We start from the raw sequence: 69,070 nt of genomic DNA, 5'->3' as shown, positions 1-69,070 counted from the left end.
TGTTCTTGTCAAAGAATTGGCAGCCAGGGCACCATCTGACCAAGTCTTCTACGTCCGAAACAGCTGTTGGCCAGAAGAATCCAGACCTATACGCCTTGCCGACTAGTGTCCTTGATGCAGCGTGATTGCCGCAAACTCCTTCGTGTATTTCTCGGAGGATGTCTTTGCCTTCTTCAAGGGTAACACACTTCATGAGGATGCCTGAAGCAGAGCGCTTGTATAGGTTGTCGCCGACGAGTTCGAAACCCTTGCTGCGCCTGGTGATGCGGGCAGCTTCAATGCTTTTAGGATCAACATGTGGTGGAAGCTTGAATTCCTTGATGAAGTCAATAAACTGAGTCCGCCAATCTTCGTCAATCATCAGCACTTCTCTGACTGTGGCCGGGGCCTCCGTGTCAGTGTCTTGTTGGCTTTGTTCCTTGACTGATGGGTGGTGAAGTTCATGGACAAAAACTCCTGGTGGGACAGCTGCTCGAGTGGACCCAAGTTTGGAGAGGACATCAGCTCCCATGTTGTTGTTGCGATTGACGTGGTGGATTTCCAATCCTGAGAACTTGTTTTCAAGATTTTTGATTTCTGCAACGTATGCGTCCATTGTATCCTTGTTGACGTCACATTCTTTATTGACTTGTTGAACAACAAGTAAAGAATCGCCGTAGATAAGTAGTTGCTTGATGCCGAGAGATACTGCTAGTCGGAGGCCGTGTAGCAATGCCTCATATTCAGCTTCATTGTTGGAGACCTTGAACAAAATTTGGAACACATACTTCAATTGTTCTCCCTTGAGGGAGATGAACAAAACTCCTGCGCCGCCTCCATCGATCTTGAGTGAACCATCGAAGTACATCACCCAATGCTCTGGGATGTTCTGGGGTGCTGGAATTTGGTTTTCCCGCCATTCAGCCAAGAAGTCGACTAGTGCCTGTGACTTGATTACTGGTCTTGGCTTGAAGTTGATTTCCAAAGCTCCCAGTTCAACTGCCCACTTTGAGATTCGTCCAGTGGCATCCCGATTATGGATTATATCCCCCAATGGGAAGTCAGTTATGACTGAGATCTTGTATTCATTGAAGTAATACCAGAGCTTCCTAGAGGTGATTAGAATTCCATACAGAAGTTTTTGAATTGATGGATATCTAACCTTTGATTCAGAGAGTACTTCACTGATGAAGTAGACTGGTCTTTGAACACCGTAAGCGTGGCCTTCCTTCGAGTGTTCGACTACTATCGCCGTACTGACTACATGGGTAGTCGCAGCGATGTAGAGGAGTAATTCCTCACCGGGTAGTGGGGCTGTTAGAATTAGCAGTGGCTGGAGATGATGCTTGAGATTCTCGAGTGCTTCCGCTGCTTCTGTAGTCCACTCGAATTTATCTTGTCGCTTTAGGAGTTTGAAGAAGGGTAATCCCCGTTCTCCAAGCCTGGACAAGAATCGATTCAAGGCTGCCATGCAGCCTGTAAGCTTCTGGACGTCCTTGATGGTAGCTGGAGCGTCCATGGCCATGATGGCATTGATCTTCTCTGGATTAGCCTCAATTCCTCGGTTACTGACGATGAATCCGAGTAGTTTTTCAGAGGGTACACCAAAGACGCACTTGGTTGGGTTGAGCTTCCAGCGGAATTTTCGGAGGCTGTTGAAGATCTCTTCCAGGTCAGTAATGAATTGATCCTAGGTCTTCGTTTTGACAATGACATCATCAACATGGGCTTCAACATTGCGATGTAGCTGGTCGGAGAAGCACAGCTGTATCGCAAGCTGGTAAGTAGCGCCAGCATTCTTCAACTCGAAGGACATGGTCTTGTAGGCGTATGCCCCGTAAGGGATGATGAAGACCGTTTTGATTTGGTCTTCTTCTTTTAGGGCGATCTGATGATGCCCTGAGTAGAAGTCGAGGAAGGATAACAAGATACATCCTGCTGTCGAGTCGATTACTTGATCAATACGTGATAGCCCGAAAGGATCCTTCGGGCAATGCTTGTTTAGATCAGTGTAGTCGGCGCACATCCTCCACTCGTTGTTGTTCTTCTTCTGGACGAGCACAGGGTTGACCAACCAATTGGGGTGGTAGACTTCCTTGATGAACCCAGCTGCGAGTAGTTTTGCCAGCTCTTTCTTGATGGCTTCTTGCTTGTCCGGTGAGAGCCGCCGTAACCGTTGCTTTTTTGGTGTTGCTTTAGGTCGACCTTCAAGGCATGCTCGATCAACTCCTTGGGCACCCCTGGCATATCCGCTGGTTTCCACGCGAATACATCTCGGTTGGCCCTAAGGAAGTTGACGAGCTCGAGTTCCTATTTGTCACCTAGTCCTGCTCCGATGATGGTTGTTTTGGAGTCGTCTCCCTCTTGTAGCTGGATAGTCTTAGTGCCCACACCATTGGTTGGTTTAACCGATGATTGGCTTGGCTTCTTGGAAGGCATCGACTCCTTGAGTGAGAGTTCTTTAGCAGCGGCAAGTATTTCGCTGACAGAGCTAGGAACTCGAATAGTAGAAGCATGATCTATTGCTTCCTTGTCACAGTCGAAGGACTTGAGGAAGTCTCCCCGTAGTGAAAGGACTCCTGTGTTGCCTGGCATCTTGAGGAGCAGGTAGACATAGTGCGGCACTGCCATGAACTTGGCTAGTGCAGGTCTTCCCAAGATAGCATGATAAGAGGACTCGAAGTCGGCTACTTCGAATTTGATGTACTCTGTCCGGAAGTTCTTTTCTGTACCAAATGTGACTGGGAGGGTAACCGAGCCAATTGGAGTAGAGGAATTTCCGGGGACGATGCCATAGAATGGAGCCTTACTTGGAGTAAGCAGACTCATATAGTTGAGGCCCATCTTTACCAGTGTGCTTGCAAAGATCAGGTTGATCCCACTTCCGCCGTCGATGAGTACTCGAGTAAGCTTGGAGCCCTGAATGACTGGATCGAGTACTAGCGGGAACTTTCCAAGTTCAGAGAAGCTAGTCCACTGATCCTCCCTGGAGAAGGTAATGGGGACCTCGCTATATTTGAGTGTCCTCTGAATTGTTGGTTCGACTGAGAGGATCTCTTTGAGTAGGAGCTTCTGAGCTCGCTTGGAGAAGCTAGAATCTCCTCCAAATATGACGTTGACAATGTTTTGCTGTTGTTGGAAACCATCACGGTCTTTTTTGTCGTCTTCATCATCTTTGTCTTGTTCTTTCTTTGGAGCAGTTGTAGGTGCGGACTGGAAGGATTTGTGCAGGATCGTACACTCCCACATCGAGTGGTTGCTCTTGGGGTGGTTTGGACATCTTTTGTTGTGAAGTATCTTGTCGAACTATTCCTGCGGTTTGTCGCCCTTCTTTCCACGCAGTGAGCAATCCATAGTGCCGACAGTGTCGTCAGGCTTATGCTTACGCGTAGGATCCCGTTGGTTGCTGGGCCCTCCACGGTCATTGTGGCGCTTCCCGTTGTTGTCATTGTTGCGGCGGGGAAAGCGATTGTGTTCTTGCTCCTCTTCATCTGCCCAGCACTACATCATGTCACGTAGATCTACCACCGTTTTGGGCCGATTATGCCCAAAGTCGCGGTATAGTGACAGGACGGTGATGCCGCTCTGGAAGTAGTCGATGACATCATCGTCGGTGACGTTGGGGATGGTGGCTCTTGTGTCGAAGAAGCACTTGATGTAGGATCTGATCGACTCGCCTTGCTCCTGCTTGATCATGGATAGGGCGTGACGAGTAGCTACTCGATGTAGCGACCCTTGGAAGTTGTCGACAAACGCCTTCTTGAGGTCCTCCCACGAGTGGATTGATTCGCACGCCAAGCTTTCGAGCCACGTGAGGGGTACGGGCTCCAGGGCCATCGGGAGGTAGAGGACCTTGGTGTTGGTGTCTCCCCCTGCAATACTAATAGTGGTCGAGTATAAATGTAACCATTGAGCAGGGTCTTGCTTACCGTCGTACTTTTGGATGTTCGTAGGCTTGAAATCCTTCGGGTACTCGATGTTGTCGAAAGCCTTGCTCAGGGCTTGGAAGCGGTCGGAGTTGTCCGCAGGTTGCGCTCTGCGTCTTGCGTTGATGATGTCCTGTGCGTCCACAATGGAATCGGCTACCTCTTCCCTGTTGTTCCTACGATTGTTGTTGTTGCGGTTTGGCTGAGGGCCAGGAGCTTGACTTGCTTGTGGTTGGCCACCTCTGGGGCGATGACTACTCACAGCTTCCTGATCCTCTTGGTTTCTTCGGTTCTGCAGTTCCTGCTGCTGTTGACGCTGGTGGCCTCCAGGGGTACGACCTGCTTGAGGTATTGCTGTTGCGGTAGCCCTTGATCGCGTACCATGAAGCGAGGACAGGGGGTTCTATTTCTCGAGTTGTTCAACAACATTTTTGGTGAGATTTATGACTCGTTCCAACTCGGGATTCTGGGGCATCGTCATGAGTCGCAGGGTTGCTTCTGTCATTGCGGCGATCAGTGTTCTGAAGATGGGATCCGCAACATTGTTGAATTCGTTGTTGAGGTTGCGTGGCGGAAGATGAGCACGTTCGGCCGCACGAGTCCTGCGCACTTCTTTGCTTTGATTCCTTTCCCTGCGGGCTGTACGAGTGACTTCATCTTCATCAGCTGGAGTGTCTTGGGTCAGGTTGTCTGCTGAGATCTGATCCAAGGCTTCGTTTGGATCATGGTGGCTTGAAGCACCTCCGGGCTGGATGATTACTGGAACCAAATGCTTGTGAGAGAAGCTTTCCAGGTCTGATTCGTAATCAGCTAGGACAGTTCCACCGGAGCCAGTTTCCCTCTCGGTTTCGAGGGGAGTGCCGTGTTGAAACGGGAGATCATCAATGCTGGCGACTTCTCGCAGGTTGTCGAGTAGTTCTGCGAGGGTATGACATCGGCAAGATTTGAGTTGCATCTTAGCCAGCGCATTGGTGATGAAATCCAGGCTGTCTTGAGGTGACTCGACTGGATCTGGGTAAACGTCAAAAACGGGTGCCACCAGCTAGCGGTGGCTGATTGGTTTTCGATGTGAAGTAGGCGATCCAAGCTATTTTCATAGGAGGATCTAATCATCTGTTTGTAAATAGACGATGAATTGCGCAAACCAAAGACGGGTTGCGCGATAAGAGTCCCAATCCGAGTGGATTTTGGTTTGAGATCAATCTGAGTCCGAGTAGAACTCGAGTTGTTTTCGAGTTTCGGCTCGATCTCCTTGGCAAGGTCGGGAAGCAACATAACGCCGCGATCATGAGATCTGGCGAGCTTGTTGGAGTCTTCCGACGTGGAGCTCTTTGGCGTGGGAGAGTTGGTTAAGTGGCTATCGAAGCCGCCTGAACCATTGGCGACGCAGACCCACGAATCGAAGATGAAGGTGGCGCCTCTGGGAGGCGTCATGGTGCTGAAAGCGAAAGTGGCCATCGAACTCCCCGATGAACTCGTCGAGTCCCCTACCTGGTGCGCCAGCTGTCAGTGTTTATCGCCAAGCCTGCTCAGGGATACCCTTAGCAGTAGGGTTTGTTGGTAGGGATCAACGACTCTGGAACTCGATGGTACAAGGAACACAAAGATTTAGATAGGTTCGGGCCGCGAGTTGTGTAATACCCTACGTCCTGTGTGGTGGTTTATATTGCCTTAGGTGTAGATGTGTTTCGAGGGGGTCCCTGCCCGCCCTTATATATCCGGGGGGACAGGGTTACATGGAAAGTCCTAGCTGAGTACAGTTGGAGTCCTTCTACAATACGATCGGGTAGTTTCCTTGTACTGCAGCTAGTTCTACGCCTATTCGAGTAGTTACAAAAGAGGTAAGATACATCCATGAGCTATCCCTTACTCTCGAACATTCTATGTCTGTAAGCAGTCCCGCTGCCCCGGGTCTGACAGAGCGCGAATGGAATGGAAGGCAGAGAGATCGAATGGGAAAGGAGTCGCCGCCACCTGACCTGGATCTAGAGCCGCCGCCCGCTGCAGTTCCGCCCTTCCCTGCGCGGATTCCGCCACCCGCCGCCCGCTGCAGTTCTCCCTAGCGGATTCCAGCGCCCCGCGTCTCAATCTCGTCGTGCGCCGCTCAATTGAACCAGGCAGGGATTGAATCCCGGCATCCTACCACGCCGGCTTTTGCGCAACTTGATTGGAGTCTTTGACGCGAGGAACTAGCAGCTACTCTGCTCCTTCCCTGCATCCCAGGAGCAGCCTCTTTCCTGCCGGCCCCCACCAGCAGCCTCCTTGCTGCCGGCTGCCTGCAAGCAGAGGCATGCTGTAACACCTCCGGTGTTTAGCACTGTTAAACAAGCAATTAATGTGAAATGACAAGTTAAACCCCCCCCCCAAATTTTCAATTACTTAAAAGCCAGAAATCCGTTTAAATAAACCAAAAAGTCAACTCTCACACCTTAGATCAAATGAACTTTTGCCCAAAACAAAAGTTGTAGAGTTTGACAAGATAAACAACTTTCGTGTTCAAAGTTTTTCAAGTTATAACATGAAATTTGGAGAAACCCGCGAGAAACAGTGGGTTCATTAAACTTGAATTCAAATTTATAACTTTCAAATCATTGCTCAAATGAAGTTTGGCCTGAAAGGAAAGTTGTAGGAATTTGAATTTTGAACAAATTTCATGTCCAAACTTTTTCAAGTTTCCATGGAAAATTTTGAGAAAATCCCGAGTCAACACGTTGACCTCTCTCTCTCTTTCTCTCTCTACTCTCTTTCTCTCTCCCCCTTTCCTCCTCCCTGCGCGCGCGGCAGGGCACTCGAGCACCCGAGCTCGCTGCGCCGCTGCACCGCCGTGCTCGCTGCCCGGCCATGAGTGCCTCGCCTGCACGCCCGCCTGCTGACTTCCCTCCCGTCCCGTCGAGCCTGCCGCGCTCTGCTCCATCGACGAGCACGCCGCAAACGACGAGCGCTCGACGACACGCCGCGACGCCACCGTGGCGCCCAACGAGCCCAGCCATGCACCTGCCTGAGCCGCTGACCGCGCACGGCCTTCAATGCTGTGCGCCACCGACACCCCAAGCCTCCTCCCTCTCCTCCCTTGGCTCGCTTTAAACGGCCCAGAACCCCCTGCGCGCGCTAGAGCTCGCCGCCGTTCGCTGACCGGCCGCTGCCCCGCGTTCCTCCCCTGCCCGAGCTCCCCCTCCTTCATTTGCTCCCAGCCGCACCCTCGCCCCTCCACTCTTCCCTCTCGTGCCCAAGAAGTCCACCCGAGCTCCTTCCCGCCGTCCAGAGCACCCCCGCCGGCGCCATGGCCGCCGTTCCTCCATAGGCCGCCGCGGAGCCCCCTCCTCCGCCCCTCTTCGACCCAAATCGACCCCCAAAAGAGTTTCCTCATGGTCCAGTGGACCTCCCCGGCCGGTCCTCACCCTCCCTCCCGCACTGGAGCGCCGCCGCCGCCCCTACTGCTACGCCGGCGAGCCGCCTCCGGCCACCCCGAGACCAACCCGAGCCGCCCAGGGGTAGAGCTCGCCTCCCTCTTACCTTTCCCCCACCTAGCCCCCATCGCCGGCGAGCTCCCTCGCTGGGAAACGCCGCCACCACCTCCTCTGTTCCTGGCTCTGGCCAGGGGCATATATGTGAGCCCCCAAATCATTCCAGGGGCCTAGATGCAAGATCTCGTTTTCCTTTTTCTTTTGTTTTGTAAAACAGCAAACTTGTAAATTTGTTTAAAAATCGTAGCAAAATCAGAAAAATGCAAACTCAACTGTTATGGAATCTTTGAAAAAATATATACAACTTTTGTTATATGCACTTTTTCATTTGCTCAGTAGTTTTTGCTTTATTTAAAATACAATGAAAATATAGCTTTTATTAGATCTCAAGTTACATGCTTGATCTGCTAGCCATTTTTGGTCAGTGTGTTACATGTTAGATTTATAGCCTTGTGTAAAAGTTTCGTGGACATTTGACATGCCTAGCTGTCAGTTTATTAAAATCTTGCTTTATGCCTAGGTTAAGTAGATTTATTTATTCAAGTGGTTATGCTATGTTTATTCAGCTGAAAATTCTGCAGTATATCTATGTCATGATATAGTTACGGTAGAAAATTTTTGGAACTTTTTAGTTAAGTGTAACTGGCCCCACAAATTAATAGCATGAGTAAATGTGCTAATTCAAGAAAAATAGTTCCTGGACATGTAAAATTCTAATAATTTTTCTATGGGTTAACTTTGAGTATATAACCATGCTGGTAAAAGATGAAGCTCTGGAACTTGCTATAACTGTCTTTAGATTTTAAACTAGATTAATATAGCTTTGTTTTGTCCTATTTATCATGCTCTGTTGCTTACTCATTTAAATCTAAAAAATTTACAGTAGACTTAACCTAAGTTTAGTAGAACTCAGTAAAAATTATAGTATCTTTACTCTTAGGGTTTGTTCTGTATAAATGAATCTTAATCCTAGCAGTAGCTGTTTAATGTATTTTTAATAATTAATATGCTCAATGAAAATAGCTGAAAATTTTATAGAAGGTTTGTACTTAAGTAATTGACTCCCCATAAAAATTTCATCCTCAGAACCTTTACCCATCAGCTGTTTTGAATATTCCATGCTTGCACTTGAAAATAATCTTTCTAAAAATAACAAAACCCTGACTTACTTAATGAGTAATAGTTAATCTAGATAATACTCTATAAACGATTGCCCAAGGAGATGTAAAGAAAATATTTTACATCTATATAATGATTTAAATTAAGTTTGTTACCATAACCACAACTCATGCATGTGCATTTCATATAGATTTGACTACTCTCGCCGACGGTACGTACGAGCTGGTGCCGGAGTCCGAGAGTGAGCAGCGTGAAGCTCAAGTTAATCTAACTGAAATTGCTGAAGACCTGAACCAAAGTTCAGAAGAGCCCAAGGCTAGCTCCACTCAGGAAGGCAAGCCCCGGAGCATGTCCTACCTATTTTAAATTTATGCAACTGCTTATATTCCTATTTACTTGTGCATTTAAGTTTGTAAGAATTGTTTGGAACCTTAGTTGCATGATCCTAGGTACCTATGCTTGAACACTGGTATGTGTAGGTCGCTAGTTGGCTATGCTAATGGTTCGGTAGAAGTCGAGTGATTTCCTGTCACTCGCGAGCTCATAGGAGTTGAATGCTTACTACACACTGCAATTTAAGGTTTACGGGCGGGGTTGTTATACTTGTGATACCCCGTCTGTTTAGTGAAAATGGATAAGGCCGCGGTGTGTGGTAGTGGTGGTTAAACGTTTGAACGTACTAACCACATGCTAAGAATATGGTAATCGGTAAGCTTAAGTACCTGATGGAACCGGCCGTGGAACATACTCCCCACTATCTGGTCTTTGGTCACGCACGGGTGCAGGGCACCCTAGGGCGGTGGGCCTGTTCCATGCCCGGGGAAAAATGGGAAAAGTCGCGTGGGTGATTTCATTCCCCATGTGTGTGTTTAGGTCTGCCTGGCCAGGTTAACAAATTCGATTCGAATCGTTCGTCTCTCACGGATATTGAGACTGCTTAACCCTTTTGCCACATAGAGTAAGAAGTGGATCAATGATGATGAGGAATATGGTTGAATAATGAAAAATAATTGTTTTTCACCATGTATGCTATTAGATAGATGCTAATGTAGAATGGTTAATCGAACTAGAACTTGAAAGCTAAAATTTGAAAATAAGGACTTACTCTTTGTTGCTTTTCGGCAAAAACAAACCCCTCAATTCAAAAGTCTTGCATGTCTAGTTAGAGGGCTAAGTATATCCTAGTCGGGTAAACCTTGCTGAGTATTAGTATGCTCAGCCTTGCTTGTGGCTCCACTTTATTTTCAGGTGATACATTTGAAGATCAGATAGCTAGCTTGACTTGGCCATGTGTTTTACCTCCTGGTTGGTCGGTAGAGTGGGATACGACTCTGGCCAACGATGACAATGTCGAGTGATGTCATGTACGGGTTTCATCATGACATCTTGTATCGTCGTTTAGAACTCATTTTTATTTCCGCTGCAGTTGAACCCTGAACTACTTTCAGTTTGAACTCCAAGTACCCTTCTGAGATTTCGAACTTTGGGTTCGATCGACGCTCAGGTGGATTCTTCGGGACTTTACCCGACAGCCCTGCCGTATTACTCCGTTTGAAGCGCGTGTTAGTCGGGATTACCTTTAGGGTGATGGTTAGCGCACTTGAGCCGGATTAATTTGGGCGGTGCTGCCACAGCTGGTATCAGAGCCAAACAAAGCGCACACCCGAGAGTGCGACTAGATTTCAAAAGCGGGCGGGGGTTGAGCGAGTGCGTACACGGGGAGAGGACACGACAGTGAGCCTCACTGAAGAAGGAAGGAGGTGGAACGCGGCGGTGACAGGCGCTCCACGCACCACCGGTGGTGGCGAACGGGCAGGGCACTACCGGGGGCCTGCATGGTGGGAAAGAAGGCCGGGTGAGGACCCAAAGAGGAGGATGTGACATCCCGAAAAATTCACCAAAATAAATCACTCACTAATTTTTTTCAGAACCATTTTCGTCGTTGAGCTCAAATCGTTCTAGATCTTTTTCCGTCTGAGTTCCTAATCCCCTAAAACCTTTCCCGACGATCTGCCGTCCTGACACCCTTACCAATTATTGTCCCGTCTTTCTATTTCCTTTCCTCGTTCTGCGTGCGCGTCGCTTCCCGCCGAAGCCACGTAGCGCGCTGACGGCCAACCGACTGCTGTGCGTGCTCGACCGGTCCCGCGGTCATCGTCGCGACCTCCGCCGCCGCGAATCATGCTGACAGCTCTCTCTCTCTTCTCTTTTCTTTTTTTCCTTTTTCCCTTTTTCTCTTTTCTTTTTCTCCCTCCTTCCTTCTCCCTCATCCTTTCTCCCCCCACGCGCCGCACGCTGAGCTCTCTGCTCGACGCCGCCGTGCCCCCTTGCGCCGGCCGGGGCCCCCCTCAGCCTGCGCCGTCGCCTCACCACCGCTACGCACCACCGCCCCTCCTGCTCACCTCGACGCTCGCGCTGCACGGCCGAGCGGAGCACAGCACGCCGGCCGCCGCGCGGCGCCCCGCCATTGGCCGCCGGCCACCTCCACTTGCACCATCCCTGCCCACCCCGTCCCCTCGCCATCTCCTCCGAGCCACAGCGCCTTGCTAGCTGATGCCCGCAAGTGGCCTTGCCGGCCCTACCGCCATTAGAGGCGCGGCAGAGCTTGCCGGCCACCGGCGCCGGGCTCTCCCCCTCGTCCTACCTCTCCTCGCCTATAAATATGCCCCCCGCAACGCCCTCAAACACCACAACCACCACCGCCCCCCAGCGCCCCTCCCCGGCCCTGCATCGCCGCCGCCACAAGTGCCTCTGCCGGCCACCACCCGCCATTGTGGAGCCGCCACCTCACGCCGCCTCCGCCCAAGCCGAGGTGGGGGATCGATTCCCCTTGGCCCCCTCCCCCATCTCTCCCTCTTCCCGGCCGCCGCCGCCCCTTGGGCCGCCGCCGCTAGGGGCGCCTTACGCCGCCCCCTCCCCCCTCCCCCCGCTCTGCTTCCCGTGGCAAGGGGAGGAAGAAGATGGCACTTTTGTGCTTAGCCCCCTGGCCTTTTCTCTTTTCTATTAAGAACCCCCTCTTTGTAGCCTCTTTTACAAAAGAAACACCTCCCTTATTCCTTTTCAAGAATAGGTCCCTCCACTATATGAAAATAATCATACACTGATCCCTAAATATTTTCAGAGGCGCCCGGATATTTCCAGAAATTCTAATCAAGCCCTTTCCATCCCAAAAATAATTACAAAGAAGCCCTCTCTTATTTCTTTTAATGAATAAGCCCCTCCACTATATAAAATATTTATGAGTAGGTCCCTGCCTAATTTCTAGAATAGCCCGAACCTTTTTCAAAATTCTATCCAAGTCCTGTCACTCCTAGAAATAATTACAAATAGGCCCCCGGATCCTTATTTAGCCCCTAAACCCCTCTTCGGCCTATCATTTCATGCGCCAAAAATCCTCCGTTTGCCCCCGAAACTTTACCACACCATTTCTAACATAATTCCGGCCATGCCATTAGAGAACCACCCAAAAATATTACTCCTACCTCCATATCTTAATTTCTTCGGATTCGAGCTCAACGATAAAACCTTTATTTCTTTTCTTTATTGTGTGTTTGTTTGTGTGCGCCATAGATCACGGTGTGAACGAGGGAGAACCCGTCGACGAGTAGTACCGCGAGCAGGTGTGCGAGGATCAGTACCACGACCCTGAATCCGAAGGGCAGTACCTCGATCAGGACTTCCCGGAAGACTTTGTGAACGGCAAGTTCAATCTCATCCTTTGATTGCATATTTTGACCCAGTTTTATAAACACAACCTATCGGCCTATTTTACAAAATCGCATATGATTTACTGGTGAAACCCTTTGGATAGCCACCCCTTGATTGATATGATTATTCCTTCATGACCTAGGTTAATCTCTAAATATGATTCGTTCTATTTAGATATTAATCACTGCTAGATATGCTTAGGACTTGGTTACTCTACTACACTTCAAAAAATGATTACAATGAGTTTTTCAAAAGGAAAATATGTGAGTCTGTACAAAGGGATATTTGAGAAATTAAAGAAAAGAATGTTAAGATGGGATGGATGAATGGCATTCCCTGTGTGGATTATCATATGTTGGAGGCTCGTACCGATGTGGTTGAGCAAGAAGGTTGGGAGATATCCATTTTGTCACAATTAAGGACCGAGTTGATATGTCATCTTGCCTAACTCAACTATCGTGCAAATCACTCGACCGTTGTGTGTGGCAACGGCTTAGCATAAACCCCACTAGTTAGTCTGATAGCCATCAGGAGTGCTGAGAGCAACGGGTGATCAAGGAGAAGGGATAAGGTCATGGTGACTTATGCCCCGGTTAAACCTCAGTGATAGGTCAATGGCCCAATGGTGGAGTCTGTGTTGGCTAGTCAGGTCTAGCTAAGGTGGGTAATGGCTTTGTTGGGATCTGCACTGACACTAAGGTGATCGTGCTGTGGTATACCCCACTTGTGGGTAAAGTTGTACACCTCTGCAGAGTTAAAACCTATTCGAATAGCCGTGCCCACGGTACGGGGCGAGTTACGGTTTGGTCACATAACTAGCCTCTGGGATGGATGGTTTCGTGGTGTGAGTTGTTTTTGGAAGGTGTCTGGCAGTCGTGCCGTGAGCTACTGCGGATGAGGAGTTCGGTAGCATTTAAAACTTGGATCCTTCGTGTAGGATCAACCCCACTCTTTACTCGGTTACTAAAGAATTGATTCGAGAAAACCCTTTTCAAAAATAAACCCTTGCATATGTAAAATCTAGCTTTGCTGCAAATAAACCTCAGCCTTATCCTTGATTTATCCTGCGCATATCTGTGTTACCCCCCCTCCATGGATGGGGTTGGACTTGTTGAGTACTTTTGTACTCACCCGATATATATTTGTGGTTTTTCTCTATAAGAAGATCCGGACTTTGTGGTTGAAGACGTCGAGTAGAGGTCGCGTCCGAACCCCAACCTTGCCTGTGGTGTTGGCCCTCTGCAAGATGATTCTGCTAGCGCATCACTCTGAGCCCGAGCTGGAGACTATCTGGGTCATGCTTTGGTGTATCACCGTAACTGTTTTATTACTTATTATCGTTTGTATCTAGTGTCCGCCTCCTCGGAGGTTTGTACGGTGGCTGTACCATCTGTTGAATAAATGTGTTATCAGCCTCCTGGGACTGATATTTGTATCACATTTAGTCTCTGCTGATGTGGGGACGCTTCAGAGGAGGTGGAGGAGGAGGAGGGTGATAAGGAGGTGCGGCCACGAGGAATCGAACCGGGGCTCGACAGAGAGGGCGGATTGTGGCGGCCGGAGATGAGGAAGAAGATGGTGGTGGCTGCAATGGAGGATGGGGAAGGAGGCTAGGGTTTGGAGCGGGTTTGGCATTTAAAGGAGAGGGAGGCAAGCGGCCAGCACGACACCTTGCCTGCCTGGGGCCAAGCTAGCCGAGCCATGGGTCGCCGGCGTGATGCCACTGCCCCTGCTACCCAATCCATGGGCAAGCAGCACGGGAGAAGGGGAAAGGTGGAGGCTGACATGCGGACCCAGGCGAGGGGAAGAGGTGAAAATAAATTAAAAAAATAAAGGCTTCCGAGGTTTCAAAAATCATCAAAATTTAACTGGAAGAAGATAAACTCATCAAGAACACAATTCAAGAACAAACACTCACAAATCCTCTCTAGATTGCTCACATTAAAATAAACAATACATCCGTTTTCAAGGTTTCCAAGAATTTTATGTCTCGGATTTGTTGTCGCAAAATTATGAAAAATATTGTAAATCACCATTTTAGGTCTAGTATGAATAAAACTTTTGGGGGCACAGTTGCATAATAAAATTAAACTTTCTTCACAAACATCAATTCAAACAAGGCACAAAAATTAAACAAATGCATGGAAGCACATATGCATGATGCTTTGTTATGCTTCAATGGTGCTCATGATAGTGTGGTTTATATGTTCGTGAAGAAAGTTTAATTTTATTCTACATAGTGTGGATCATTCTCGATACTCTTTTATTCTAGAATATAAAAAAGGAGCGTGGGCCTGTAATCTATAGTTAAGTCCTAAATTGAGGCAACTCATTTTGTAACCTGCTGCTTGCAACTTGCAAGTTACAACGCCAACAAGAGATGAAGAGAACCTCGGCATCACATCACGGCCACCTGGCTAACCGGCCAGGTGATGGCGATGGGGCTGGTCACCTTGTGCTCGCCGCCGCTCCACGCGATGGACCCGAATGTGTACTTCTCGGCCGCGCACCCCGCACCTCGCGCTATGAAGGTGATCTCGTACTGCTGCGTCTTCTGCGTCGCGCTGAACCGTAGCTTCCGTGGCTTCACCATGACGCGCACGCCTGCTGGCACGCGGACGCTGGGCGTGTACGTCGCCTCGACGTTGCTCCCGACGTTACGCACGACGCGCCGCTGGGTGACCTCGCCGTCGGTGGAGTTGAATACCGCTGAGAAGGCGGGGTAGTTGTGGTCGCCGGCGGAGGCCGTGCGCGCCGAACAGTCCACCGCCGGGTCGTCTCTCGTCTTGAACACGGCGATCTGCTCGGCGGTGTAGCCCAGCGCACAGAGGAAGGAGAAGTAGTCGTCGGCGCCGGCGTCGTACACGAGGCCTGGGTCGACGGCGCGGTTAGGGTCCACGTGGCCTGCCCCGCGCACGAACGGCGTCGACGCCTTGCCGGTCGACATGTCCTTGATGATGTCGCCGGCGTTGTCCACGTTGTACGCCGTGGTCATCAGGGCGGACTTGATGGCGGCGGGGCTCCAGTCCGGGTGCGCCTGCCGGAGCAGCGCGGCGATGCCGCTCACGTGCGGGCACGACATGGACGTGCCCGAGATGATGTTGTACTCCACTCGCCTCGGGTCGCTGTGGAGTTGCGAGGGCGAGTTCTCGCCTGTCCACGCAGCCAGGATGTCAACACCAGGAGCGGTGACGTCCGGCTTCAGGATCTCCAGCGCCCGGCGGTTCGGGCCCCTGCTCGAGAAGGATGCCATTCTTGGAGATGAGGGCGTCTGGCCTACGACGGTGCCTTGGAACTCGATCGTCGCGACGGGGGACGCATTCGAACTTATATACTTCTTGATTTTCTCGGCGTCGGCAAACACGACGGCAGCTGCAGGGAGGATGTGAGCCGTAGTCATGGCCTGTTCGCCAAAGTCTTCGCTGCTGACGAGGATTGCTCCGGCGCCACCGGCGAGTTTGACAGCTTCACCTTTCGCTGCTCGGCCATTGACGCCGGGGTCGCAGACCACAATCTTCCCAGCGACCAAGCTGGATTTGAGCTTCCCAGCTTCACAGACGTTTGAGCCAACGTCCCCGCCGTATACGAGCGGTATCCTGGCTTCACCAAGGGGCACACCGGCGTAGATTGAAGTGCCGGTGAACGTCTCGCCATTGCCCAGAAGGACGCTCGCTGGGAACCGGCGGTCGATGGTTGATGCACCAACCGTCAAAATCCAGGGCGCGACATTGACGGTGGTGAACTCCCCGGGACCGAAGTTTCCTGAAGATGCAGAGACGACGATGCCTTTGCGGACGGCTCTGAATGAACCGATGGCCGTGTTGTCCTTGTAAAACTTGGGCGCCTTGGAGGTGGCGAGTGAAACGGAGATGATGTCGACCCCGTCGGCGATGGCCGCGTCAAACGCCATGAGGACGTCAGAGTCCGTGCATCCTTTCGTCCAGCACGGTTTGTAGGCGGCGATGCGCGCGCCCGGGGCCATGCCAATGGCTTTGCCTTTGGCGTAGTCGAAGAAGGAAGCGTCCACCCCGGCGGAGCCGGCAGCGGTGGAGGCGGTGTGGGTGCCGTGGCCGACGGTGTCGAGTGGCGACTTGGACTCCACCGTCTCATTAATGCGGCCGTGTGCTGCCTCGTACCCCAGGTAGAAGAACCTGGCGCCGACGAGCTTGTTGTTGCAGTAGGCGGAGGCGTTGAAAGACGGCGTCGAGACGCAGGTGCCCCGGAACTTTCTGGGCGGCGGCGGCAGCGACGCGTCGGCGGCGAAGGACGCGCGGTCCTTGGGGTAGATGCCGCTGTCGATGACGCCGATCACGACGTCCGTGGCGCCGTTGGACCTCGGGAGCAGCCCGGACGAGGCGGAGAGGCCGAGGAAGGAGGGCGACAGGGTGGTCTGCAGCTGCTGCGTCGCGTCGGGCACGATGGCAAGGACGGAGCGCTGGGACGCGAGGTGCGCGGCCTGCCGCTCTGTGAGCCGCGCCGCGAAGCCCGTGGCGGCGTGCGCGTACGAGTAGAGCACCCTCGGCGCCGGGCGCGAGATGCCCGCGGGGAGGCTGTCACGGAGGAAGGAGGCGTACGCGCGGGCGAGCAAGCGCGGTGGCGACGGGCGTGGCGCGTGCTCCTCCGCGACGTGCACGATGTAGGACATGGCGTCCGCCTCGGCCGCCGCCGCGGCGCCAGCGACGGCCGCGAGCAGGACGCACACCACCCTGACTAGCTTGGCCATCACTGTGCGGCGAGCGACTGAGTCTGAGTTGTGCTGTGTCGGGCTCGTGAGGCGTTGGCGCTTATATAAAACTAGTAGAGTGTTTAAAGAACGACAACGTATCTAGTGCAAATCACAACCTCCGTGAAAACTTGTGTAAACCATAGCAAATAAATTATCTAAATTCACAAAAAAAAATCACACATGTAGATGATATGATGATACACAACTTTGTAAAATATCTTGGCCAAACTCGACTTCGTCTGTGAGATATAAAAATAACAAATTTCTGACAAATCATTTGGATAGCTTTCTGGTTTGAAAGTTGTTATTTTTATATCTCACAAACGAAGTCGACTTTGAACAAGATATTTTACAAGATTATGTATGATCATATCATCTACATGTGTGATTTTTTTGGTGAATTTAGACGACTTTTTTGCCGTAGTTTGCACAGATTTTCACAAAGTTGTGGTTTCCACCAGATATGTTCCTAAAAAGAACAATTATATTTAAAAATATTATATATTTAAAAAATAATTACCAAATAACACGAGCAACAATTCAAAAACAAATTAAATTCGGATGCAACAAAAGTCAAAGCTGATAATTTGTCCCACGAGACATGTATTTTTTATTTCACATCCATGCAAATATATAACCATACAATATTTATTTCCTTTGATTAGAGAATGCAATGTTGGTTTCCATCTATAACAGTATGCATAATAGAAATATCTATAATTGAAGGCTACATAATTTGATTCGATATATACTGATTTATGATCAATATGAAAGTATCATTCATTTTATTGAAACACGAAAATCAGCGCGAAACACAACAAAAATTTGATCAGCGACAAATATGGAAAGATTGGTCAGCGAGAAACATGAAAAGATTGGATACAACCAGAATGGAAACCATATGACCGAGGATTGAAACATAAAATCAGCTAGAAACATGGAAAGATTGATCAGCGAGAAACATGGAAAGATTGAAACTTGATTATTTCCATCCAAAACAGACGCGAGAGGGAACCATTTTCGCATGTGGGTACACATGGGCGAGTAAACAAAGGCACGGTAACAAAAAAAATTACACTTCGAGCAGAATTATTTTTCTTCCATCAATTTTTTCGGTCCATCAAGAGGCTGTCAACCAATTGGCCTTACATGCGGGCCTTCTAGAGGGATTTTATGAGGAGGGTGGGTGGGTTAACTTTGATGAGAAATGTATTAGAATGTTTCAACTTTTACACTGTAGTATAGATAAGGCGAGATGATTAGATTGGGGCGGGTAGGTGGGCTGCACCGAGCGCATTGCGGGATCAGATCAGCACGGCAGCCATGGCGCCGTGAGGATCGTGTGCCAAATCCGAATATTAAAATAAAGCCTGATCCACGAGTTCGATACTGAACAAGCTTGGTGGGTGGGGTCGTTGGCTCCTAGCTTGCATGCAACCTGCTAAATGCCTTTTCTTTCTGAAAAGGCCAACGAGCGTGTGTCATGTGCATGTGCTTATTCAACATATCAGAGGACTTTCAGACAACAGTCCATGTCCCTGTAATCTTCTATATATCAGCAGATCAAGAGTAGTACTCACATGTGATTCTTCTTCTGACTATAGTAGTGTGGCATGACACCTCGCTCGGTGCAGATTTGCGGCCTTTGATGCACGACGAACTGAGAGATGAGATGAGAGCCTCACATGCGAGGTCTGTCACTGTCACCCTCAAATTCAGTCTGCCACTGTTAGAACAGCAGGTATGTAGGTTGGTGGTGGGCTGCACCAACACCAAACGCAGTTGCGGGATCAGAGATCAGATCAACCACGGGCCACGGCGGCCATGGCGCGGCGAGACCGCGAGAGTCATGTGGGGGACTCAAACCTGAAAACAAAAGTATGCTCATCGGACGTGCTCCGGCTATTGAACATCATTGCAAGTTGCCAATGGGCCCGCCATCCATGGGCATGTGCTTACAGTTCATCTGCGAGATAACCTAGCCTGCTACTGTTAGGGCTGTAACTGTAACAGTCAATGAAAGGCCCGGCTTAGAGGAGGAGGGGGGGTAGGACGACGGGCAGGATTCCTATGCATTTTTCGGAAGAAATTTTCTTCCATACCTTCCGCTTTAAGATATGTGCATCAGTTGAAGCTAACGGACAGGATGAGACTAGGACGACGTCACGCACGCTAATGCTATCTGGGTTGGCGTGGGGACCCCTCAAAAGGCAGGTGCGCTGGTACATTATTGGCTCACTAGAGTTTGAATTTCAAACTTTAAACTATTTTTTCTCTTAAACGGTGCATTCAATTTGGATTCCGTTTGAACCATCATCTCTATGAGAATTTTTCTAACAATTTGCGATCCCATATGATTATATGTTTTGCTTTTTTTTTTAATTTCAACATTCTAGGTGTATTAGCTCAACATTTTGGATATACTGTTTCAACATATCTACATAAAATGTTGAACCACACTTGAAGTATTGTTGAATTCTGTATTTTGAAATATTGAAACAATATATACTACTCAACATTTACTTATTTTCTATTGTTGAAAAAAGGAAAACTAAAAAACACTAGCAGGACGTCCGGATCATGGGAAAACAAATGAGAAAAAACTGTTACGTTGGTGCCCACGACACAGGGCAGTGCACGTGGTCGTGCTCCAGCTGTCATGCGTGCGCTGCTGGTCTACCACCACGCTCACGCTTTACCATCTGTTTGTGTTGGAATTTGAAAATATTTGGACGGGCTGCGGACGCGAGAAAAGAAGAAACTGTGAGACTACGACGGCTCGTAGTTTATGGGCCTACTGTTGGGCTGTTAATGGATTAAAGATATGTGTGTTAACTATCTTCTACGAGATAAATAGGTGCCCCCGGACGATGGCCCGGGGCCCAAGGAGTAGAAGGGCCAAAGATCTAGTATGCAGTAGGTAGTAATATTAGGTTCAACTCGGAGTATATGAGCAGACAATCAAGCACACAGGCAGTCACGTAAGTCTTCTGGACTATCCACCGTTTCGTGCCGCGATCGCGACTCGGGATTTGGTGTTTCGTTTTCTTTTGCTTTCGCCCGAGCCTAGCACCAGGTGTTCTTCTTCTCCATACGACCAGACACCAACATGGGAGACTGGAGTCCGACGGACTCACGGACACGCACACCAGCCGCCGCAGCGGTGAAAGGCCCTTGTTTGGTTTTGGTAATTGAGTGACAACTTAGGTGGACTAATAAGTGTTTATGTTGAGATACACAGGAAATTAGTCCACACAAAGACACTAGTATGAGCAACATGTGCCATGGTGGAGAAATGGCTAAGGGATTGATGCTATGCTCATATAGTGTGATCGAGGAGCTCATTGCATATGAGACATGACATGGAGTCATGTGACCAAAGTGGAGAAGATCAAGACAATGCTTGGCTTGATGGACCGGTTGCAATGGAGAAGGGCAAGTCAAGGCCTTGAAGCGATGGACCGCGAGGCGGTGAAGCTTGGGCAAGATTTGGCGCCGATGGACCGAGGCAACGGTGAAGAGCGAGCAAGGTCAAGATCGATGGACCAAAGAGGTCATGTGATGATATGGAGTGGATCATATCATTTAAGAAAGATCAAGCCAAGTGTTGACTCATGAAGATGATCAAAAGGCTTGATGGAGTTTGGTGCTTGTGTGGCATCAATATTTGGAAAGATGAAATGGAATGCGCAAGGCAAAGGTATGACTTGTAGGGCATTTCATTTCACCGGTCAAAGGTTGTGTAGAGAAGTGCATGACCGGATTTAGGATAGATGGCCGTTCTATCAAGAGGGGCAAACTTGTTTGCATATCGGTCATCTAGTGCCACTTGAGCGATCTAACATTGCAATGTAGCTAGGATCGAGTGGCGTGGTGAGATCAAGTGAAAATCCTTTGAAAATGATTGTGAAATGCTAACACACATGCACATGGTGTTGTTCACGTGGTTGTGTTGGCACATTTGCAAAGGAGAAAGAGTTGGAGTTGATGTTGATCAACATTGGGAAGTAAGAAAGGTTTTTCGGTGTTCTCCGGAAATTAGGTGGCTCTTGGAGTGGAATACTGCTTTGATCCATTGTGTTTTGGATCAAGAATTCAGTTGGGTTGTGTAGCCCTCTGAATTAGCTTTCCATAGAGTCCAAGATCACCTAATTTGGACATCGGAGCTAAGAGTTATGGCCGTTTTACCGAGGTACATTTCTGCTGGAAATAGACCTGCGGACGGTCCGCTAGACCTGCGGACGGTCCGCCCTTGAGTGGCGGACGGTCCGCCGTTATCTCGGTTGAGCTCAAACAGAACCGTTTTTGGCTCTGTGGGTGGTCCAAAATGACCTGCGGACCGTCCGGTCCTTGGGGGCGGACGGTCCGCCTCCTACTGAAATTTCTGGGACAGAAACACTGCGGTTTCTGTGTGTGCTCACGTTTTGAACTGCGGACAGTCCGCCCCTGGGGAGCGGACAGTCCGCCGGTAACTTCCAGATTTAGTCAGAGACGTTTGCAAATCGGTTGGTTCGAAGTTTTGAACCGCGGACAGTCCGCCCCAGGGGCGCGGACAGTCCGCCCGGGGCTCTAACGGTCGACTCTGACACTTAATCATTGCAGTTCTAGCCGTTGGTTTTAAATGGCGGACGGTCCGGTTTTTGTGAGGCGGACAGTCCGCGAAAACTCAGTTTTCACGGGATTTGAGTGTAACGGCTAGTTTGGGGCCTCCCTCTATAAATAGAGGGTGTGGCCGGCCATTTGAGGAGGTTGAGCACCTTGGGGACTTAGTGTCCATGTGTGAGAGTGCTTGAGAGCCCTCTACTCACTCTAACTTGATAGTAATCATCCGATCGAGTGAGAGAGCGATTCTAGTGCGATTGCTTTGAGAGATTGCATCGAGTGGCACTAGGTGATCGTGTTGCAAGCCGGTGTGCTTGTTACTCTTGGAGGTTGCCACCTCCTAGACGGCTTGGTGGCAAGAGGCTCCGTTGAAGCCCGCAAGAAGATTGTGCGGTGCTCCGGAGAAGAGATTGTGAGGGGTATTGTGCTCACCCCGCGGGAGCCGCGAAGAGCAACTCTAGTTGAGCGAGACTTGAAGAGCAACAAGTGGTTCGGCCGGATCATGTGCTAGAGCTCGGTGTGAGCACTCCACGTGGGAGAGTGTGACTTGAGAGTCACCACTAGCAAGAGGATCGGCGGCAACCTTGGAGCTTGTCTCAACGGGGATTAGCTTGGTGGCAACCAAGTGAACCTCGGGATAAAAATCACCGTGTCAACTTTGTCTACTCTTCTCGGTGGTTTGCATTCTCCAAATCACAAGCATTGTATTTACATTCTTCTATATCTTGTGCTTGTGTAGTTGCTCTCTAGTGATTAGTTAGCTTGTGTAGCTTGCTAATCATCTTCTTGCTTGTGTAGCTAGAAGTAGAGATCCTAGTGTATCTAGTTAGCTTGTGTAGCTTAATTAGTTGCTCTTGCTTAGATTGTGTAACTAAGCAAGTTGAGCTCTTGGATTTGGATTGTGTATCCTTGTCCTTGAGCATCTAGTGAGCTTAGGTTGGCTTTGTGCTTTTGCTCATTAGAATTGTGTAGGAGCTTCCCGCGGTTTGTGAAGTACTAGTGCTTAGGCTTGTGTGTCTTGGCATTAGATTTATTAAGAGAGCTCTTACTAGCTTGGCACTCCATTTGCTTTGTGTAGGATCTTTTTGGAGGTGCCTTAGAGTTATAGTTAGAGGGGTGTAGTCTTGGCTAAGCGAATAGTTTCAATTCCGCATAAGTTTCGGTTAGCCGGCGCAATTAGTTTTAGAAAGGACTATTCACCCCCCCTCTAGTCCGCCATCTCGACCCTACAAGCGGCACCTCGTCACCGCGGCACGCGCGAGCATCTGCTGCCAGGCACTAGCACTAGCGCTTTAGCAGGTTGCAGGTAATGAGCCGTAAATTCAGTTTTCTAATGGTTAGGGTTCTTATTTGAGGTAATCATGATTCACATGATCGTAGTAATACTTTTATGTTCTGACATTTTAGTTTATAATATTAACATTATCTTCATGAATTACATATATTATTTGAATTTCTATTTTACTTTTAATTACCGATTTAAATAAAAAATAGTTGACATAAAGGGCCCCACGTCTGGCTCGCCCTGGGGCCTTTGAAAACCATGAGCCATCTTATCATAAACGTATTATATTGAAAAACAGAGGTAGTAGTTTTGTTCCGTACGACAACAGCTACCATCTCCCAAGTGACCTTTACACCAACTGGGCTGTAGCTACTAGTATATACTCCAGTGGTTTCCTTTTAGATATACTAGTCTATCAAACTCCCGCATGAGCTCATTAAAATTAATATAAGAATGAGATTAATAATTATAATTATCTATCGCACGCTCTTTTTCATCTATTAAATATTCTAACACATAGTCTAAAATATATATTTATTATTATCTAGTTACAATAGATTCATTTTGCATCACACTTCTATATGTATTCGATATATATTCAGTTGGACTATTTGTTTGTAAATTGGTATTCTTATCTCTTCCATCATACATGAATACATGGTGACATATACCGTGCATAGTATTTTTATATAAATAATATATTAATAATGATAGAAATAGTAATTTAGAATTTTAGATTGGTGCACTTTAATATTTTTATATAATTATATAATTAAGATTCAGATTTAGGAGTAATTTAACTTATAAAATGACATAATTGGATAATTTATATGAAAATTTAGGGGATATTAGGTGGGTAATTTACACAAAGATTAGAGGGTTACTTTAGAATTTTTTTATAATGGTCGAGATGGGTAATTTAGATATATATTTACGGGGTTACTTTAGTCTATTTTCATAATAGCAGATATGGGTAATTTTATTAGAAAAGATGATATAACCAATGATTATTATAATTAGAGTTGTTGGATTAATGGTCGAATATTTCTGATTTTTATGAGAATTTATATGATCTCTCTATTTTTTTAGAGTATCCACCTAGGATAGGTGGCTTCATGTGGAGGGAACCTCCAATTAGTAATAGTAAGATAAGATAAGATGAACTCGGTTGTATCACAAATTTGTTGCCTTCCTTTTACCTCTTGTTTTTGTTGAACCTAACCGCTTCAATTTTTGGCATGCGTACCACCAACCTCGGGCCACCCTTTCTATAAGTAAATCTTCATCTTCATCTATGTGACTACGTGAGGTGATAGTAACAAACTATCACCTCACGTGTGATCATCCCTAGTCACGTTACATGGAACATCAAAGATAATCTTAAACTGATTCAAGGATTACAGTGAGGACCAACTAGTTCTGTAAGTTGCTCGTGGAAAGGAAGAAGAGTGTTGAGATGAGATCAGCTTATTATTATAACGAACATGGCCACATTTAGGCCATTTCGAGTTATTTTGGTGATCAAGTGACAACGTAGTCATTGGGACTAATGTGTTTGTCAAGTGTATCTCATCAGGTCCCAAGAATGAAGTAAAAAGCCCTAGCAAAGCAAAACACGAAGAAAGAACTCAAAGAAACGTTAAATTGGACGAGTTCTGCAAAACTCAGTAGGGTCGGATTATCCGAATCAGCCAGGTCGAATAAACACACCAAAGAAGCCGGATGATCCGACGCCATAAAAGAAGGGTCGGACTAACCCTCGGATGATGTACCAGAGAGCATGTCAAGGTGCATCAGAAAAAGTCTTCAGGGTCGGATGATCCGACACGTGACACTTGAAGCATTGGAGTAATGGTCGGATAAATGAGTAGAGAAGGTGTTTGGAGTTCAGGGTTTGCCCTGTTGCTCCGGATGATCCGACGCCTGTTTGCAAGAAGGTCGGACAAAGGTGTCGGACAAATGATATCAGCAGTTGGTTTGAAACTCAACGGCTACCGTAAAGATGCCAGTGGGGTCGGATGATCCGACGCCCTTCTCAGAGCCACGTCGGATTATCCGACGCCTACGCAGAAAAAATAGTAACGGCTCAAAATGGCTAGTTCGATTTGGTGGCCTATATAAGCACCTCACCCCGGCCATTTTAGAGTTGCTGGAGTTCAGAGAAGTTCCACACACACATCCTCAACACCTCCAAGCCAACCAAAGTGCTTATTGATCACATCCTTAGGTTTAGCACTAGTTTAGCTCTTGAGTGAGTGAGTGAGCAAGATTGTGTGCCCCGTGCCTTGGTTCTAGGAGAGAACCATCTTGTACTCGGTGAGCCGGCCATCCTTGGAGTCTTGGTGACTCGCCGGCACGTCAACGACCCTCCGGCTTGGTGTGGAGCAGCATCGACAAGCTTTGTGCGGGGGACGTGGAGACCCCTTCCTTGGTGGAGAAGCTCGTTAGTGGAACCCGGGATCAAGGTGACTGTGGACTCGGTGTCCTTGGAAGAGACTTGATTGACGAGAAGCAATATTCTATGTGAGTGCTTCAACAACGTGGATGTAGGTGTGTCTTTGTGGCTAACCGAACCACAGGATAAATCCTCACACGTTGTAGGTGTGTCTTTGTGGCTAACCGAACCACAGGATAAATCCTCGTGTCACAAGAGTTTGCGTTCTCTCATCTCCCTTTAAGCTTCCGCATTTACTTATTGCAATTTTTATGTGGCTTTACTTTCTAGAGTAGAATCTTGATAGGATTGGCTATATGTTGCATAATTCTTTTGGGATGAGGGTTTTCACACTAGAAGAACACTAGATGCACATCTAGATAGTATGCTTTAGTTTATTTTATGTGCAAATAGTTGGAACTTGAGGTTAAGGTTTTTAGTTTGCCTAATTCACCCCCTCCCCCTCTTAGGCTACGAGCACTCGATTCCTTTCAAGTGGTATCAGAGCCGGGACTCACATCTCTCACAAAGAAAGCCAATTCCATTGGCAATTTGTGTTACCGGCTCATAGGATCGGTATTATGCTTCACCGCCTAGTGAGTTAACTCATCGGAGAAGGGATGGATTCTTTAGGACCTCCTTCACGGTTCGATGGTACGGACTTCCAACGATGGAAGGTTTTAATGGAATTCCATCTCCAAGCAAAGGGTCTAAATGTTTGGAGAGTTACTAGTGAGGGCATGAAAAACAAGAGTCAACAAGAGAAACAATTTGATGCTATTGCAAAATGTGTAATCTTGAGTTCTCTTGAGGATAAAATTTTCAATCGTGTGTTTGCTTGTGAGAATGCTAAAGAGCTATGGAAAACTATCATTAAAAACCATGAGGGCACAAAAGATGTGGCTAATGAAAGAAATCATGTTCTCATTGATAGACTAAATAGCTTCAAGCAACTTGATTATGAAAATGCCAAAGCTATGTACTCACGATTGAATGTTCTTGTAAATGAGATTAATGCCCTAGGTGTCAAGAATATTGAAGACAAGGAACTCATTCGCAAGATGCTCCACTCTCTCCGAAGGCTGGAATATGATTTGGTGACAACCATTCTCTATGAGAAAGAGCTCTCAACAATGACACCAAATGAAGTTCTCAATAAGGTGACCTCCCATGAGCTTCGCAATGACATCAAGCCAAGAGCTCCACCTTCTTCACCAACACATAGCGCTCTCACAAGCAAACAAAAAAAGTTGTTGAAGAAGATGGCAATCAAGAGAAGCTCAAGTGAAGAGAAAGAGAGTCAATGCTCCTCAAGTGATGAAGATGGAGTCATGCCCCCAAGTTTTTTAAGGAAGTGAAAATCATGAACAAGAGTTTGAAGAAGATCAATTCGATGGGGTATATGGTCTTCCTCAAAGATGAGCCTCACCATCAACTCATGAAGGTTGAGAAGAGATTCAAGAAGAAGGAGAAGAAGCCCAAGGAAGAGGCCTTCGTCGTGCTTGGCGAGTGAACAAGTGGTGGTGAATAATCAAGCACAAGTTTAAGTGATGAGTCAAACAAGAGCTTCACCACCCGCTTCAACACGGGCGCGGCTTCATCATCTAACATATGTCTTATGGCTAAAGGTATGGAAAGCGATGTAAGTGATGATCACTCCGACTCTCCTTTCTATGAAGAGTTTCTTGACTTAGTACATGACCACCAAAGAGCAATTAAGAAACAATCTAAAAATGTGATGCTCTAAATGATCTTAATACTACCCTTGCTACAAATTATAATAATTTATTGTGCAAATTATAAATGCTTAGCAAGGAGCATGAAGAGCTCAAATTAAAAATTGAGAGCATCACTAAAGAATCTAATGACTCTTTGGAAATGGAGCAATCTATCTTTTGTGCAATTTCAATTTCTAAGGTAGATGCTTCAACTTCTTGCATTAATTTAATTAATGAATCTTATTCTAACCCTTGCAATAAGAAATACTATGAGAATGTTGTTGTAGAATCATGTGATGATTTCATTGCCAAGAAAAATGATGAGCTCAAACAAGAAGTGGGAAGTCTCATGAAGGACTTGGCAAGATTGAAGGGCAAGAGTATTGTCCAACCTTTTCAAGATAACCGTGAAGACATGGTGAAGAAGCTTGAGAAGAGGTCCACCGTGACATGCTTCAAGTGCCATCAAGAAGGCCACAAGTCCAATAAGTGCTCTAAAACAAAGGAGAAGCTTCTGGATGAGAAGAACAAGAAGAAGATCACAATCAAGAGTTCTCTCATCTATACCAAGCCCAACAGCAAGAACAAAATAAAAAACACCACCTATGTGATCAAGAAGAAGAACAATGGCAAGGTGGTTGCTCACAAGGTTGGGAAGAAGGATTGGAGTTGGAACCGCTCCATTTGGGTGCCCAAGGAAGTCATCACCAACATGAAGGGGCCTCAAATGATGTGGGTTCCAAAAGATACTTGAAGCCCAAGGATAGGCTTCGGGAGATTTGGAGGCTTAGCTTACAAGATGATGGGAAGAATCAAGCCAAAGAAGCTAAGCTCACAACTTCGACATTTGGTGCCCAAATCTCCCATAAGGTAATGGTAGCTAGTTTTAAATTCAAGCATCATGTAGCTCCATTATTTTTGCTAGGACGTTTGCATACATTGCATTTCCTAGTGCTATATATGGTGGGTTGCTTATGTCTTGCTCTAACCCATGAGCAACCTACATGGTTTGATAAGTGTGTAGAAAGCTACACAAGACCACCTTTTTATGGTACTTGGACTTCATGAGGTATGTATTTTATTTTTGTACCATGAACACAAGCTATAGGGTAAACTTCCCATTGTTGTCATAAACAATGTGCATACTTTTAATTGGTGATTCAAACACTAAATGCACACATTTAGGGGGAGTTCATCCTATGGTTTGTGATTTTGGAGACTAACATGTTTGGAAGTTTATCTTTTGTAGTCTCTTTCCGGAGTTAACACTATAAGATAACGTTGTTTACGCTCAATATGAATTAACAACTCTATAAGAGTGATTAGATAAAATAGTGTGCTTTCATGCATATTGAGCCATGCTCTAGTGGATTTAAATTTTCATATCTAAGTTCATAGGCTATGTGTTCATACATTTGTTCACCTTGGTGTGTCCAAGTGCCTCTCACTTTTCTTCTTTCATGTGGTGCTACCAAAGTAACTAAGTATCCCCTGGAGGTATGTAAGGTTCTAAAACTCATTCAATTGGTATTTTTATCATTTCTTTATTCTTTAGAGCTACCTCCGTGCATGATATGATCTAAGCTTTCTTGGTCTAAACATCTAGTTGTGCACTTGATTTTCACATTATCACTTTGTGCACATACTTGTGGAAAGTTTAGCTCATATCATGCAAATTTCATGTTTTGTGATCCACCCTAGTAATCATTCAAGTGGTATCTTCATCGATATCATGCACATGGATCATGACTCATGGATCTAACTTTCTAGGCTACTAACTTTTTCTTTGAGCTATATTGTGTTTTGCAAGGCTTTTTTTAGGTGATTTGACTCCAAAGGGGGAGAAATGTGGCTCAAAGCAAGTATCTCCCAAAGGGGAGGAATGTCTTCCAAATGGGGGAGAAATATGGGGAGAAGCGAAGGGGGAAAATCATGGATTTAGGGGGAGGCCAAGCCGACATTGGATGGTGGTAAGCATCCAAACAAGTGTAGGTGGTTCAATTTGTCAATTTTTACAACTTTATGCTTGCTTTGATTGTGTTGTCATCAATCACCAAAAAGGGGGAGATTGTAACGAACATGGCCCCATTTAGGCCATTTCGAGTGATTTTGGTGATCAAGTGACAACGCACTCATTGGAACTAATGTGTTTGTCAAGTGTATCTCATCAGGTCCCAAGAATAAAGTAAAAAGGCCTAGCAAAGCAAAACACGAAGAAAGAACTCAAAGAAATGCTAAATTGGACGAGTTCTGCAAAACTCAGTAGGGTCGGATTATCCGAATCAGCCGGGTCGGATTATCCGAATCAGCCAGGTCGGATAAACACACCAAAGAAGCCGGATGATCCGACGCCATAAAAGAAGGGTCGGATAAACCCTCGAATGATGTACCAGATAGCATGTCAAGGTGCATCAGAAAAAGTCTTCAGGGTAGGATGATCCGACGTGTGACACTTGAAGCGTCGGAGTAATGGTCGGATAAATGATCAGAGAAGGTGTTTGGAGTTCAGGGTTTACCTTGTTGCTCTGGATGATCCGACGCCTGTTTGCAAGAAGGTCGGACAAAGGTGTCGGACAAATGATGTCAGCAGTTGGTTTGAAACTCAACGGCTACCGTAAAGATGCCAGTGGGGTCGGATGATCCGACGCCCTTCTTAGAGCCACGTCGGATTATCCGATGCCTACGCAGAAAAAGCAGCAATGGCTCAAAATGGCTAGTTCGATTTGGTGGCCTATATAAGCGCCTCACTCCGGCCATTTTAAATTTGCTGGAGTTCAGAGAAGTTCCACACACATCCTCAACACCTCCAAGCCAACCAAAGTGCTTATTGATCACATCCTTAGGTTTGCACTAGTTTAGCTCTTGAGTGAGTGACTGAGCAAGGTTGTGTGCCTTGTGCCTTGGTTCTAGGAGAGAACCATCTTGTACTCGGTGAGCCGGCCATCCTTGGAGTCTTGGTGACTCGCCGGCACGTCAACGACCCTCCGGCTTGGTGTGGAGCGGCGTCAACAAGCTTTGTGCGGGGGACGTGGAGACCCCCTTCCTTGGTGGAGAAGCTCGTTAGTGGAACCCGGAATCAAGGTGACTGTGGACTCGGTGTCCTCGGAAGAGGCTTGATTGCCGAGAAGCAATACTCTTTGTGGGTGCTTCAACAACATAGATGTAGGTGTGCCTTTGTGGCTAACCGAACCACGGGATAAATCCTCGTGTCACAAGAGTTTGCGTTCTCTCATCCCTCTTTTTCCGCATTTACTTATTGCAATCTTTATGTGCCTTTATTTTCTAGAGTAGAATCTTGATATGATTGGTTATAGGTTGCAAACTCTTTTGGGATGAGGATTTTCACACTAGAAGAACACTAGATGCACATCTAGATAGTATGCTTTAGTTTATTTTATGTGCAAATAATTAGAATTTGAGATTAAAATTTTTAGTTTTCCTAATTCACCCCTCCCCCTCTTAAACTAAGAGCACTCGATTTCTTTCCATTATTCGTAAGGTGCAACTTAAAAAAAAAACACACGCATGCATCACATGGTCGCCACTTGGCTTACAGGCCAGGTGATAGCGATGGGGCTCGTCACCTTGTGCGTGCTGTCCCTCCACACGATCGACCCGAACGTGTACTTCTCGGTCACGTTGGCCTCCCTTAACGGCGTGAAAGTCACCGCGTACTCCTGCGTCCGCCGCCACCGGTTGAACCTCAGGATCCGCGGCTTCACCGTGACACGAACGCCGGCAGGGCTGGCGAAGGTGACCCTGTACTTGGCCCTCACGTTGCTCCCGACGTTGCGCACAGCGCGGCGCTGCGTGACCTCGCTGTCGGTGGAGTTGAGCACCACCGAGAACGCCGGGTAGTTGAGGTCGCCGGCGGAGGCCATTCTCGTCGAGCAGTTCACCGCCGGGTCGTCCTTCGTCGTGAACTTGGCGATCTGCTCGGCGGTGTAGCCGAGCGCGCAGAGGAAGGACAAGTAGTCGTCGGCGCCGGCGTCGTACACGAGGTCAGGGTCGACGGCGCGGTTGGGGTCCACGTGGCCGGCCCCGCGCACGAACGGCGTGGACGCCTGGCCGGTCGACATGTCCCTGATGATGTCCCCGGCGTTGTCCACGTTGTAGGCGGTGGTCATCAGCGCGGACTTGATGGCGGCGGGGCTCCAGTTCGGGTGCGCCTGCCGGAGCAGCGCGGAGATGCCGCTCACGTGCGGGCACGACATGGACGTGCCGGAGATGATGTAGTACTTCACCCGCCTCGTGTCGCTGTCAAGCTCCGAGGGTGAGTTCTCGCCGGTCCAGGCAGCCAGGATGTCAACGCCAGGGGCGGTGATGTCCGGCTTGAGGATCTCCGGCGCGCGGAGGTTCGGGCCGCGGCTCGAGAAGGACGCCATTCTTGGAGAAGAGGGCTTCCTGCCGACCACCGTGCCCTGGAACACGATCGTCGCGACGGGGGACGCGTTCGAGCGTATGTACTGCTTGATCTTCTCGGCAGCGGCGAACGTGACGGCCGTCGCGGGAAGGATGTGAGCGGTAGCCAAGGCCTGCTGCCCAAAATTTTCGGTGCTCGCGAGGATTGCTCCAGCGCCACCGGCGAGTTTGACGGCCTCGCCTTTCGCTGCCCGGGCATTGACGCCGGGATCGCACACCACGATCTTCCCGGCGACCAAGCTGGTGTTGAGCTTCTCAGCTTCACAGAACGCTGACCCCACGTCCCCGCCGTATACGAGCGGTATCTTGGCTTCGCCTAGCGGCGTTCCAGCGTAGAGCGAAGCGCCGGAGAAGGTCTTGCCGTTGTCGAGGACGACGCTCGCCGGGAACCAGCGGTTGATGGTTGACGCGCCGACCGTGATGAACCATGGCGCTATGTTCTTGGCGGTGTACTCGCCGGGGCCCGAGTTCCCCGCGGAGGCAGAGACGACGATGCCCCTGCGGACGGCGCTGAACGCGCCGATGGCCATCTGATCTTCGTAAAAGTTTGGCGCCTCACCCACGGCGCCAAGTGAGAGGGAGATGACGTCGACCCCGTCGTCGATGGCGGCATCGATCGCCTTTAGGATGTCAGAGTCCGCGCATCCGTTTGTCCAGCACACCTTGTAGGCGGCAATGTGCGCGCCGAGGGCCATGCCGACCGCCTTGCCCTCCGCATAGTTGTAGAAGGCGGCGCCCGCCACCGCCAAGCCAGCGGCGGTGGAGGCGGTGTGCGTCCCGTGGCCGTTGCTGTCAAGCGGCGACCTGGGATCCTCCGTCTCATCAAGCCGGTTGCCATACGCAGCCTGGTAACCTTCATGGAAGAACTTGGCGCCGACGAGCTTTTTGTTGCAGTAGGCGGAGCGTTGAACGTCGGCGTCGAGACGCAGCCGCCGCGGAAGCTGCTGGGCGGCGGCGGCATCGACGGGTCGTCGGCGAAGGCGGCGCGGTCCTTGGGGTAGATGCCGGTGTCGATGACGCCTATCACGACGTTCGTGGCGCCGTTGGACGCCGGGAGCAGCCCCGACGAGGCCGAGAGGCGGAGGAAGGAGGGCGTCAGCGTGGTGTGCAGCTGCCGGATCCCGTCGGCCGCGACGGAGAGCACGGAAGGCTGGGACGCGAGGTGGGCGGCCTGGCGCTCCGTGAGCCGCGCCGCGAAGCCCGTGGCTGCGTGCGCGTACGAGTAGAGCAGCCTCGGTGCCGGGCGCGCGACGCTGGCGGGGAGGCTGCCACGCAGGAAGGAGGCGTACCCGCGGGCAAGCAAGCGCGGGTGGGACGGCCTGGGCGCGTGCTTCGAGGCCACGTGCACGATGTAGGAGGACTGCGCCTCCGTCTCGGCGGCCGCCACAGTGGCGGCGGCGAGCAGGACGCACACCGCCCCGACTAGTCTCGCCATCGTTGCACGGTGTGTGTTGTGACTGTGAGAGATGGATGTGCTGCCATGGAGTGGTGCTAATAAGTAGGCGAGCCCGGTCGCCGGCCGGGGACTCGGGACGTCGCCGCAGCGCTGTGCTCTGGATCAGGTCACCACGGTGGAACGCGAGCCAGATCCAAGCCATTAGTTTGCTCGTGGGATTCGTTCTGATAATTGTTGTACGATCAAACCCAACTATTGGATAATCGTTACATAAAAAAAACTGTTGGATAATCGCAAGTTGCCAACATGATGCCAGCATTGAAATTTGAAAATGCTAGAGTTGGTGAGCTAGTGCTCTACCAGCCATTTCATGAACGATTCGAGCACTCTGCATCTGTCCTGCTCCTTTTTCATGAGCTAGTGTTGGAGCACAGGATCAGCGCTATGTCTGAACAGGTCAAAGCTTGGTAAACACATCTTTGTTCTGTGCCAATTTTTGTGTCGAATGAATTCACGCGATACAATAACAATTGACATCATTAAGAGAAGTTCTGCAGCAGCATGGAGGTTTCAGCAGCAGCAGCAGCAGCAGAGAATTGGCACCATAGATTTACAACATCTTCGTCCGTTCTGGGGTGCAGATCATGTGCGAGAAATGGGAGCGAGATCCGAATCTACAGATCTGAAAACTCATGGGACATGTCATTACAAAACCTGCACATGGCACTCGTTCTGATTTGGAAACTTTTGCTCACGGCACTGATCCCGGGAGTATTTGTAAGCTGAGACCCCGGCCGCTCTGGTTTAACCTCTTTTTCTTGGCGAGCTGCTTCCAGGAAACCATGCCGCACGATCCCTATAAAAAAGAGCAAGGAATCGATGTGGGCATGTGCTAGAATGGGCTTAAAGCTTCATTGGCATATCATTGTTGTTAGGTTTTAGCAGAATGCAAGTCAGTACTATTGTCATTCGCATATCTGATGGACGAGTTCGGAAGGCTTTTGACTTGCAATGTTTTTCTACCAATTGATTTGAAATGAATTTATGTGCTTTTGAAGGCCACAGGAAACGTCCATAGGCAACTTCATAGTAATAGTAACAGTAGTATTAGCAACAGAGAAAAAAAACCATCACTCGGAAGTGAGACCGGTTCGTCCCAGTCATGTCGATTCCAACACTAGCAGGTACAGAAAACCACTAGTTCAATAGCACATACAGGCATACTTCAGAAGGACGAGCAATGCAAAAGATATAAAAGGAGAAGTGCTGGCAACATGACTGAATTAGTAGACAAAAGCAGATTCCAGAATTTACAAGTCAACCAGTAACCAATCCATACAGCCCACTGCTTAGTCCGGTCATAAGTTTGCCAAGTTCACCTGTATGTTTCGCATTACACCAGGTATAAGGAGAATCCCAACTCTATCAACACGACTACACGAGTCCATTCAATCTCGCAAAGCATGGAGAGCCTAGTATGCAGGCATCAGCCACTGGATTCCGCCGTCTAAAATGGACACCAGTGGTCGGCTGGTGCCAGGGTTCAGGTTTCGCTGAGTCTTCATGTGCTTGTCCCTGGGAGTAACCAAGATTCAGGCTTACCTAATTCTTCATGCGCTTGTCCCTCGGGGTAACCATGGCAGTTGAGTCTGTCACATCCTGCAGATTAAGCATTGAATGTGATCTCATATGAGCTGAGAAAAGCTGGGGTGGACGAGGTGCAGGTGGAGAAGCAAAGACATCCATGGCATTGCTGGGCCTTCTGTGCGGGCGCCGCGAAGATGGCTTCTGAGAGCGGCAATGTTCATCATCACTGCCACTGTTGCTTCCTGAGCTGCTTGTGGCAGCAGGCGATATTGTCAACCTCCTACAATTCGTGGGGCTATCTACGACATCATCTTCAGGGAACACCTCTTTATTTTGTGCTTTGCCCCACTTGAAACTGAATGGAAGAAGACCTTTTCGCTTCCTAGGGGATGGTGTTTCTGGCTTTGGAAGGTCTTTCTGTGGGGGAGACAGAACTACAGCATCTTGAAGCTTTGCGAAAGATCCAGACTTGCCATTGTAGAACTTGCATACCCCTTTCCTGCCATATGTAAGAAGAACATTACTCAGCAAAATGGAAGTTTGATAAGATGTTGGAAACCCATACAAATGCTAATAAGAACATGCAATGACTTAACACTTAACAGAGGTGAGCAGTCTCCAAGCTGCTCACACGGAACAAACAGACAAAATTAAGTTGCCAAATCCAAAACAAAGACAAACAAAAAATCAATATTTTAGAGCTGTAGATAACAAAAACTAAGTAGCTGCTACAAGCTAGCCAACAAATCCATGTGAAAGAAGAACGTGATGTCTGTTTGATCCTGTACGGCTGTACTTGTGTTAATCACATGTTGTCTGCATCGAACAGTGTTGGGAGTCCACATGACCAAATCTCTGCTTCCACCATATGGAAGTAATACACTGTTCCTGCTAACCATGTGTCAGCATCCAACCAGTAGCTTTAAGCTACTAAGGAGTACTACAATCATTAGCCAAGGAAATGAAGCTATAATTTTACATGATCAATCACAATGGGTTCCATACTTAGTGGTACAATAAACAATTAAACAAGTTCAAAACATTTTCAAACAGATGATTGCTTTCAGGTGATTCGGCACACAAACCATGAAACAATTCATCACATAAGACAGTTTAAGAAAAAACAAATGATTACTGTCCAAGAGTATATGCATACACCAATCCAGACATATCCAGTGCTATGAATAGCCTGCAAAATGGTTGGAGCATTACTTCTGCTGCAGTTGCATTCATTTGTAATGTTAGCATCTGTTGTTTTCCTGGCTAACTGAAAAAGTGCAACATTAATAAAAGAAAATGTTTGGAAGACAAAAAAAAGTTTTAGTATTACCACAGGAACACAATCCTGCAATGTAGCATATTATTTGGAGTGAACAACTAGCAGGGCAGAACCAAGTTTTCACATAACAACTAGTACTCTAGTAGGAATGAACCCAGCAATGGGCTGTTAGTCAGCCAACTAACAGCAAAATTTTGTAAAAGTATAACCATAGTGTTCATATACGATAGCAACATAACCATAAGGAACAAATGGACATATAATATTTCTGTAATAAAATAGAAAGAAACAAATCATTCTGAAAATTAAGCTGGTAGCAATTAGGCTTCGGAGAAATACTAAGAGTAATTACTGTTGCCCTAACTGAAACCTGTTTAACTCTTCTTGGAAAGCCTAAGCAAAACTTCATTCCAATCCCAATTTATTTCCATGGTGTATCCACATTTATCTTCACAATTTATAAATTACTATAGAAGCAACACAAGAGATTCACAGACCAAACATTAGCATCAATCAGACGGTAGATACTTGTTGCCTTGTTGGAGTCAAGCAATTCGGGGAGCAAATTCTCTAAGATCAAAGAATCCACATTGTAATGTGACGATTGCATTAGGAACTCTACTACCGAAGCCTAATCTCTCCAACCACAGTGAATGTGAGGCACCAAAGACAATCACCTATAACTCTAACTCGCAACAGTTCGGACATCTTATGACTCTAGACGTGCCTGTTCTACTCAAACAGTTCAGGGACTAAAGTTTTCCAAGATCAAACAATCCACATTGTGAGGTGATGTTTGCATTAGGCTCCCATAGTACGAAAGCCCCCAACCACAGTAAACACAAGGCACAGCGGAGAATCGCAGAGAACCCTAAATCGCAACAATTTGGCCACCTGATCACTCCAGACTTGCCAAGAAAGAGACCCCCCCCCCCTCTCAATCAGAGGACCAAGAACCGAACTGGTCCGCTCGAATTACTCCAAGACCTCCCAACCTCACCGGAGAGGGACCAGAGACCTAAGAATCTGCGTATGTAACGCACATTCCCCAACTAATACTGACGAAGGACCAATCTGTTCAACTGCGCTAGTCCAGCCAACGCAAAGAAATCTCCAAAATTTCCCGGGAGAAACAAGCGCACCGGGATCAAGAACAGCCGCTTGAGGCCACATTGACCCGAATACCCCAAAGAAGCGCGTAAAGAAGCCCACGAGACCGATCAAGATCCGTTCCCCGTGGTGAAATGGGAGCTCACCTGAAGGGCAGGGCCTCCTGGAGCGCGTCCATGGTGTCGAAGGGCGAGCCCTTGTACGAGCTCTGCACCTCGCCGTCGCCGCCCTCGACCTCCTCGCCGTCCCACTCCCACTGCGCCGCCGCCGCGGGGCTGTCGCTGTCCCGCCCCACCGAGGACGAGCCGCCGCGCCCCGCCGACGGCGGCGGCGAGGCCGCGTAGCCGCAGCGGGCGACGCGGCCGAACCGGGGTCCGCCGCCCAGCCCGCGCCCGCTCTCCAGCGCGATCGACATGGCCCGCGCTCTCCTCGCGGCCGCGCCTCACATGCAACGGAAGCAGCAGCAGCAGCCGCCGCCGCCGCCTCTTGGTGTCTTCCGCTCTCGCGCTCGCCTCCGCACGCGTACCGGAAGACTAGCGAGTAAAGAGCAGGGGAGGCGAGCGGCTAGCGTGTAGCGTGGCTTGTGTAGGTATAGTTTTTTGAGGAGGTGGCTGGGTTCGCGTGGTATTTATCTAGGAAAAGTGGGCGGCTTTTCTTATCTTTTTTTTCCTTTTCACCTTTTCCTCTTCTTTTTGCATTTTTCCTTTTCTCCTTGGAATTAAGAGTGTACTGTGGGAAGAACAAGGGAAATGAACAATTAATAACAACACATACCACTTAAAACATGATGCTAAAAGATTATTGCCAAGGCAATCGTGAAATTTTTCTACTAAGAAAAGATTATGACAAAATATTGTAAGATGACTCATTAGTTTTCTTACCTTTGGATCTTACTGTGTGACTCATGTTTCTCTTTCTCATCACATCCGGTGTAGTCATTTTAGGACAGTTGTCCACCAACTTTGAATATTACCAAGGGCGGTAGGAACAAATTCGAGTCAGAGTGAGTAAAAGCAACTCCAATAATCTCTGTAAAATCGGCAAATATCGTGAAACGGCGCAAAAGACGTAATCCAACAGCTTCCCGCTCACTTCACTATCCATCTCGTCATCCCACTCCTTCCCTCGGCAAAAATCCTGAGCGCCCTTGACTCGCCATCCTCCCGCGTGTGACATACGACCCCTAGTGTCCTGCCACCCACGCGCGGAGCTCCTCCGCTCGCCGCGATGACCCACGGAGCTCCCCCTCTCTCGCCCTACCGCCCGCCCGCAGAGCTCTTCCTCCCAAAAAGAGTGGAATTTAGTTAGTTTTTTTTGGAGATGCTCTAACACATGGCGAGATATATTATGGTTATTGGTAACGAGCGTTAAGGAAAAATGATGGATAAAAATAGTAGCGATTGTGGGATTACGTGCTCAGTAGCAAACACACAGAAAAAGCGCATGCTAGGAAACATTTGTGGATTGAAAGATTCATTATCACGGTTTAAAAAATGTTGTTGTTACGCTGACCAAGTTACCACGAATTATGAGGAAAGAAAGTATTAATTCAGGACGGCAAAATGGTGAACATGAACCTATATGTCCCAATTGTATCTATATGTATCTGCCTTTTTTCCTTTTTATTATTTTTTATGGTCATCCTTTTTATTATTAGGCACCAATTATTTAAAGGGGACAGCACATGGCACTACAGTTTTTTTATATGTGTTTTTTACAATACAATGTACTCCTACTACACAACATCCTATTGACCCATGGGCCATAGAGATGAGATATAAAACAAAAGAAGCTCGCATGACGTCCAAGTGTATCTTACAGATATAACCTTTTACATTGTGGGCTATACATGATGACAAAAATCCCATTGACCATAGGGGATGCAAAGGAGCTTGCATGATGCCTAAGTGTATCTTACAGATACACCCATTTTTATTCTAATGAAGGAACGGTCCTCACTCAGGTCCGTCTTCTCACTGTTCCACAAAAGCTTCAGCCATGTCTGCCTGTCTCTAATGTGTAGCATGCCCATTCCAAATGCATTTTTCTTCTATTGCCAAATTAGATTAAAGTTTTGTCTCGGTGAAAAGCTGCGGCCAATAAGGAGCACAACACACGGGCGAGCATCCGTACGCGTTCGCGGCTGATCCCATCCCGGCGGCCGGAAAAGGAGGCCGCGGTCCCGCTGCGCGCACGTCCCCGGACCAACGCAACGCACTCACCACACGGCGGCCGGCTCCGGTGGAGGCAGTACGTACGCCAGCCTAACAGCCAACCGAGACCTACCCCAACAAACTCCCGGGAACCTTTCTTCGCGCTGCGCCGGGGGCGGCATTATTGTTGTGTGCGTGCTCGACTCGATGAATGACCAAATCCAAATCCGCCTCCCAAAAGCGTCACGTGTGCCAGCCGCTGTCCGGATCGATCCGTGCTCGCCAATGCGATCCTGGCTTCCACGTATACATCCAGTTGCAGCTAGTCCCGGCCGGCGGCAGGTGCATCAGTGCATGTCGAGTTGGATTCTAAAAAAGTCATGTAGAGTTTCTGTTCATTTCAGCGATCTTCAGCTCAACACGTACGTCGTACAGGGGAGATGCATGATGGTATTACAAAGCAACAGCGCGAAACGAAATGGGGCGATCGATCGATCCATCGATGAGCAGAGCAGCGCAGCCTGAATCTGAATCTGAATCTGACAGAACATCTGGCGACGGATCAGTCAGTCAGTGCGTGGCGACGAGCTGCGCGCCGCGCACGGCGAGCGCGGCGAGCGGGCCGATGGCGAGGGAGTTGATGTAGGTGCAGGGCTCGGTGTAGGAGGAGTTGGCGCGCTTGTCCACGAACTTGTCGTCCTTGTCGGGCCCGCCCATGATGGCGCCGGTGAGCTCGTTGGGGTTGGGCCGGTCGGGCGCGAACCACTCCCCGAAGCTGAGCCCGCAGTTGACGTCGTACCCGGGCGGGAGCACCGGGGTGGAGGCCCCCCGGTGGTGCGGCTGCGTCGGCGGGTTGGCGCCGAAGCCCACGACGTAGGAGCTCCCGCGCGGGTTGGCGCCCAGCAGGTAGTCCATCTGCTGCCGGGCGAACTCGCGGAGGCGCTCCGGCCGGATGGGCTGGCTCCCGCACAGCACGCTCTGCCCCGTGCGCAGCAGCAGGTCGCTGTAGACGATGAAGAGGAAGGCCGTGCTGGTCACGTACTGCGTGTTGGCGCCGTCGCGGAGGTGGATCACGCCGCCGGGGGTGATGAACACCTGGTGGAACGCCGTGTCCGGGAGCACCGCGCACACGAAGTTGTCGGCCTGGGTCTTGAAGGTCTGCGCGCCGCCGCCGGAGGTCAAGTTGAACTCCGCCAGCAGGACCTGCGCGCCGGGGAACTTGAGGTCCCAGCTGAACTCGGCCACGCTCGACGAGATGGCCTCGTGGGAGATGTAGTCGGCGTACAGCTGCCGCTTCGTCGCCAGGTACAGCCACGTGGCGGCCCACAGCAGCTCGTCGTTGTAGCCGGAGTAGGAGCAGTAGAAGGGGCACTCGCCGTCGTAGCTGCCCTGGTGGCTCTTGGCGAGCAGGAACAGCTGTGTGGTTTATTGGATTATTTATTTATTTGTTTGTTCATTTGATCGGAAGAATTATTAGAAAGTAATGTTGCACAGAGTAATATAGTGCGTGCTGTGTGCTAGCGCAAAATGTTTGCGTTCCTACCAGCTTGGCCTTGTTGAGGAGTGCGCGAGAATACTTCTTGTCGTTGCGGAACACCATGGAGGCGGCGGCGAAGGCGGCGGCGGTCTCGGCGGCGATCTCCGTCCCGGGCGTCTTCTCGTCGATCTCGTACAGCGTCCGCGGCGCCTTCATGTTCTCCGGACGCACCCAGCACTGGTGGTCCAGGTTGGGGTCACCGACCTGCATGCGGCAGATGGATCGATCGGTCCACGTCGACACACACACATTGATCTGATGATCATGTCGAATTCCAGGCAGAGATCAAAACCACGGAGAATTATATATAGTCACCTGCACCCACAGCTTCTTCTTCCTCGCGGCGCACTTGAGCAAGTAGTCGGTGCCCCACCTGAGGGCCTCGTTCACGTGGTCCATCTCCTTGGCCGACTCCAGCTCGGGCTTGAACGCCAGCGCCGTCCACGCGAGCGTCGTCACCGTGAAGGCGAGCGGGAGCCCGTACTTGACGTTGTCGCCGGCGTCGTAGTATCCACCGGTGAGATCCACCTGCAGGATCGCCCACAAACTGTCATCAGTGCTATGGCAGGATATAGATGTATAGGGATTGTTTCAGTTTCGATTCGTATCTGCATTCATGACGAGACCTTGATCTTCCTAGGAGGGGTGTAGTAATGCGCAAAGACGAAAAGGAGAAAGGAAGGAGAGAGCAATGGCGCGCGCGGCGCGACATGGCGTACGTACATTGGCGAGCTTGCCGTCTTCGAGGCCGGAGTCGCCGCGCCACTTGACGCGGTTGTTGGGCGGCAGCTTCCCGGAGCGCTGCGCCTCGAGGAATATGATGGACTTGGTGAGGGCGTCGTGGTAGTTGAACCCGCCGGCGGCCAGCGCCGGCTGCAGGGCGTCGCCGGCGAGCACCAGCGCCGCGAGGGCCAGGGCGACGTGGGCGCGCATGGTGCCGTGCTTGAGTGCGCGCATGGCGAACGACGCGAGAGGCCGGGCGCGGCGGGGATATGGGAGCACGAACTGGGAGGCGAGGGAAAAGGAAGGGACGCGCTTGGATTCAGGAGGCAGGGAGGCGCGGTTGCGAAGTGTTCGGCCCAGAATGCTCCGTCTCCAGAGGTCAGCCTGTCATGGACGTAGTGGGTCTTGCAACTGCAACTGACGAGGCGTATGCTCCTTTGGCAGAAGCCAGCTGCGATGGTTTCGCCTGAATCCTGATGTGGTTCAGGCAAGGCGACCTTTGTTCTTCCATCTTGATGGTTGATGCAGTATTTTTTTTTGAAATAAAGGTTAATGCAGTATTAGAACCTCTCTTTGCATGCTATCAAGTTGCCAAAATGAGATGAACTCCTAATCAATGTGGTAGTTCGTACACGCTAAATTTGCCAGAACACCTTTCGCATGTCAAAATACGTTTGAAATGAACCGGGAAAATAAATTCAATGGAAATTAAGGAATCTCTCGAGCAGCTTCTTCATCGCACTACTACCGCATAAACGACGAGCAACAAAAAAAAAGAGCGACGTCGCACGATAGTACTCCCCAAGGTTCGATTCGAGCCTCGACAAAGGATACCACGGCTACAAGTTAAGGAAATTTTCTTGCAGTTAACTTGCTGAAATTCCCTTGCAGCTAGCTTGCTGTTCTCAGCTTCCAGTCAGAGCAGACGTGCAGGCACAAGAACCCTAGTCACCTCTATGGGTGTCAACATACACGAACAATAGAACAATCAATCTAGAGAAACCAAGCTGGGTCCCTTCACTTTTGATGGGGTTAAAGAAACATTCGGTTGTTGTACGACTTCTAAGTTCTAACTGTATCATTCACTTGAACATTACAGTAGTAGCCAAGAAATGGCAATTGCCAAGCCATATGAAAAGCATGGCGGCATTTGCCTAGATGGACGCTAGGCCTCTGAGGTTGTTGCAAGTTTTTGCATGTTTAGTTTACAAGTTGCATGTCTATCAGCTATAAATACAGTCGATCCTCTCCTGGCTTCCTTTCTATATATATATATCTCTTCTTTCCTTGTGTAGATGGATGAAACAATTCCAAGTTCTTTTTGATTAAGTTGCCCTGTTCTCCTAGCATCGTCTTATGAGTCCAGCCACATTTTGCGCAATGTCTTGTTTGGTCTCCACTGAAACAGGGGGATCACCAATATACATATCGAAGAAAGCTCCTGTTCATCAGGACATAACTTATGATAAGTAATGAATTGGAAATTCTAAATACAGATGCATAAATGCCAGTATCTTAACAATGTGACTTACTGCATAGATCTTTGCTCTGGACAGTGCCAATTTGTTTGCCATCAACTACACACAGATGTTCTTAAGTCAAAACATTGTAGTGAAGGCAAGAAATTAAAGCATGCTGAAAGGATAAGCTATATGTTGCTAACTTTCAGTTATTAGCTGGCCATCAGATGTTTGCCGGAAGTCGATCTTAGTACCCTGCAGTTATGTTAACTTTTAACACCTCACGCGCTCAATGGTACCAGGTTAGGTAGACCAGGAGTAACATAAAGACTTACAGCAGGTATACGAATGTCTTCACTAAAATAAGAACCAAATTTCTTCAGGCATTGGTAATCAGTATTCGGATTCATCTGATCCAAGAAAGTATAAATACAAAAAAGCTCTGTTAAGACTATATGATAAGCAATGGATAAACTGATTGCTAAGTACTCCTAGACAACAAATACCTTTTGCAACCGGAAGCCAAGAGACCTCTCAAATGCACTGGAAAGCACGTTGACACAATCAATCAACTTCAATCTTGAGAAGATAACATATTTTGAACCAAATATAAAAATAAAAATATGCTGATTTCCACATAAAAATAAGGATGCTTACTCTCGAACTGTCCCAATGCTCAGGCCATTGTAGCTTACTACTAGCCTGACTGTCATATCGATATTTTCCCTGGACAAGATTGAAATTCTACGAGCATCAGAGGCAATAGATGGGATGCAGATGAGGATAAAAAAATATTAAGGTCATTGGATCTACAAAACAAATTTTCATTCTTCTCTTTGTAATGATTCCCACCTTAGAAGATCTTCATAGAAATCTGGGTGATCCTTCAGTTCAGCATCTGGAATACAAGCATATTTTGGACCCAGCTTCTTGCAAATAGAATCCGGTTGTATGTCTGAAAATATGTCAACATACTAAGTAACCAAAAGGAACAGCCATTAAGATTAACTACTTGTCACTAGTATATAAAAACAGCAAACATGGTAAATTAGTTCACTCACATAATCCAAAGGCATAAAGATTCAGATTTTTGACCCTCATTATTCGCATGCTTCTGAAACCCATCCCAACAAGCACCTGTTGGCTTAACTGTCAGATGTATTGGAGAGAATAATTGTGTCTATCTTCCAAACCCTAGAAGGGTGGGCAATATAGTAGTAATACAAGGGCATCTAGATGAGCCTCTATACATGGACTCAATATACTCCAACACCCCCTCGCAGTCTGAACTACCGGCGCAGCGATGTTTAAGACTGGACAACAAGAAAGTACAAAGGACACCCCCCGCGGTCTGAACAACCGGCGCAGCGGTGTTCAAGACTGGACAATAAGAAAGTACAAAGGGCAAATACCCCCCCCCCGCAGCCACTGGCTACGTTGAGGCTGGAGCAAAACTCCGAGAAGGTCGAGGAGGGTAGTACCTTGGTGAAGATGTCGGCAAACTGGGAGGTGGTCGGGACATGGAGTACCCGAACATCGCCGATGGCGACCCTGTCGCGCACGAAGTGCAAGTCGATCTCCACATGCTTTGTCCGCTGATGCTGAACGGGGTTGGTGGAGAGATACACGGCACTGACGTTGTCGCATTAGACGAGCGTGCTCTTGGCGAGCGGGCTGTGGAGCTCCACCAAGAGCTGTCGTAGCCAGGACGCCTCCGCCACGCTGTTAGCGACAGTCCGGTACTCCGCCTCGGCACTGGAGCGGGAGATAACCGGCTGCCGCTTGGACGACCAGGAGACCAAGTTGCCGCCCAGGAAGACGGCGTAGCCAGAAGTGGAGCGGCGAGTGTCCGGACAGCCAGCCCAGTCAGCGTCGGTGTAGACAACCAGCTCAGCAGAGGACGAGCGGTGAAGGACCAGGCCGAGGTCCACAGTGCCACGGACGTAGCGGAGGAGACGCTTCAGCGCAGCAATGTGTGACTCCCGGGGATCATGCATATGGAGACAAACCTGCTGAACAGCGTAGGTGAGGTCCGGCCTGGCGAAGCTGAGGTACTGCAAGCCACCGGCCAGACTCCGGTAGGCAGTAGGGTCAGCCACAGGATCACCCAGATCAGCAGACAGCTTCGTCTGAGTGTCGACACGAGTGGAGCAGGGCTTGCAATAAGTCATCCCAACCTGCTCCAGAATATCGAGAGTATACTGCCACTGGTGAAGGAGGAGGCCCGACGAGCGAGGCTCAACAGTGACGCCCAAGAAGTGGTGGAGCTAACCAAGATCCTTCATAGCAATCTCCTACTGCAGAGAGGAGATGACGCGCTGAAACAACTGCTGACTAGGGGCTGTGAGCACAATGTCATCGACATAGAGCAGCAGATAGGCAGTCTCATCCCCACGGCGGTAGATGAAGAGAGACGTATCAGACTTAGCCTCGGTAAACCCCAATGTCAGCAAGAACGTGGCGAACCGGGAATACCAAGCCCGAGGAGCCTGCTTCAGACCGTAGAGAGACTTGTTGAGCCGGCAGACCATGTCCGGACGACTGGAGTCAACAAATCCCGCTGGCTGAGAGCAGTAGACAGTCTCTGACACAATGCCATGAAGAAACACATTCTTCACGTCCAGCTGGCGCACAGGCCAAGGGCGAGAGAGCGCAAGTGAGAGGACCGTGCGCACCGTAGCGGGCGTCACCACTGGACTGAAGGTCTCATCATAGTCCACACCCGACCGTTGGGTGAAACCCCGGAGAACCCAGCGAGCCTTGTAGCGCTCCAGTGTACCATCAGCCCGAGTTTGTGCGTCCAGATCCACTTGCCGGTGACCACATTGCAACCAGACGGACGCGGCACGAGGTCCCACGTCTGGTTGGCAAGAAGAGCCGCATACTCCTCTTCCATCGCAGCCTGAGACGCCATCCGCCGAGTCACTATGTGATGGATATGTCGTGGATCCCGATGGACGACTGACGGGTGGTACACCGCCGGCTCGACTCGAGAGCGAGCCGGCGGAGGCGACGGCTCCGGTGTAGGCGTCGCAGGAGCCACCGGAGCCGGAGGCGGCGCCGGTGTCGGCGCCGGTACACCTGCACCGGCTAAGCGTACCGCGCAGGTGCAAGAGGAGGCACCGGGACCGCGCGTGGCACAATAGGAGACCCTGGGGCCGCACACGGCATGACAGGAGGTCCTGGAGCCGCGCGTGGCGTGACTGCAGGCACCGGGGCCGCACGTGGCGCAGCAGGGATCACCGGAAGCGGTGCCAGTGTGCCAGAAAAACCTGCAGGGAAAGGGCAGACAGGTAAAGGTGGCTGAACCACCGGGTCAGTCGGAAACAGGGACTCCCAACTCGGGGTCAAGAGAAGGTGTGGAGGAGGTGGAGTAGGAGAAATCCTACTCGTCAAACACGACGTGTCGGGAGATCAGGACGCGGCGAGAGGTGAGGTCAAAGTATCAGTACCCCTTATGGTTAGGGGAGTAACCAAGGAACACACAACGAGTCGAGCGCGGTGCCAGCTTGTGAGGAGCAGTGGCGGAGATGTTAGGGTAACATGCACAACCGAAGACCCGAAGGTGGTCGTAGCGAGGAGGGGTACCGAAGAGAGCGTGGTGTGGAGTGGGAGCAGGAGAAGAAGTGGACGGAAGGCGGTTAAGCAAGTAGGTGGCGGTGTGGAGGCTCTCGGCCCTGAAGCGCGGGGGTAGAGAGGCCTGGATTAGAAGGGTGCGTATGACGTCGTTCGTCGTGCGAATCATCAGCTCAGCCTTGCCATTCTAGGGAGAGGTATACGGACAAGACATACGCAGCTGAACACCCCGAGAGAGGAAGAAGGAACGGGAGGTGGAGTTATCGAACTCACGCCCGTTGTCACGCTGGACGGTCTTAATAGTGAGGCCGAACTGAGTGGACACCCAGGTAAAGAAGTGGAGGAGGGTGGGGAAGGTCTCAGACTAGGCGCGCAAGGGAAAAGTCCAAGAGTAGTGTGAAAAATCATCGACCACCACCAGATAGTATTTGTAGCCAGAAAGGCTGGGAACAGGAGATGTCCACATGTCACAGTGAACAAAATCAAAAGCATGCGTCGCATGCGAAGAAGAGGAAAAAAATCCGAACATGCGACCAAACTGGCACGCATGGCAGAGATGCTCAGCAGGAGCCCTAGTATAAGGAACATTGATACTACGACCGAGCTGAGCCAGAACGTCGCGGCTAGGGTGACCAAGACGGCAGTGCTAGGTGGTGGAAGACGGCGTCGCGGCAAAAGCGGCAAACGAAGGAGGCGAGAGTGGTGCAACGGAAGACGGAAGGCTAACGGTGTAAAGGGGCCCCGTGCTGTCACACCGGAGAAGCGGACGCCGGGAGGCCGAATCCTTTACAGTGAGGCCAGAAGAGTCAAATTCGATGGAACAAGAGTTGTCACTTGTAAACTGACGAATAGAAAAAATGTTATGAACCATCTGAGGAGCAACAAGGATATTGGGAAGACGAAAAGAACAAGGAGCAGAACCCACGACGGTGACAGAAAGGCAAGACCCATCACCAACCATGATGGAAGAAGGACAAGAGGGGTGTGGGGGTCGGACAGAAGAGAGGATACCAGCATCAGGGGTAGTGTGGAAAGAGGCACCCGAGTCGGCGATCCACTCAGTGCTGACCGGCGGCGTCCGCCCCATGGCGCTGAAGGACTGTGCCAGTGCGGCCTGGTCCCACCCCCCAGACCAGGTCGGATGCTGGCTGGGCTGAGCGGGCGGAGTCCAGAACGGCGCGAACAGGGAAGCAGCACCGGTGAACATGGCCGCCGGTTGGGGCTAAGGACCCTGAAACGGCCACATCGGGATGCGCCCCGGCCATGGGGCGCTAAAGGATGGGGCAGGAGCAGGAGTGGGAGCCGGAGTCGGGGTCGGAGTGCCCCGACGGCCTCCACCAGGACCACCAGAAGTAGCGCCGCCAGCACCACCACCACGTCCACCCCGACGACGACGCCCGCGGCCTCCCCCACTCCCGGTCTGGCCGGTGAGAGGAGCACCAAGGAGGGGGTCGGTCTGGGGTCCAGATCCAGATGGCGGAGCCTGGTGGGAGGACAGAGCGCCGTGCTTGGTGAAGGGGACGATGGGCTGAAGACGCTCCCAAGCGAAGGCAGTCGCATGGATGCGCTCCTGAGCCGTCGAAGCCTCGGACTTGGCGGCGAGAGCAGCGTCGGCCGTAGAAGCGTCGGCGGCGATCGGCTGCCCGCAGAAGGCAGTAGCGGCAAACGGCGCGGCCGCAGGGGGCATACCGAAAGCCATGGCCAGCGCGGCCGTCGCGGGCGCAGGCACATGGGCGGGGGTGCGGCGGCGGCAACAGGCCACGCGTGCGCAGCGCCGTCAGCAGAGGAGGCGGCGGCGGCGCCCTGGGGCCACGCCCGCGCCGCGCTGGGAGCAGGGAAGGCCGCGCCGGGAGCATTGGGCGCGTCCTCGCTCGCGGCCGCGGCTAGAGGAGCGGCGGCGTCGGCCACAAGTGCGGCGGCGGCGGCGAAGAAGGCGGGCGGCCAGGGCCATGCACGCGCGCTGGGGTCTGCACCGGGAACGGCAGACCCGGCAGCGCGCCCCGTGCCCTGGGCGGCCAGGGCAGCGGCGGCGGCCAGGACGGCGGCGGCCTGGGCCGCAGCGGCAGCGGCGGGCCACACGTAGGTGGGCCACGCGCACGCGACAGGGGCGGCAAGGCCCTAGGCGGCCTGGACAGCGGCGCCTAGGGCGGCGGCGGCGGCGCCAGGCATGGCCGCGCCCGCACCCGCGCCCTGCCCGCCCTGGGCGGCTACGGCGGCGGCGGCGGCGTGGGCCGCGCCCGCGCGCGCGCCCTGGGCAGCGGCGGCGGCGGCAGATGGGGCCGCGCCCGCACCCAGGGCCGCGGCGGCCGCGGCCGCGGGGGCGGGGGAGGAGGGGCTCCGGCGGCAGCGCCCCCCCCTACGGCGGCAAAGGAGGCGGGCGGCGGCGGTCGGGCACCGGCGGCAAGTGCCCAGGCACCCAGATCCGCCCGCGCAAGAGCAGAGGAGAAGGGAGAGGAAGAGAGGGACGGCGGCGCCGGTGGCCGGCCGGCCATGGCGCCGACGGCGGCGGCGCTGGCGGCAGCGGCGCTGGCGGCAGCTAGAGGGATGGAGGGAGAGGAAGTAGGCTAGATACCATATTGGAGAGAATAATTGTGTCTATCTTCCAAACCCTAGAAGGGTGGGCAATATAGTTGTAGTACAAGGACCTCTAGATGGCCCTCTATACATGGACTCAATATACTCCAACAAGATGCATTATAGATTTTATGCAGAATAATGTGACATTAATACACTAATATGGAAATTAAATAGATCCAAGAGTCCAAGAAACAAAATTTTACAGAAGCAAGTTGGAAGAATGACCTCCGTACTCAGATTGGAATTGTCCTCAAGGAGAGTAGGGAACTTGATCCCGGTTTTCGGTTCCGTTGCATCTTCTGGCAAGATTAATCTTGGCACAGCTACGCAAGCACAACCTGAACGGTTTCCCTCTGAATAAGGCTGATCAGCAGGTTCTCCGATATGTCCACCATCTTTTCCTAGTGCCATTGACTCAGCAAGCATTTTCGGTGATCTGGTTCAAGGAAGAAATAAACGTTAATCAAGCCAAACCAAAAGGTACATAAAAAGGAAACAAATTCCGACAGCTCAGAAAACTAAAAAAGGCGTACATGTTTTCAAATGATGGTATTACAGTAGCAGCAGCTAGCATGAGAACATTGCAGGCATGGCGCTCCTCCACCTCAGTCCACAGGCGCCCAAAAGTTGCACTTGCAAGCCTCTCTAAAAGCACTTGTATAGCATGCTCTTCTCTTAATTGTGAACCAAATTGCAATCCAGGTAAATGCTGCAAGCAAGAGGTCACCTGCTTGATGTGTGACCTACAAGCTCTTGAACTTGAGCCAGCAGCGTCCGACAGCCTTTGGAATAGCTTAGGGTTTGATGCTCTATAAAACCAGAAATAGAAAGCTCCAGCAAACTTATTGAAACAGCTGAATGCCTCTTGAACTGCTCCGCTTCCAGTCACACATATATGCCTTGGATGTTGAAAGGAACACTCAACTAAATTTCCAACTTGTGATATCAATCCTAACCCAATATCATGAGATATTGGAGAGTCTACTGGGAACTTGTGGAGATAACCTCCATTATGATCAAGTTTGGAGAAAATTGACCAGTCTTTCATAATGAATCACTTCCTTAGACGAAGTTGGGGAACTTAATGGGAGGAACAATTGTCAGAATCTGTCATGTGAAGCAACAGAACTAAATCAAGAAACAAAGATAGCAAATATGAATTGCATGTGTGCTTACATGGGACTATTCTTTGTTTGGACAGACAGAACTATTCCACAGCAGAACTAGCAAGGGGACCTTAACAGCTCTAGTTAATCATCTAAAAAACGTACCATTTTTCAACAGAAAAATAAAGCTTCTCAAACTAAATTCTGGAATATATCTTACAAACAAGCCTGGGGAAAATAAACTCGTGCATCAACAACAACAACAACAACAACAAAGCCTTTTGTCCCAAGCGAGTTGGGGTAGGCTAGAAATGAAACCCAAAAGACAAAGGTCATGGTTCCTTGGAAATATCCCAATATTTAAGGTCTTTCTTAACCGACTCGTCCCAAGTCAATTTCGCCTCGAACTCATGAACTCGAAGGAAAATAAACTCGTGCATCAACAGGAGAAAAAAAGGAAACCACATGATCCCACGAACTCGAAGGTAACAAAGAAAACAGTGATTACCTATATGCTAAGCTATTCTAACTTCTAACTGATCAAAATTTATACAGTACCTCGGAGAAACAAGCCACCCAAAATCTCACCTTTGTACAGAAATCTACACAAACCCCGAAAACCCAAACATCCCAAATTAACACCAGAAGGACACGATCCCGCTATCTTCACAGCACCAAGCCACCAACCGGCCACAGGCCGCGAGTCCTACTGCCGCCCAGCCTCACCGCGCAGCACCAGCCAAATCCCAAAACAAACCCCACCTTCCCCATACACCCGCAATAGATCCCGCATTCGCTTCTTCAACCACGATTCCTCAGACCAAAAGGGCTAGCAACACAGCAGGGGCGCCGAACCTGGCCTGGCCGTCCCTCGGATCGCGCGGCCGCAGATGGGACCCTCGCGCGCGCTGCGGGGTTGGAGACGAGGCCTAGGGTTCCGTGCCTTCCTTCACCGGGCGGCAGCTTCCTCGTCGGGTTCGGGAGCAAATCCAACTCCGAGGGAATGGGGCCTGGGGGGAGGCGAAACTAGGCCGGAAGCAAGCGGCTTGGTGGCGGTTTCGTATTAAACCGCCACCGCCTCTGCCTGCTGGCTGCTGCTGCCTCCGTCGCCGCCTCGCCGGTTCGGCTCGGCGCTCTCTCCGCCCGTGCGAGGCGATCAGGCGAGTCACCAACAACACGTGCGCGCCCCGGCTTTCTGCCCGCTCGGCCTCCGCTCTGATTTGCGGGTTTTAAAGGGAGCGGAGCGTAATTAAAAGGCCCTTTTCCGTGCCAGTCCTCTTGCAACTTCGAGCGACAAAGGCTGGCCGAAAATGCTTTCTAAACGCATCTATATGATAATACGGAGAATGTTAGGGACCTTGGTGCAAAAAAAATAGTCCCAATTATCGGGTGACGGGATCGGGGGAATCACGGCATATGCCGACGGGCAGCGAGGCTGACGTGGGGCGTTTCTGGCCGTCGATTCCGCGGGCTCCGGAAATCGTTTGGGTGCTTCCCCCCTCCGCCCTCTACGGAGGGCTATGCTAATTCGCGCGCGTGCGCCAGCATAGGAAGTAACAAATAATTTTGGACAACCTAGGAAGATTCCATTTCGGACTTCCCTTGCCATTCTGGGCTGCCCACACCTTTCCATTCTGGGCTGCCCGCACTAAAGCCGCTAGTGCCGGGGACTTTCTAATCAGCGCGCGCCAGGAAGTCCCCTCACGCACGATCCCGGACAGCAGGTGAGTTTCTTTTTGGAAACTTTTCTCATCCCGCAATATTCTAATTTTGGAAATTTATAGCTTATGCACATTAATTTTATGTATAATTTTTTAAACAACTTCTCATGGAATATTTTTCAGCACAGTTTTGTGATACACAATTTTTACGCATAATTCTTCCATCAAATTTGTAAAAGATATTTTTAGCATAATTTTTCGCGACATACGATTTATATGTATAATTTGTTTTTAGAAAATTTATCGAAAGATCTTTATAGCATAACTTTTATGATAATATTATTTGAAAAATAACTCATGCAACTTTTATGCATAAGTTAAACTTCTGTATTTCTAAGACCCTCATGCATGAACTCAAGCTAGCCTCCGTCTCGACAAAGCGCGGACACCTAGTCGGGGCCAACTAATCAGCGCGTGTGCGTCAGGAGAGTTCGCAGCTCACGATTTTAGACAGCAGGATTATTTTTATTTTTGGAAATATTTTTCTCTACAATTTTCTCTAGAAAGTTATAATTTCTAAATGTAACTTTTATGTATAAATTTTTACACACATCATTTAAGAGATAAATTTGCATCATAACTTTACAAATACATACAATTTTCACGTACAATTATTTCTTAACAACTCTTTAAAAAATAATTTTTTAGCATAACTTTTATGATCTATACAATTTCAATGCATAGATTTTTTTTTTCAAATACTTATGGAGCATAATTTTTTAGCATAACTTGTAGAATGTTATCTTTATCGGGGAGATTTCTCGTACAATTCTTTTACACAATTTCATCATAAAACTTTTTACACACGAAATTCATCATACAACTTTTGAGTACAATTCTTAGTATACTTCTTTACTACAATTTTTATTAAAAAAAAGTTGTCAAGAGAAATTCAACACATAATAGAACATAAAAAAGAGAACAATTGAAAAGGGAAAAAAATATGATAGCACTTGCACCCGTAGTAGGGAGAAAATAAAAATGAAAAAAAGAGAAAATAACAGAATACTACTCCGTAAGTGGTCACGTGGGTGGGTGGGTGGGTGGAGCCGTGGAGACAGCTGCGCTGCTGTCGCGTCGCGCGCTAGGAGGCGCGGTAGCGCGCGATCCCCGATTCAGCTTCGCGCTCTACGGAGCAGATGTTGACGCGCTGCCGGCGCCCGGCGGCCAACCAGACTTGTCTGTCGCTTAACGTTTTCCGGCCAAACCCAACACGGGCTGTGTTTAGTTTCCCTAACTTTCTTCAAAATTTCCAAAATTCCCATCATATCGAATTATTAAATGTACCAAAAAACACATGCATGAAGTATGAAATGTAGGTAAATAAAATAACTAATTTCACAGTTTAGATGTACATTTCGAGACGAATTTTTTAAGCCTAGTTACCCCATGATAGAATAAAATTTACAACAAACAAATAAAAAGTACTACAATACTTTTCAGTTCGCTACAATGCTAATTTTGCAGGATCTAAACACAGCCACGGAGACTATTAGAAAAGAAACAACCACAGCACACGTCAAGCCATGACTCCATGATGAGGAGATCTCTTTACCAGATCCACGATGAACCAGAAGCTTGGTGGGCCAACCAAGCCATGACTGATGACTCGGCGACGATCCAGAACAGTCTCCTCATGTGGCGGGGCCTCATGGGCTTCGCCTTTTGTGGGACACTGGCAGAGGGAACAAACATGGGCATCAGAGCAGCCGATGCGGCTGCGAACAGCCGTCCAGCACGACCCGCAGAAGCAGTTCCCGTGGCCGCAGCGTGTGAAGTGAACTGCCGGCATTCTCTCGGGCCGGCGGTGGGCGGAGCGCGTGTTCAAGCGCCGCGCCTGCGCCTGCGCCTGCGGGACGTGATGGCTTCCACGCCCTCGGCGGCCTGGCCGGCGCCGGCCGGCAGGAGCAGGACCAGCGGAGGCTGGTACGCTCACTGCTCGCGCGCCGACTAGAAGTAATGGAACCGGCCAACCACTACCGACGGAACGGTATAGCGGCAGAGTAGAAGTGGATGGAGATGGTGGTGGGAGAGCTATGTCGTGAGCGTGATGGACTGATGGCTCTCGGTTTGCCGGTTCGTGGTTGCAGCCCACATGGAGTGCTTCAGTGCTTGCTTGCTTACTGGCTCGCGGCGCCCCCACATGCCAACCAGCTTAGCAAAAAGGCAACTAGGTGAAAGATACGCATATATGATATGAATGTGATCCCCACTGGAGGGCCCAAATAAAAGCTATATATGCAAAGATTCAATGGGCCAGAGTGGTGTGCTGGCTTCTTTAGGATTGGGGTATGGGTAATTGGGTACAAATCAGGCGGTTCCAATTTTGCCATGGCATTTTGATGTGGTTTCAGTCTAAACTCCCGAAGCAATCACCCATCCAGCACCGGAGTATTTTTGCTGTAGCAAGAAATCTCTTCTGTTTTTCAAAAAAGAAGAAGAAAGCTCTTCTCCAGCATGGGCTGCAGCTGCGGAGGAAAGAAGAGTGATGATATTCTTCTTGTGAAGTGTGGTGGTGGACCATGGCATTCGGCCGGTCCATTCATTAGGCATGCTTGCCCATATTTGGAGGCGCCGTTGCAGAGGGGCCCAGGAGTTTGGCCCCGTTTGGATGCGCGCTAGAATCCTAGCGCTAGAAGAGAATCTTTCCCGCATGAAATACTGAATGAAATCTATTTGCAAATTTTTTTAGAGATGAGTGTAACTTTTCGCGACGAATCTAATGACGGTAATTAATCGATGATTTGCTACAATGATGCTACAGTACCATCCTCTAATCGCACGGTAAAAAACCTCATTAGATTCTTCAGGGTCACTAACGTGGGGGTTCTGAAATTGGTTTTATAAACTAACTTTGTTTGACACCATAATAAGCTGTCAAAGTGTCACTATTCACTAGCGCGCCACAAAACCAAACGGGGCCTTTATATGCCTTCTCGTTCTCACGACCAGCAAGTACAACATTCATTGAACCTGGCCCAAAATTCTAAAAATCGGGAAGGAGGAATGGGAGCACCCCACAGATGATGCAAAACAGTCGGTCTCCTTCAGATACGCTGCTGAGCTTCTCTCGATCTATGGCGCTCCAGGTCCAATCTGCTCAGAAATGGTCCACGATGTTCTCGCCTCTCGAGATGAGAAAAACATGCACACTTGCCACTTTGCCAGAACATACTTTCCGTAGTATATGGAGAACAGCAATAAGCCGCTAAGCCTATATCCCACAAGGGATGCAATATAGTATCATCTTGTAAGTTGTATTACTCCCAGGCAAATATGCAGAATCCACATCAGATGCAATGTTACGAGGGCATCATGTACAAATGACCAAACAAAAGTTCAGCAAAATGCTGTTAAGAGTAATATTTGAAGGACTACAAGAATAGTGGCTTGTAAAAAGAATATGGCAACAGTTTTACTTTCCGTAGTGCCACCAGATAGCTGGTGGGTAGGCAGAAGGTTTTCATCGTCCATGCGGTAAATTACACATTGGTACTGGTACAACATCGACGGGTTGGTACACTGACAACAATAAAAAGTGACTCTACCACGACAGCTGGGAATCAGATCTACTTATTGCTGGTAACAAATCGAATTGCCTACTGATATGCTGGTAGCTCATATGAGCCAAAACTTTTCTATATTAAAGGGTTCATAATCACAAATATGTTTGAGCGGTGCCTGCAAAAGGTTATGCAGATCACATGAGTATCTCATGACACCAAGAACCTGAGGAAATCATTTAGGTCAGGCACAGTATAGAGGGTATACCTATGGCACCAAGTACCACCTTTATGGTGCCCCTTGTATTGCTCTATTCAGCCTGATAGACAAGAAGACAATGTGATGAGTAAGTAGATCCATAGTATTTTAGTCACATGCAAACATGTTTTTTTAAAAAGAAACCTTTTAAGGAGAAATAAATTAATGTTTATAGATGTACATTCAAATATGGGAAAACCTATTGAGTGCAATGCAAATACAATGTTGAGGCAAACAGGAGACACACAAGATTCATCAGAAAATGCTTGTGCAAAAGAACACGCAAAGAACAAGTGAGACAATAATTTACCTTGGGAGCATATGGGGCAAAAATGGTTTTGACATCTTCAAACACTTCAGGAATTGGTTTTGCAGCATCAATCTGTTAAAATGAAAGTTACTATAGGTGCTAAAGTGGATAAGTTCCAAAAGGAAGACCATCAATTAATTGAATGTAAGAATATAATGGTCATTAACTCAAAGGACAAGATAGATTTAAAATAACCTCCTCGTAGCCTCACATAATTATACTTACATGCATCTCATTACTAGCTTTGTTTCTATTGTATAATACAACATCACACTATACATCATCAGAGTGCAATAGGAGTACCCCTGGCAAGGTAAAAGTTCATCAATACCTTTTTAACCTTGTCCTTTGAGTTATAATACTCTATGACAGGTAGACTTGATTCCACAAAAGTTTTGAACCTTTTCTTAATAGTCTCAATGTTATCATCAACTCTCCCCTGAAAGCACAGTATGAAATATTGGAAACAAGTTTTGTGACTGAAGGAAGGAGACACAATTGATTAATCATGAAGGAAACCTGGTTGCGCCCCAAAAGACGTCTTTCCATCTCTTTCTCAGAACAGTCAAAGAATAGCACGAATGCAGGAGAAATTTTGGTCTGAAACATTTAGAAAGAATTAATGGTCCACAGATGTATTTATAAGTACCTAAAAGAACAGAATTGCAATCTCTTAAACTATCATGAGAACTAAATAAAAACAAATTTTGTGTATGAAACAGAGGCCTTACAACGTTCTCAAATGCCGCACGATTCTCCTCGTTCCTTGGAAATCCGTCAATCAGAAATTTGTCATTTTCATTTTTTATCATTGCCTCCTGCAACAGTTTTATAGTTACCTCTGATGGAACAATCTTTCCTTCCTTTATCATGTTCTCAATCATGGTTCTGTGAAACATCAAGGAGCACCATAGACAGAGACCACACAAATGTTAAATATGTAAATCAACATGATTAATCCTTTATTCAGAAGTAAAAAGAAGTAAAAAGGTAAAAAAGATGGCTTTCTTACAGAGGGAAAAGAACATACCCATTCTCGGAGCCAGATTTGATCTCTGCACGCAAAAGATCACCAGCACTAAGATGAGTGAATCCAAAGTATTCCACAATGTTGGCACACTGTGTGCCTTTTCCACTTCCAGGGCCACCTATGTGTAAATTCTTAGTCAGATGCAAAGAAAATCATCTATTTAAAGTGAACATAGTAGTCCCATATTATGAACTCTTTACAAGTTTAAAGCTGTGTAAGCTCGTACTCTTTTACAAGGAAGGATACAAAATAACTGGATATTACTGAAGATAGAATAGATACCTAGAACAAATACAACTGTAACTTTCTTGCCACCCAAAGTGTTCTCAGCGACCTGCAAATTGAGCACATTTCTTAGATGAACCACAAGTTATCAAACCACACAGTTTTTATGAGATATGGTCATTTTCTAAAGTGAAAACATGACATGTCGAGGTGGATGTAATTTCTTGAAGCATGAACCATACAGGAAAACAAGGCATATGCTAATGAAACCAACTGATTCTAAAATTTAGTCATAACAATGCAAGAGTCTAGGGCACTAACTGTTGATGTAATAGAAATTAAGAAACTCACAAATGCCTGACTGTTAAACTAAAGGGTTCAACAGTCTAAACTATATTTTGATGATGAGCTTCAAGTATATAAATAATGCAAAGTACCTCCTCAGTCACAACGGCTGGAGCATCCACAACTGTGCCCATAGCTCAAATTTACCCTGCATTTCAATTATAATTGGTATTGTAACTTCATAAATAAAACTACAAACTTGCATATGCCAAACGCAAAAGAACAGTAATATTCAAAGGAGGTTGTAAGGACAGTTCAGCTTCTACTGACCATCCCATTTCCTTGTGTTTGCAGCATTAGAAGCCAATCAGCTCAAAGATTGATTCACCATGAGCAATTTAAGCACAATAAATACATGCATTCCATGATTATTTTAGACTCTTAGGACTGCAAACTATGCTGGATTTTATGAACTAAGAAAAGTTATAGATTTTTTGCTGCTTATTTTAGGCACCTCGATGAAGAACGCATCCTTAGTGGGATCCAATAATGCTCTACCCATACCAACAGATGCACAGATTAAAGTCGTTAACAATCCGAATATCACAATTCTAAGTCGTACCCTGATTCGAACTCCCTTGGTCCCCTGGCACCATTTATTTTTCTATTATTTTGACAAACACCCGCCAACAATCAGGCCCCAGCCTCGCAAGGCGACAAAGATCACAACAGCGAGAGCACCTGACCGATCCTTTCCAGAAGTAGCAAGTACAGGCCTTGCTAGAGAAACTACCCCCTAGATCCGGCTCCAGACACCCCATCTCAGGATCACTACTCATCAGATTTGCACCCTAAACTGCGAAATTAACTCATTCCAACCAGCGGCGGACCCAGGATTTGAGATTAGGGTAGTCCTGATAAAAAAATTACATGTGCAATATGATAAAATTCTAAAGAAAAAGTTGGTTAAAATGGCTATAAATTAACCAAATTAGGATAATATATTTAAAAGTTTTGAACCTTACATAAAAAGGTTCGAAACATATGGGATTTGGCTGACAAATGATGGATCCACAATTCCTAAGCCTTATAGTCCAATCTCTAATCTCCAACATCCAAACCGTAAGGATTATCTCCATAAAACATATGGGATTTGGGAGCAAGCAGTGCTGCAGTAGTGTTGAACTCACCAGAACGAGGCCACAACGGGAAGGGGTAGCGGGCGGACGGCTGCTGCCGCCGTGCGCCTGCGCCGGTTGTTGCTGCTCGCCGGTCGCCGCGCGCCTGGGATCTGGCAAGCGGGTGGGGCTGGCGGCTTGCGTCGGGCGGCCGTCGACCAGGATCCTAGGCGGGGTGAGGCTGTCACGCGGCCACCGGCCAGGCGTCGTCGTATCGGGCGAGGAAGACGGCCGGCAGTCGCGCACAAGTCGGGAGCCGGGAGGGAAGAGAGACGGCTATGGGTTGCCTCGCCGCTCGCAGCGTCGCACAAATCAATCGAACACCACGAGCATTAGGAGGGTCGGTGGAGGAATCCACGTACCTTGCGGGAGGCGTGCGAGATCTGGGAGCGCGGGCGAGGGGAGAGGGGGGCGTGGAATGAATCTGTGCGTGGGCTACGGGGCGGGACAGAGATAGAGGTGGCCGTTATTAATACGCTCGCGCGGGTTTCCGGGTCCGGGTGGGCTGGCCGTGTGAGGACCCGGGAACGCGGCAACTGGTCGGTGGTGTGGTGGTGGTGGTGGTGGTGGTAGCCGCCTCTGACCAGACGCCAGAGGCGTCGGTGGAGGGTGGAGGAGGAGGGGGAGCTGTGGAGCGGGATGGCGGCAGCCCGGGAGAGGGGAGCTTCGTCTTCGGAACGGGAGAGGATGGTGGGAAAGAAAGAGAAACGTTCCGTATCACGTACGCTTGGAGGTAGGCCCATTTGGGTAGATTTTTCCCTATACAAAAATACAGGCCAGATTTTTAATATAATTATGCCGTTGTTTCAGTTTAAGCCAGAGATACTATGTTATTGTGCCAGTATAGCAAGTGCCTATCTATTTTTTGGCCAAAACAAAAGAACATTCCTTGATTTACTAAGCATCAAACGAAACAAATTCATGGACTTCTGCCAAATTTTAGGTATTTGTTGACTTCGTGCCTTTTCTTCTTTTAATTCCTTTGAAGCAGCATGGCGATTTGGGGACTTTTTATTCTCAACTTCTCAGGGACAGGGTTGTACCAGAGACTCTGCAAACCACTTTCTTCGCATGCACTCCAGTTAAAACAGAAGGCTTATGGTCACCATCACCTGCCCACAGATGGGACCTAACAAACATTATGTGATGTTGCTACCTCACAAATTGCAAGTCCTTCAACGAAGAAAGGTGGGGGGATATTAGCTATATTCCCATGGAGATTCGTTACTTCGTTAGTCGCTGTAATGACAGACCAGTGTTAGCTTTGCGCCTTTACGCATCCACCTGTGTGGGAAATAACTGAATAAGAGAGAACACTGGCAAAGTATCTCTTCTCCTGGCACCAAAACTGTATCCATATGCCACAAAAGAGTTGAAAGAGGCGACCTCTTCACCCGAAGATTCCTCCCGATCTAATTCTGTCCGTGGTAACTTGAAATTGTCCGAACACGGTCCACATCATCGCAACACCATGGGCAACCAAAGACAACCACATAACAACTCAGTCCGTGCAAGTCTATCGTTGTCACAGGATTCGTTGGAGCAAACACAACCACATAACAAACCCAGCAGTCTCTAACCAACCATACTCCCCATAATCAAGCCCATGAGACCCTTTACAACTACGCATTCTACTATCACAAGAGATCCTTTCATCTTCTCTCTGATGCATATGCATCATCGGACAGTCTTGTCCCATCTTGTAATCAGTTTCGATTTGAGCAAATCCAGACAGAGTTGCTCTTCTTCTATCAAAAACTTGTGTTGATCATCTGGGATTCTCATATTCCATGAGATGATTAACTTTAGTCAGCTGCCTAGGTAAAATTCTTAACTCTGGAACTAGCTAGAATATACTGAAGATGTACATGCTCCTAAGAAAGGGGGAATCAGGCCTCCTGCTCTTTGTACAAATGACGAAAGGGGGAATCAGGCCTCCTGCTCTTTGTACAAATGACCTCTTAACTTTGCAATGTTCTTCCGCAATTCAACGTTTGACGCTCGCTCGGCCTCCAACGCTCGTTCAAGCTGTCACACACACTCAACAGATATAATAATGAGGAAGAAGGTTATAATTTTATAATACAAACCACAATAGCACTTCATCGAAAGTACCTTTGCTGCTCGAGCACTCCATTCACCAAGAATAGCTCTGAGTCTATCATTTTCTTCGACATACTGCATTTAAAATGTTCATGATAAAGTAATCAATCCTTTGCAAGCAAATAAGAGAAAACACAAATCTGTCAGCACTTATGGTAGATCACTTGATTGCTAAACAACATACTTGGTTGTTGCTCACACGAATACGCTGGATCTCTGACTCCTTTTCATCAATCAAACCACGGGCAAGTTGAAGTTCAGAATGCACTTGATTCATCTGCACATTTTGTCAGTGTGGAATTACTTCTATTAACAACTTCCGATCTTTACATTAAGCATCTACAGTCATCTAAGTCAAGTTCAATTTCAACTTTTCACACTAGCAAGAATTAACAAAAACATGTCAACAGAAGCATCTATTGCATCTGCAAGAAGCAGATCGCTTAGGAGCTAAAACTGCAGTGAATAGTTTCCACAATAGATAGTCTAAAGTAGGCAAAGACAGGTAACTTTTCTTGAGCACCTCCCTTACTAATTTACAAAAACCACTGTATATAATATATGCATGGTATCCATGTAATCTAACTTTCTGAGGCATGTATAACATGACAATAAAACTTCAGTGAACATAGTTACCTCAGCGGTAAGCGCTCGAAGTTCTTGATCACGAGATGCTAAAAGATGGGCAAGATCAACCTGAAGATTAAAAAGGCAATCAATCATTTAATTATCTGCCAGTGATTAGATGCAGCATGAAGAATGTTATGCACATGCACACAGAGAGAACCTGAGGAGTTGTCCCAGCATCAGTTCTCTGGTATTTGCTTAAGCATTCTTGCAAGCGGAGGACCTTACAATAAAGAAACAAATTGTTAATCAATTAAAGGATCCTAGCTCATGTATTTGCAGTTAACATAAGAAGCTGGGCTTAACCCCTTGCTCTAGAAAAGAAATATTATGGAAGATGTACTTTTATGTACTATAAAAATGCTTACAAAGTACAAACTAATTTGACCTTAATACTATTAGTATATTGACTATCACAGTCTTCATCATGTTCTGCATTTCCATAAAATGCTAAGACTACTAATTATGGTGCTTACCTTGCCTACATAGTTAAATAATGTGCATGTCTAAATATTATTTTTGCCATGGGCAATGTAAGCAATAAAATTTAACAATGCATGTATGCAGGTTAACAAGGACTTCTCTGAAATTGACCAGAAGTTAAGTATAAGGTGAAAACGAAATTTGGTGAGATGATATAAACTATCTTGTATGACAGTTCCATGTACCTCCTCACTCAGATAATGAATATTCTCCCTTTGGTACTGAAGTAACGCCATCTGCTGATCAGAAAGACGGGCATCATAATACCTGGAGAGAGAAAAACATCAGAAAGCCAATCTTTATGGAAGTATGTTAAGGGAAGTACTCAAAACTACATGTGGTGATACTGTTGGAAATACATGTTTGTTTTCCCTGCTAGACATGAGTTGAAGATCATTCTTCAAATAATTCTGAAGGATATGGCTATATAGGTTCAAGACTAGCATTCTAATGGACATGGCAGTATGTTAAGAGAACTACTCGAACACATGTTTGTTTTCCCTGCTAGACATTACCCCACTGTTAGAAAATAAACCGCAAACCGCACAAATAAGGCATTCATTGTCTGTGCAGAGACGAGTAAGTTAGGCATTTATCTAATGTTCAAACGTAGGAGCTTGTCAGGTCACATGAAAAAGCTCATTATAGTTGATGTGCTGCAATTGTACCTTTGATCTTCAAAAGTATTAGATGGCTGGAGTGCAGAATATAATGACCGCAAAATATCAGGCTGACCATCCAAAGAGTTGTATCTGTGGATATGCCCTGTATAAAGAACCAAGCAGACACATGACATAGATCGTACAAAAAATCATCAGGACTCAAAGCATGCATTTTTAAGGGAAACAAACACATCACATATTTACCAGTAATTACAACTGAAAAACAGAGTAGGCGTGTATTTCTGAATATAAAGAACTCACATATGTATAAGCCCATAAAACAGCCAGCACACGTGACTTCAACAACAATGGCAATCCTGCAATATAGCAAAAGAAGGTTTTAAAAATGGAAAATTAAATATTCTAGAAAATACACAGAAATCATGTAATGCACGCAACTTAATATAATTATATAAACATACTATTGTACAAGGTTTTGAGGTTGTTAAGTACTTAAGTTCATGCTACAATCCACCTACTGACTATGTATAGAGCAGAGACAATTATTGGAAACAAGCAAAATGGGAACCCATTATCTGCCTAAAGCTGATGTTCCCAAGCCATAAGAACTTTGCCTCCAGTTTCCTTGTACTTCAAGGTTTAGTGTTGCATATATATCACAGTTCAGAGGTCATGTAATTTTGCATATGTAACACATGCATATAATTTTACACTGAACATTGTTGAAATCAACTGAAACTTCACAATTCAAAGAATTAAAATATAGTACTAAAACATTATCTTTAGAAATCAGAAGGCATTCTCTATTTTCCTCCCTGGTAATTATGTCCATTTCTTCTACTTTATAGAGCAATAGATAGACAAATCAACAGTTTATTAATGTAGATGAGATTGCAAAGTGCACCTCAGCAGCAGTGAGACTGATAGAATGTGTACAAGAGGTTGCCAGACCATGATTAAGAGCATCAGAGCAGTCCCTGCAAAAATAGAGACCATTACTAGTGATCATTTTAATTGACAGGTAGCTAGTGTGAAAATCTAAACAGAAATGAATACTAGCTTTTTCTGTTAGTATGAATCTGTTGTCCTAAAAGGTCCTTAAATGAACAGCAGCAAGACAAAACTTAGAAACACACCATATATGCATAATCCATACTAAGTCCTCCAGCGATAGAACAAAGTGAAAAATGATCACACTAAACGAAGCAGGTCATCTTATCAACAAAAGGAAGTGTCAGTTCACAAAGTGACTGAAAGTAATGATAAATGTACCACTGGACCATCACATAGATTTGTCTGGTAATGCTCACCGCTAGCAATAGTAGCAAATGGAAGTCGAGCAATATGCTTCAGTTTCTGGCTGAACTCATAATAGCCCTGGATTTAAAAAGTAAAACACATTAGTTATTTTGCAAAATATATTCTTCACCAAAATGCATATACTAAGTCTGATAAAATCAATTACTACATGAATCATGAATGTATTGACTCCATTACGTGAGATACAATGAAACAGAACAAAATAATAGCATCCTTTTGAGTGGTAATACCTGCAATCTCACTTTCCTGACCTGGTGAACCCAGTATTGTTGAAAAATGCCTGCATCAAATTTCATTGAGCCATTCTTCACAGCCAGAAACATAAAAAAAGATAAATAAATAGTTCATAGAATACCCGACAAACTTGTAATAGAGTACCTGTAAGAACTAGAAGGATAACATTGGAGCTGCATAGCAATGGAGAGATCATGTCTGGTGCAAAGAGAAATATCCATGGAGCTGAAATGGCAACAGAAGCAAGACCTACCTATAGAAATATACATAAAATGCAGTTACCATAAAATGGAGAAAGGAGGAAAGCAATGTCTTGTTATCAAATGCTAGTCACATGGAACAAACAGAACGTAAAGACTACAAAATGCACAATGTTTTGGTTCTGTTGGATAATTCACGAACTGAATCGTTTATCTTAGATGATGTTTTCTTACACGCCATATAACATGGGTAATCAAGAAACCTCCACCTACCAACAAGATACAGTACAAGGTGCCACCAACTATGCTTCTAGGTTCACGATGACCAGACAGGGGGGCTTCATGTAGTAAATCAATGAACCTAGACAACAAGAGGATTACACATATTGAAGTATTGTGATCTCAAAACACAGTATTACTAAAACAGAATCAATGAACCTAGATAACAAGAGGATACACATTGAAGTATTGTGATCTCAAAACACAGTATTATTAAAACAGAATCAATGAACCTGGATAACAAGAGGATAACACATATTAAAGAAGTATTGTGATCTCAAACCAAAGTATTACTAAAACAGTATTATACATATGATTGCGTGTGGATAACAATAATGTTTCAAATATCTTATATTTCTGATTCTATATTTATTAATATGAAACTATTTTTTATCACCAGTAGCAACACACAGGCATGAACCTAGTTAGTATCACAAAAGGATCAACAAAGTGTCACTGCTTTTAAGGTCAGCTTGTTCATGCTACTTCAACTCGAATTTAGCTAATGAATGCATTGGTATAGAAAATTTGGTCAACTATAGCTTATGCGAATATCACTTCTCATGTACTCCCTCCGTCCCAAAATAAATGCAATTCTAGAGTTCAAAATTTGTCCCACAAAAAATGTTAACTTTGACCCACCTACTACAAAAGACAAGGCAGTTTCCGGAAGATTCTCACAAAAGACAACTAACACCTCATTCACTTACCACAAAAAAAAGGGTATTTTGGTAATTTTACACCTACCATTGGTTTGTGTGTTTGGTCCAAAAATTGCATTTATTTTGGACGGAGGGAGTACCGAATTAAAAAAATGGCTGAAAACCTATTGGATTTTCAAAATGTGAACAAGCAAAAGCCCTGCATAAGCACCAAACAACCATACAGTAGTAATACCCCAGCAGCAATTCAGATTTAGAACATTAAAGTTAACCTGACTGAATGTACCCGAATATCCAAAATACACTAAACACAATCAGGCACAACTCATCCTAGAAATAACTGCAAATCCCAAGGGCAAGCCGCTTCCGATCCCATGTCATCTCTGCTCTCGGGTTCACTACATTCGTACGGAATTCTGAAACCCATCGCGATTCGCGGGAGCATGCGGCATGGACACGCCAAAGCCCCAGCGAGCCACCAACTTTCGATCCGGCCGGGCGCACAGGGCATACAACATCACGAAACTGGACCAAAATTGTGCTGCCATTTGCCGCGGGCTTCAGATCAAACATCACCAAACGCACAACCCAAACGTCCAGAGGCATGCCTACTAATACCTAGGGGTTAGGGAAGCAGACTCACAGCGCGTCCTCCTCGGAGGTTGGTGCCGCCGCGGGGGTGGATGCCGCGCCGCCCCGCTCGTGCGCCATCGCCTCCCCCGCTGGCCGCTGCCCTGCCGGCGCCGCAGGGGAGACCTTGCAAGCCTCGCCTCCGAGCTCTACTTTTCCTCGCCCTCCTCCAACTTTCGGATCCGACTTAGCTCGCAACTCTGGTGTGTTTACAGCGCGTCTGGTGAATTGACCTGCGCGGCCGGTAACTTACGTTTCATTCGACTTTGCTCTCCGAGGAGGAAGACGACGACGCGGCACGGTGTGATGTTGTGATGAACGACCCCACCTCGAAAGGTTCCATTCCATGTTTGGCATTTCCCTCACTATATTACCAGGATTAACTGATTGAATGTTGTCGGTGTCTTCACCCGGCGGTCCGAACCCAACTACTGATAGCGATCCGAATCCAACTAGTGATGATGATGCGTGTTCCTCGTCCCAGATGATTGATACAAGAGGCAACACAGTAACGCACGGGTTTATCCTGGTTCCGGCCGCGGGGCCGTAGGTCCAACAAAAGGGTGTGCGAAACCACTGTATTGTCTTGCACCGGGGGTGCCTGTAGTAGGGGTATAGGCGAGGCAAGAGAGGGAGGGAAGCTCACATGTCTCTCTGCTAGAGGAGGAGTTAATTGAGGCGAGTGCCAATATCGTGCTCCGGGGAGCGGGTGTGCGTGTTCTGCGAGTTACGTGTGTGAATGATGAGATGATATACTGAAGATAGAGCCCACCTCCTACTTTTATAGACACAAGGAGGGGTGGAGTACATACACAGGAAATCGTAGAAGTCGTCGTCTTCTCCCTGAATCGCGGGGGTGCAGTGGTCGGACACTGTGGAAAGTACACTGTAGGGTATGGTGCCTGGCATGGCCGTCGCCCTGGGCGTCGTCCTTGGCCTTGTGGAGATCGCGCCGGCGTCCTTGTAGTTCCAGCGAGCGGCGTGGTCGCTGCTGTAGAGGGTACCGTCCTCCAGGCGTGGCGTGGTGACACTCCAAGGGTCCTACAGGCCAGGGCCCTGTCCTGGTCAAGGTCGGAGCTGCTTCCGAGAGTCGTGCCCATGCCATCCGAGGGCTCCGGGGAGGGAAAAGTTTGAAGGAGTTATGGGGAGTTGGCAGCACAGTGGCTGGAGCAGTGCCGAGCACGTCTCGCACTGCGTCGCAGGTTCCCATAGTATCGCCACAGCGTCCGGGATGGCGGAGCAGTGACTAGAGTTGGCGGACGGGACTCCGGTCACAGCCATTGTGAGGAATGGCGGCCTGACGCCGTCCGACCCGAGCGCTGTTGGAGGAGTGGTTGGCGTTTAATGCCTCCATACGGCGGGCGGATGAGCGGAAGGGCCGTTCGTTCTTTCCGTCGAGGGGTGGCCTCGAGCGAGGCGGAGATGATCCGCTCCCCGAGGGTGGGTTCGCTACCCTCGAGCAAGGTGGAGACGATCCACTCCCCCGAGGGTAGGTTCGCTACCCTCGAGCGAGGCGGAGACGCGGGGCGCGGTCGAGGGTCTCGGCGGGGAGCCCTCGAGCGAGGCGGAGATCACCCCGCGGGTCCGAGGGGGGCTTGGATGGGTCGTACTGTGTATGTGGGCCGCGTATTGGGCTTCTTTGAGTCATTTCCTTTCTTCCGGATTGGAAGGAGGCTGTAGGCCTTCGTGGGCCCGGTTGCCTAACATGTGTTTGTGTTTTTTAGGGTGATTTTAGTCCCATGGTTAGGGTGCCCCTAATCATGGTACCCGACAGTAGCCCCCCGAGCCTTTGGTCGAGTCAGGGGATTCGGCCAAAGGGTATTTTGGCAATTTTACTTCTTGATGTGATCGATCGGCGTCGCCTTCCCGCCAGGCGCGTCCGGGCGCTCGCCTGGTGGACGTGACAACTCGCCGGTCGGGGTAGTGCGCCTGCAGAGAAAGTACTCCGAGGCGCGCGCTCCTTCCTGTTTTGTTTTGGTGACGAGACGTGTCAGCGTGCTGAGCAGGCCAGGGTCATGATGGCGCTTGCTGCTCTGCAGCTGATGTTAATGCCGCGCTGTCCCACGTGCAGGGTCTCAGCCCTGCTTTCCCTGGTTGCCTTACGACGCGTCGTTCGAGGGCGGTCGGCCAGTGCTGATGCTGCGCCGCTCAGCGTCCAGGGGCTTAGCTTTGCTTTGTCCGGTCACATCTCGGCGCGGTAACCGAGGACATCTTTCGCTCGTGGGGTGCCGCTCCGTCACGGGCGGTCCAAGCTTTTCCCCTGCGACAGGCTTGAAGCTTGGCGCCCGACGCAGCTATAAATAGGGGTCGTGGGACTCCCTTTCCTCTCCAACTTCCCTGCTCTTACTTCTAGCTTCGTCTAAGTTTATTAATGTGTTACTTCGCCTCTCACAGTCGTCCCCCGGACAGGGTGGCCTGGCTTCTTTAGGCTTTGATGCTAGAAGAATGCTTGCGAGCGGTGGGGGAAAGCTGGAGAGGGCGTGCTCACTGTCCCTCGGCATCAGTGGGATTAGCAGAAGAACATTGGGCCTGTGGGATCCTGCTTCTGTGATGTCCCTCAGCCTGAAGGGGCGTTGAGACGCCTGACCATGGCGTCAACGCTAGGTTTGGTGGCCATTCTTCGCATCGTCCCTCTTGGCGATAACGTCGCTCTCGGGGAGATGGTGCAGAGGGTGTTGTCCGCCACCTTGCCCCCCCCGTAGGGTCTTCGGTGGAGGAGACGCTAGAAGAAAGCTTACGAGAAGGGCATCCCGCCGGACCCGTGCGGTCTGGGGGCTGCTCCTCTCAATCCCAAGCAGCCTAGCCGTAACGTCGGCCAAGGACTCAGTGCTCTTCATCGGCACTCGCTCCTCCCCAAGACAGGGAAAATTGTCACACAGGTGGCAATGCGTTTGTACTTTTCGACGGCTTCGAGCCGGTATCCCTTTGTAATCTTTGTTTGCAAAGATCAATAAAGTCTCCCTCTTCTTCGCGGAGAGGATGACCGAGGGTGTAAAGGTGAGCGTCAGCCCTACATAGGCTTAGTCCCTCGAGGGTGTGACTCGGGTACTAACCGCGGTGGTCTTGGTTTGCCCGGCGGGGGCGCTGCGGTGCTTCGGGGAGCATTGTTGGAGGAGTCCGATCTAGGATCGGGGTTTGTCGCTGGGCAAGCAGTGAGGTGGCCACTCCGAGTTGCCTATGCAGATCATAGTCGCCTCGTGCACCATGGTGTCGCCGCTGGGCATGTCACCGTTGTGCTGCTGAGAGCGCTCGAGCAGGCCTGCAGAGGATATTGATCCTCGAATGTGTGAAGTTTCCTCCGTGGAGGCGCGTCAGCGCACCCGCGGGTGTAGCCCCCGAGACCTTGGAGGAGTGTTTGCGCTCGTCCAAGGGCTATAAATGTCGCCCTGATTGGTTGCTTTACTGGGGAGGCCGCCCAGCTTCCTTTTCAACCGGCATCGGCGTTCCTTTCAGCCGGCCTCGGCATTTTTCGTGCTGGTGCAGCGACCCGGGGTCCTGTCGAACCATCTGG

The 69,070-nt window shown here is 48.5% G+C and overlaps 5 protein-coding genes and 1 pseudogene across 8 annotated transcripts; all 6 read right to left on the bottom strand.

Annotated features, from left to right (window-relative positions):
• Positions 1–14,315: 14,315 nt before the first annotated feature.
• LOC120657374 (subtilisin-like protease SBT1.4) lies at positions 14,316–16,941 on the bottom strand. Its single transcript, XM_039935679.1, has one exon. The coding sequence runs from the start codon at positions 16,917–16,919 to the stop codon at positions 14,595–14,597; it is 2,325 nt and encodes a 774-aa protein (XP_039791613.1). The 5' UTR covers positions 16,920–16,941; the 3' UTR covers positions 14,316–14,594.
• Positions 16,942–30,439: 13,498 nt separating this feature from the next.
• Positions 30,440–32,834, bottom strand: LOC120657373 (annotated as a pseudogene).
• Positions 32,835–33,948: 1,114 nt separating this feature from the next.
• Positions 33,949–37,325, bottom strand: LOC120657372. Its single transcript, XM_039935678.1, has 2 exons — positions 36,902–37,325; positions 33,949–34,865 (listed from the first exon to the last, which is right to left on the bottom strand). The coding sequence occupies exons 1-2, from the start codon at positions 37,168–37,170 to the stop codon at positions 34,382–34,384; spliced, it is 753 nt and encodes a 250-aa protein (XP_039791612.1). The 5' UTR covers positions 37,171–37,325; the 3' UTR covers positions 33,949–34,381.
• A 1,941-nt stretch (positions 37,326–39,266) lies between these two features.
• LOC120657371 (endoglucanase 8-like) lies at positions 39,267–51,071 on the bottom strand. 3 transcript variants are annotated; one of them, XM_039935675.1, is made up of 11 exons: positions 49,007–49,145; positions 43,481–43,583; positions 43,286–43,354; positions 43,135–43,171; positions 42,964–43,038; positions 42,832–42,883; positions 42,701–42,745; positions 41,169–42,609; positions 40,761–40,973; positions 40,452–40,649; positions 39,267–40,324 (listed from the first exon to the last, which is right to left on the bottom strand). In XM_039935675.1, exons 8-11 carry the CDS (start codon positions 41,400–41,402, stop codon positions 39,479–39,481), a joined length of 1,491 nt encoding a protein of 496 aa, XP_039791609.1. In that variant the 5' UTR covers positions 41,403–42,609; positions 42,701–42,745; positions 42,832–42,883; positions 42,964–43,038; positions 43,135–43,171; positions 43,286–43,354; positions 43,481–43,583; positions 49,007–49,145; the 3' UTR covers positions 39,267–39,478. The 3 variants fall into 3 exon arrangements, with proteins under 3 accessions (XP_039791609.1, XP_039791611.1, XP_039791610.1); XM_039935677.1 differs by lacking the exons at positions 39,267–40,324; positions 40,452–40,649; positions 40,761–40,973 and adding exons at positions 43,690–43,765; positions 49,315–49,888; positions 50,476–51,071 and having other exon boundaries at positions 42,163–42,609; positions 49,007–49,217; XM_039935676.1 differs by lacking the exons at positions 39,267–40,324; positions 40,452–40,649; positions 40,761–40,973 and adding exons at positions 43,690–43,765; positions 49,315–49,888; positions 50,743–51,070 and having other exon boundaries at positions 42,163–42,609; positions 49,007–49,217.
• Positions 51,072–54,885: 3,814 nt separating this feature from the next.
• Positions 54,886–59,079, bottom strand: LOC120657370 (UMP-CMP kinase 3-like). 2 transcript variants are annotated; one of them, XM_039935673.1, is made up of 10 exons: positions 58,411–59,079; positions 57,373–57,428; positions 56,993–57,044; positions 56,711–56,828; positions 56,412–56,568; positions 56,200–56,280; positions 56,012–56,119; positions 55,681–55,752; positions 55,380–55,431; positions 54,886–55,289 (listed from the first exon to the last, which is right to left on the bottom strand). In XM_039935673.1, exons 2-9 carry the CDS (start codon positions 57,412–57,414, stop codon positions 55,423–55,425), a joined length of 639 nt encoding a protein of 212 aa, XP_039791607.1. In that variant the 5' UTR covers positions 57,415–57,428; positions 58,411–59,079; the 3' UTR covers positions 54,886–55,289; positions 55,380–55,422. The 2 variants fall into 2 exon arrangements, with proteins under 2 accessions (XP_039791607.1, XP_039791608.1); XM_039935674.1 differs by having other exon boundaries at positions 58,761–58,976.
• A 793-nt stretch (positions 59,080–59,872) lies between these two features.
• On the bottom strand, positions 59,873–65,871 carry LOC120657369 (protein FIP1-like). The gene is made up of 14 exons (XM_039935671.1): positions 65,573–65,871; positions 64,262–64,349; positions 63,933–64,041; positions 63,785–63,834; positions 63,545–63,611; positions 63,139–63,211; positions 62,535–62,590; positions 62,280–62,376; positions 61,797–61,878; positions 61,289–61,351; positions 61,138–61,197; positions 60,686–60,778; positions 60,514–60,576; positions 59,873–60,426 (listed from the first exon to the last, which is right to left on the bottom strand). The coding sequence occupies exons 1-14, from the start codon at positions 65,638–65,640 to the stop codon at positions 60,328–60,330; spliced, it is 1,068 nt and encodes a 355-aa protein (XP_039791605.1). The 5' UTR covers positions 65,641–65,871; the 3' UTR covers positions 59,873–60,327.
• Between the last annotated feature and the right edge of the window lie 3,199 nt (positions 65,872–69,070).

This window comes from Panicum virgatum, chromosome 1N (genome assembly GCF_016808335.1).
Source record: "Panicum virgatum strain AP13 chromosome 1N, P.virgatum_v5, whole genome shotgun sequence".
In the NCBI taxonomy this organism is placed as follows: Eukaryota; Viridiplantae; Streptophyta; class Magnoliopsida; order Poales; family Poaceae; genus Panicum; species Panicum virgatum.
Note: the sequence above shows the minus strand (reverse complement) of the source record. Positions and strands in the feature narration are given on the sequence as shown.

What these genes read in the sequence shown, in the direction of transcription:
- LOC120657374 (XM_039935679.1), bottom strand. Translation starts at nt 16,919, where the DNA reads ATGGCCAAGCTAGTCAGGGTGGTGTGCGTCCTGCTCGCGGCCGTCGCT.
- LOC120657372 (XM_039935678.1), bottom strand. Translation starts at nt 37,170, where the DNA reads ATGTCGATCGCGCTGGAGAGCGGGCGCGGGCTGGGCGGCGGACCCCGG. An exon ending in CAGGAGGCCCTGCCCTTCAG is followed by an intron (nt 34,866 to 36,901) that starts GTGAGCTCCCAT and finishes TACATATGGCAG; the next exon opens with GAAAGGGGTATGCAAGTTCT.
- LOC120657371 (XM_039935675.1), bottom strand. Translation starts at nt 41,402, where the DNA reads ATGCGCGCACTCAAGCACGGCACCATGCGCGCCCACGTCGCCCTGGCC. An exon ending in AAGACGGCAAGCTCGCCAAT is followed by an intron (nt 40,974 to 41,168) that starts GTACGTACGCCA and finishes GCGATCCTGCAG; the next exon opens with GTGGATCTCACCGGTGGATA. An exon ending in TCCTCAACAAGGCCAAGCTG is followed by an intron (nt 40,325 to 40,451) that starts GTAGGAACGCAA and finishes TAAACCACACAG; the next exon opens with CTGTTCCTGCTCGCCAAGAG.
- LOC120657370 (XM_039935673.1), bottom strand. Translation starts at nt 57,414, where the DNA reads ATGGGCACAGTTGTGGATGCTCCAGCCGTTGTGACTGAGGAG. An exon ending in CAGCCGTTGTGACTGAGGAG is followed by an intron (nt 57,045 to 57,372) that starts GTACTTTGCATT and finishes CTCAATTTGCAG; the next exon opens with GTCGCTGAGAACACTTTGGG. An exon ending in GTCTTTTGGGGCGCAACCAG is followed by an intron (nt 56,120 to 56,199) that starts GTTTCCTTCATG and finishes CTGTGCTTTCAG; the next exon opens with GGGAGAGTTGATGATAACAT.
- LOC120657369 (XM_039935671.1), bottom strand. Translation starts at nt 65,640, where the DNA reads ATGGCGCACGAGCGGGGCGGCGCGGCATCCACCCCCGCGGCGGCACCA. An exon ending in ATTTGCTACTATTGCTAGCG is followed by an intron (nt 63,212 to 63,544) that starts GTGAGCATTACC and finishes CTATTTTTGCAG; the next exon opens with GGACTGCTCTGATGCTCTTA. An exon ending in TTTTATGGGCTTATACATAT is followed by an intron (nt 62,377 to 62,534) that starts GTGAGTTCTTTA and finishes TTCTTTATACAG; the next exon opens with GGCATATCCACAGATACAAC.